The sequence below is a fragment of the Quercus lobata genome, chromosome 11 (assembly GCF_001633185.2).
Source record: "Quercus lobata isolate SW786 chromosome 11, ValleyOak3.0 Primary Assembly, whole genome shotgun sequence".
NCBI lineage: Eukaryota > Viridiplantae > Streptophyta > Magnoliopsida > Fagales > Fagaceae > Quercus > Quercus lobata.
In genome coordinates, this window is record NC_044914.1 from 41796736 (window position 1) to 41868824 (window position 72089).

The following is a 72089-nucleotide window of genomic DNA, read 5'->3' on the forward strand; positions in this document are numbered from 1 at the left end:
CATGATGTATGTATATATACCTGCTTGCCCTTTCCGGTGTGATTGTCACAGTCCATGTCACCTAAAGCAAAGAGATGCCCAATTTCCGCTGCGAAAGTAAGGTGACATGTCGCCGGATTTTCACCATGGAAATCTGGTACTTTGCCCGAATGCCTTAGGAAAGCATAGATTGGGACCACACCCATTCAAAAGCCAAAACCTCAAAACCCCCATGCAAGCAAAGCCCTGAAAGCCAATGCCAAAATTATGTTTTTTATTGTCAATCTCCGAAAATTAAGGTTTTATCAAAACAAAGGATTGTCCTTGGACAGACATTGTGGGGTGCCTAACACCTTCCCCACACGTAACCAAACTTCCAGATATTAACTAGATATCATACTTGGTGTTTCAACTGGTTGCAGATATTTGTTGATAACACAAGCTTCTTTGTTGTCTCCTGGAAATTTTGTTCTTATTTAATTTTTTACTTAAATTTTTTTTTTTCCTTTTCAATTCCTCATTTGAATTTTCAAATTAATCTTGCCCAAATTTGTTTTGTGTAATAGGCATCCCTAATTTTTAATTTGTTTTCATTGCTACAGTTCCATAAGATTATGGGCATTAAGTGGTGAGGTATTAATGGAGATGGTTGGTCATACTTCCATTGTCTATTCAGTTGATTCACATGTCTCTGGACTTATTGTCAGTGGTAGTGAAGATTGTTTTGCAAAGATATGGAAAGGTAGTTATTTCTGGTTTTCATCCTCTTTTCGGAGAAGTTATTTGTGCTTGGATGCTCACATTTGATTCTTGTTCAAGCTGAAATAGTAATTGATCTGTGTTGTTGCCTGGCTCAGATTTATTCTGTGCATTTATAGAGTATTGGGAGAACCTTTTCAGATTGGCTGTTTTGGCCCATACTATTTCTTACATTTCAAATTCACTCCCCCTTCATCACCCCACACCCCACCCACCCCCACCAAAAAAAAAAAAAAAATAATGTAAGAAAAGAAAAGAGGAAACTTCAGTAATTTTTGTTCATTTTCTTCACTTTCAATATTAAATGTCCATTTATACATTTTACGGATATGGAATTTCTTAACATTAAAAGACGTGGATGTCTACCAATAAAAAAAAAAAAAAGACGTGGATGTCATGTGATGACTTCTATTGTGGATTGTAAACATTCTTGTCTAAGGGACAAAGGATTAGCAAAAGCTTCAAATTTGGGTATGTTAAATTTTGGTTCTTGCCATGTAATATGTCCTATACAATGGACCTCTTCACTTCTTTTTCCCACTTGAAATCTCATTACATGATTATCTTAAATTTTGTTTGAATTCTGAAGTTCTCGACTTATTCCTAATTGTGAATATATTTCTGATTTCCAGAAATTCTTTGGATGGATTTTATGATTTATCACCTGTAATTTCCACTTGGATCAACATTACTTGTCAACTTTGACTTATTTTCATGTTGGGACTTGTTTGTGTTAGGAAGAGGGTTGGAGGATTAAAACTGGATGATTTACCAGGGCTGGAGGCTTTACAGGTTCCAGGTGTGATTCTAATTGTACATTTAGCTGCATGGTATCTTAGTTAAATTTACTAAATATCTTTCAGTTCAGTTTCTCAGTTATTTTCCATTTCAAGCTGTGGCTGACAAGTTTTCTTCTATTATAATTGTTGTATCAGAGATTTCTCCTTTTCAAATACGTTTTCAGTGTGAGTCATATTGTTTGATTCAAAGTCTGATTTTCTTCAGCCAAAAATAAAATGCTGTCAGTAAAGAATAGGAAACATTTATTACTTGTGCAGTTTGCTTGTGACTGGGCTTTGCCTTCGCCATTTTCTTTTCGGAGTTTCTGAAATATATATATTTAATGTACACAATAAGAAGAAATGAGCTTCCATGAATATTGCCATGTTGACTCCTTTTTCCCCATATGTATTAAAAAAATCAGTGTTCGGATGTTCATACAGGATTGATATGTTGCACCTGATTGCTGTTGTATGCTGCTTAACATGAATTGTATTTTCTTTTCTTCCATATCAGGGATGAGTGATGGGCAGACAAAAGTCATCAGAGAGGGGGACAATGGTGTGGCATATGCTTGGAACTTGGGGGAATAGAAGTGGGATAAGGTAATTTACAATTCCATTCTAACAACTATATCAACAGTTAGATTTATGGTTTTATGTGCAATGCAACATTAAGTGGTTGCCTCTCTGGCGCTTGATATACTCCTTTCCTTTTCTTCCTTTCTTTTTTGTGGTGTTTCTTAGAATCCTATGCTCTGCAAGTTTGTTCATTTTTTAAAAAAATTTTAATCTCTTGTATAGCAGATGATGTGACAGGAAATTTTTTGTTTTTTCCCCCTCAATTGTGAATAAAAATTAGGAAGTGGATAGAAAGGTAACAGGTCCAGTTTGCTGTGTGATATTTACAGCCACAGCCTATGTCCGTCTTCACCAAAATTTCCACCCTATCTCTGACTTTTTTTATGGTGTTTGTATTTTCATCACCCATTTACTTAATTTTATGGATGAAAGTTCAAAAACGTGTATAAAAACACCTTTGAACGTTTAGACCCCCAAATTACAACTTAATCAATTCAAGCAATATGTCAAACAACTAGTGTGCGGAAACTTAACATATGCTATTATACGAAATTGATTAAATACTATCTAAGCCATAACATATTAATATCCACAGCAGATAAATAAAAGGGCAAAGATAGAGAGGAAGGAAGATGCAAACACAAAGACAACACGCGATGTGTTATCGAAGAGGAAACCGAAGCCCTCGGCGAAAAACCTCTCCGCCGCCCTCCAAGCTGTAATCAATCCACTAGAAAATATAGTTGGGATACAAGGACAGCAATAGACCCTCCAAGCCTAATCTACCCAGTGCACCTAAGCCCTCCAAGCTTCTTGCTCCAACGAGGTTGCGCCGAACCTTTTTCTTTTCTAGCTTCCCGGATTCCGCTACTAGACCATAGCATCCGCCATCCTTGGCATCCTCCAATGCTTCCCAAAACTCCAAAAACACTCAACACTCTAAATGGGTGTGGGTAGTGTTTGGATAGAAATCTCCTCTCAATAGGTATGACAATGAGAGAGGGAATGAGAAGAGGCTACAAGCTCTCTCTAATTGGGTGGGTGTTTTGAAGAAACCTCTCTTAGGGTTTTTCTTTCTGAATAGCCACACATATCTTGTGGGAATGAGGGGTATTTATACTGGTGTGAGAATGGAATACGAAGAGTCAGTTTTTCCAAAAACAGGGCTGGCTGGCGACTTGACCTCGCGACTTGACTGAGTCTCGAGTTCAAGTCGCGAGCTAACTTAATGGCCAGTCTGGATTTTTGTCGTGTAGTGCTCCAGGTGGCGTGACTGATCAGCTCCCTTGCATGCTCTGCATGTGAGCAACTTTTGGCGACTTGCAAGCCGCGAGCCACCCGCGAGTCCTAGCCGCGAGCCTCTGCTTCACTGCACTGTCTTGAGCATTTCTTCACACTCTCTCACACACTACCCTTACATGATTCCCATCTAAATACAAGGTTTCTAAGTGCTATATTACAAGCAAATTTGTCATGGAATAAAGCCAACACATGGTTGATTAAATTCAACCTTACAATCTCCCCCTTTGGCTATTCCATGACAAAACACCCTAAAACAGACTCTAGACTTAAACGTGAGTTTGGGAACAATGGCAAAACTCACTCACACCTAAATCTAGAAGCTGTGCAGCTCTTGAATCATATGAACATGAATCTCCTGAAACACAACAATACACCATGATCATTGTAAGCAGAAAATCATAAAATGCATATGAAACAGGCAATATGTGATCAAGCAAAGATGATGTTAAGAAACAAACCATGACTTGATCAACCAAGTGAACACCACAAGGTAGTGATCACAGTGCTCATTCACACTTGGAATGAACACAAGGACATATAAGTTAACAAGCACAAGGCAAGACACTTGTATGCTCAACACTCAACCAATGCATAACACACAAGGTATATGCATCTAGGAACAATCCTACAAGGGCACAAGAGTGACAGTATATAAACCAAAATGCAGGACATTTAGAATAAAATACTGATTTCAACATAGCATAAAGGCTGCAATAAGTAAGGTACAAACCATAAAGCCTACAAACTATGCATAAAACATTAACCCTTAAAGCTTACAAAAGCACATGGGTACAAACACATTATATTGAATAAAAACTTAAACAATATAAACTAAAAGTGCTTAAAGTTTCTTCCCTTCAAAATGATGAGAAGTTGTGATGCACTTAGAACATATATACTTGCAACCTGAAACACTTGCACAAAACACATTAGACCCTCAAGGTAAAGCAAGTAATAAAAGGACAAGTATAATGTAACAAGCAAAGCACAAACATGATGCAATGAGAACAACAAAGCATGATTCAAAGCCCCATAAAGCCAACAAGAAAACAAACATAACAAAGTTTTCTAGTTAACACAATGTCTTCTCCCCCTTGGTATATGCATCTCCACTATGGAAAATCTCTCCCCCTACAAATGTGCACGAGAAATAGAATTTCTCCCCCTAAGGATGTACACAAGAGTCATATAGAAATGACAAAACACTCCGGAATACTCTCTAGAGTATACTCTCCCCCTTTTTGTCAGGAATAGACAAAGGGTCAATGAGAAAAGAGGGCAAGAGAAGAAGGTATGAACAATGCTAATGATGCATGAGGGGTGCAAGATGAATGAGAAAATGAAGCTCAAACCCATGACAAAGTAAAATGCTACAAAGCATAAGACAGACATGACATGTTAGGATGAAGAAGCAAGGTATAAACCAATGCATGACAAGGGTAGCAAAGGTGTGTGCGAGAGGTGGCTAAGTGCAATGCATGACCAATGCATGAAAAATGCACATGTGGGGCAAGGTGTGTTAAATACACAACCAATGAACCAAACATGTTCCTAATGAGGAAACATGAGAAACCCCAAAGTTTGGTACTCATCGGAGTCCAAACAAGCGAGAAAATGTCTAAGAGGCATTTTATCAAACACCTAGCATGCACACTATGAACAAAAATGTGAAACAATGCATGAACATCATGAAATCCACCCTTAATACATGTTCTTTCTGCCACAAGGGGCCAACATCCAATGCATATCAACAAAAGAAACCAATCCCATGAAGAAAATTGACAAAAAATAAGTTTTCCCAACCCCTATGATGAAAATTCCAACCAAGAGCACAAAACTCTCCAAAACATAATCTAAGGATCAAAATCAATGAAAAGAGTTTATAATTACCTTAGAGATGTTAATGGATTGAAAAACCATTCAAATTGGTTGGGTTTTGATGTAAAAATATTGAAAGAGGGGTTTTAGAGAGGATGGGAGAGGTTTAAAACAAGTTTCCCACGAAAAAGCTCTTTAAAAAGCTGATTCTGGGCGACTCGCGACTGGCGAGTCGCGAGCCAAGTCGCGAGTGAGCCGCGAAACCTCTCTGTATGAAACTCGCGGCTTAGACTCGCGGCTTGCAAGCCGCCAAACCGAGTAGCCAAAACTGGCAGCTTGCTGGCAGCTCACGCAAGTAGCCAAAATGAGTGGCCAAAAAATCTGACACTTGTTTTTCAAACCAGAACATGTTTAAACATTGAAAAACACAGTAAGCACTAAACATAAACACAAAAAGTGATAAAAATCACTTCCAAAAATATATAAAATGATCAAAAATATTTTTGGATTAATCCATATAAGATTGAGCACACACACATCACATTTAGACAAGTACAATCTAACAAATGAATAAGACATTCATTGAACATTAGGCATGTGTGTTATGTGTGTGTATCAAATGTGAAATAGACTTTAGTCTAGAGTGAAATTTCAATGATCAATTCAATCAAGTCATACACAACTAGTGCTAAATCAAGTGGTCTATCTCAATTATAGAAATGAGCATATATGACCTCCCACAATAAAATGATTACATATGATGAAGCTTTTCATTTGGCTTCTTTACAATTCATAACATTTGATCATTTTGAATCAATACAACTCATTTTGAGCAATACATCTCATTTTTGAGATTGATGCCTGAAATTTTTGATATTTCAAATTGATGAACAAGCCTTTGGCTTTTTGGGCATCATACATTTTCATATAAGTCGCTTTCCCTTTTTCCTAGTCGAATACTAGTATGTGCGACGGCTTTTGCAGCTCATTATCTCTTTTCATTTTGAGATTTACATTTATTGAGCTCTTTAAACAATAAAAATAAAAGAGTGGGAAGAGATATAAGCACGAGTCTACGTATGTATCAAAACCAACATGACTATTGACAAATCATTCATGACAAGCTTGAAGATCGATTTACAACAATCACACAAAGATGTCAAGATTTTTCCCACAAAGATATAAGTGCAAAAATAACAAGCTAAGCTCGTAAATGCACAAAGCCATTTGTACAAAGGTACAAGGCCAAACTCACATGTGATATGTGCTCAAACATTTACGATCAAACTTTTTGAATTTTTCACTTTTTATGTGGTTTTGGATTTTTTTTACTCACACAAAATTGAAATATAAAAGTAAGATCAAAAACAAAACAATGCATATAAATAGATGCAAGATGCACAAAATGCATGAAGTTATGACAATTAATGCATGAAGGGTCCTACAAAGATCGAAAGAATTAGATCAAGGACCAAAAGAGCAAAGGCTCAACCATAGGAACTCTTCCTCATCCAAACAGAACGATTGTTTGGAATGAGTGTCTCAAGAGAAGCGAGACGAGGGTTGGAAGAATGAGAACCGGAGATGCACATAGTCAAGGAGTTAAGAGCATTAAACATTTTCTTTAACAACATGCTATTTTCACTCAAAACCGGTTTACTCTTTTTAGCACTTCCAAAAAGCTCAAGTTTCTCTTTTCTTTTGATTCTTTTAAAAGCATGAAACTTAGAGCATTGAGGTCTTAGATGACCAAAGGCACCACAATGGTGGCAAACAATGCGTTTAGGTCCACTAGGCTTTTTGGAAAGGGATCTAGTAACATGGTTTTGTTCCCTCTTCAACTTATGACATTGAGGTCTTATATGACCAATCACACCGCAATGGTGGCAAGTTGGAACAAACTTAGATCCATTCAAAACCTTAGGTTGAGACCTAAACGAAGGCTTTGACTTAACAGCCTTTCTCTCCACCTTTTGATTTCTTTTATGTGGAGGAATGTACACCGATTTGTCCTTTAAGGTAGAACACACACTAGGCACAAAATCGGGTACCACAACATGATTGCAACAAATATTTTCATCCTTTTTAACAATAGGTTCAGCAATCAAACACTTGGCATGCATCTTAAGAGATTCATTTTCACATTTAAGATCATCAACAAGTTTGTTAGACAAAACAAGTTTAGCATCCAAGTCCATATTCAAACATTCAAACTCTTTCAGCTTTTCAAGAGAAATTTCAGCAAGTTTTTTATATTTCTCAACCAATTTGTTGGATTCATTGAGCTTAGCAATCAAATCATCATTTTCACAAAATAACTTGCTCAAATTCTTTTGAAACTTCTTAGCATTTTTCTTCAAGAGTTTGTCAACAACACCCATAGATTCAAATAACATGTCATCACACTTATGAGGATTAACACTCATAGAGGCATTTTCACAAACATGTGGCATGTTACATTCATCACCAACCAAATCATGCAAAGAGTCATACAAAGCACAATCCATGGCAAATAAACACAAGGGGTCAAGGATCACACTTAGGTATTTAAACCACAACAAGTGTACCCGCTCTGATACCAATTGAAAGTTCAAATACGTGTATAAACACCCTTGAACGTTTAGACCCCCAAATTACAAATTAACCAATTCAAGCTTATGTCAAACAACTAGTGTGCGGAAAATGAACATAAGCTATAATACAGAATTGGATAAACTATCTAAGCCAAATTAAAAACTCATCCACAGCAGAAAATAAAAGGCAAAGATAAAAGGAAGAAAGATGCAAACACAAGACAACACACGATGTGTTATCGAAGAGGAAACCGAAGCCCTCGGCGTAAAACCTCTCCGCCGCCCTCCAAGCGGTCAATAATCCACTAGAAAATGTAGTTGGGATACATGAACAGCAATAGACCCTCCAAGCCTAATCTACCCGATGTACCTAAGCCCTCCAAGCTTCTTGCTCCAACGAAGGTTGCGTCGAACCTTTTTCTTTTCTAGCTTACCGGATTCCGCTACTTGACCATAGCATCCGCCATCCTTGGCATCTTCCAATGCTTCCCAAAACTCCAAAAACACTCAACACTCTAAATGGGTGTGGGTAGTGTTTGGATAGAAATCTCCTCTCAATAGGTATGACAATGAGAGAGGGAATGAGAAGAGACTACAAAGATTTCTCTCTAAGAATGAGTAGCTCTCTCTAATTGGGTGGGTGTTTTGAAGAAACCTCTCTTAGGGTTTTTCTTTCTGAATAGCCACACATATCTTGTGGGAATGAGGGGTATTTATACTGGTGTGAGAATGGAATACGAAGAGTCAGTTTTTCCAAAAACAGGGCTGGCTGGCGACTTGACCTCGCGACTTGACTGAGTCGCGAGTTCAAGTCGCGAGCTAACTTAATGGCCAGTCTGGATTTTTGTCGTGTAGTGCTCCAGGTGGCGTGACTGTTCAGCTCCCCTGCATGCTCTGCACGTGAGCAACTTTTGGCGGCTTGCAAGCCGCGAGCCACCCGCGAGTCCTAGCCGCGAGCCTCTGCTTCACTGCACTGTCTTGAGCATTTCTTCACACTCTCTCACACACTACCCTTACATGATTCCCATCTAAATACAAGGTTTCTAAGTGCTATATTACAAGCAAATTTGTCATGGAATAAAGCCAACACATGGTTGATTAAATTCAACCTTACAATGGATGGTAGTGAAGTTTATGGGGAGGCTTTTTAATGCAATCTCTGAGACTGCGGGATTCTAAAAATGTGCTCTATCTAGTAGTCTTGACTTATAATTGTTGAGTGAGGTGTCCTGCACTATTTAGTTAGTTGGACTGATTTTGGAACTCGAGTTTGCCAAACTCGACTTTGGGCTGGAAAGAAAACACTATAGTGGCGTTTTTTTAGTCATTCAAACAGTAAAGGAAGGTAGAAGTTAGGCATATATTTTTAAACTACCTTGTTAGTCAAGTTGCCTAACATTTAGTTCTCTGGTGAGCTTGACAGTTACGCTGTGCTTTTAATTGAAAAGAAGGATCAAGAAGGTCAATCTCAAGTTCTTTCAGCAGCTCTTGTGGTATGTCTTGATTACATTACCAGCCAAATGCTTAGCATTTTGTTTTAGATGGATTACATTGTTTCTTGATGTTCTCAAGAAATGTCAATCTTCATATTCATGCATCATAGTACTTTTTCTTTTAACAGATTGTGGAAGAGGAAAATCTAGAAGTTGATTCGAAATTCCGTGTTTTAGTTGCCATTGGATCGCTGGTTTCTTTTTATTTTGTTCTTGTTCACTCGTATCTGTTGGTTGATCTGTTTATGTTTATGCTGAATTGTACGTCAATTCACTGGAGATTTGGCCATATAATTTTTAGACTTTTAAAAGTATGCTTCCATTTTTGGAATACAGATATTTTTTATATATGAATTGATTGGTCCAGAGGGAAAATGATTTGATATTTCTCACTTGAAAATGGTCAAACTTGTAATTTTGAGTATGCTAGATAAAGCTTGAGCTGTACATTGAAACCAAAGTTTTGTGCTGGCATTTCATAGTTCTTTTTGTGAATGCTAAAACAATTGTGAAAAAATTAACAAAAATAGTCCATCGATGGTCACTCACTGCTTTATAAAAATCTTCCGTCCAAGCCTAACCATTATGTTAGATAAAATGTAATCACTGAAGGAGTAGGCCAAGATTTTATATTTATTTATTTTTCTCTTTTCTTCATCTCATAATTGCTGGTGAAATATTGGTGTCATGCTTGAAACAAGGATCTGGGAAATATAACTCCTTTTTTTGGAAACACAAAATCTCATTGCCCTGAGCAAAGTTTCGTATGCATGCAACAGGAAATGTAAAACAAAATATATTAGTGTATATGATGTCATGGGTTCTTTAAGCTGGATATGATGTTAAGCACAAACTGGGTAAGGGTTTGGAATTTAGTGAGAAAGACTCAACAAACTTAACTGAAGCATAGACTTACTGCACTGAAATAAATTTTTGGTATCAAATATGTATTTGTATAATATTTTACCTTTGAACTGGCCAATTGGATTAATTAGTAATTTAATTGCTGTGTTTCATAATACAGATGCTTGATGGTCTTGTGAGAAAAATTGCCTTGGACCTTGATGTTGAGCAAATTGCCAAAGCAGCAAAGGCCTCTAAAGACGCCAAAATTGCTGAAGTTGGGGCTGACATTGAACTGTTAACTAAACATAGTTGAATCTCTCAAGTCCGTGGTAACTAAACAATTTTCTCTGGATATTTTGTATCTTTGTTGCTTGTACAAGGTGTTCACCATCGTGAACACGATGTTCAGTTCTTTCAATAAAAGTCTTATTACCTATAATTTTTTTTAATTTATTTATTTTTAATCTTTGTTGACATGTTTATTTTATCTTTTATCTTTTTTTCTAATATAAATTTTTGCTAAGTGTCCTATAGGTGTAGTGTACTCCTAGTGTACTTGGGCCTTGCCCCATTTTCCTTTTATAAGTGAAAATTTTATTTTAGTGTTAAAAAAAAAAAAAAAAAAATTAAATGCATATCGCATGTAAGTAGACGGGGAGATGCATTAGTGTGCATGTGTGTGATATATGTGATATACAAGCACACAAAAAATGATGAACACACACAATTCCATTGGATAGTGTTATGATCCTAATGTCTCACATTGATTAAGTATAAGTTTAACCATGTGTAGCTCTTGGGTACCCTCCTCTTGCAAGCTGGTTTTCTTGCAAGCTAGTTTTCAAGGGTGAGTTATACCCATATGGGTATCAATTAGGTAGCTTCCACTATGTGGTTTCTTGTATTTCATCTTCTCTAATAGTGTGATTCTAGCAATTTTTAAAGTGCGATGTGAAAGCTCGAAATGTGTGAAAACACTAGAGCTCATTTAGACCCCCAATTCAAATTACTGCTTAGTTGTTTTTACACTAACTTAATACCAAGTGCAGAATAGTGTAAACGCAAGCAAACATGCAAGAGAGCTACTCTAATCCATATTTAAAGCAACACAACAGTAAAATGAAATGAACAAGAGTAGGGAAGAAAGATGCAAACACAGATAACACTGAGACGTGTTTTCGAAGAGGAAACCGAAGAACTCAGCAAAAAACCTCTCCGCCGCCCTCCAAGCGAAAATTGATCCACTAGACAATCAGTTGGGATACATGGGTAAGCAAGAGACCATTCAAGCCTAATCTACCCTCTGTACCTAAACCCTCCAAGCTCTTACTGCAACAAGGCTTCTCGGAACCGTGTTTTGTCTAGCTCTCCAGATCCCGCAACAAGCTCCATGTTGCATCTGCCATCCTTGGCTTCTTCCAATATTTTCCAGCAGCACCAAAACCTCACTGGACACTCTCAAAAGGTGTGGTAAGTGTTTGGGCTATTGACCTCTCAATGGTATGGAAATGGAGAGGTAGGAGATGAGGAAAATCCACAAACAAAGGTGTAGAGAATTGTTGGATTAACAATTTCTAACTCTCAAGTGTTTTAGCTAGGGTTTTCTCTCAGAAGCTCTCTATTACATTTATGGGTAATGTGAGTATAAATAGTGTAGGCACAAAAAGTGTGTATAAGACTGGACAGGTTGGCAGAACAGAATGTCTCGCGGGTGTCTCGCGGGAAGGCCTTACCCGCGAGATACACGCGAGACATAGCTGTCTCCATCTGGCCTGACTCTTCGCATTCCAACATGTGTAGGGCACAAAAGTTACTTCGCGGGATGCTAAGTCACGAGCTACCAGCAAAAACACTTCATTCTTCAGTAGCTTGAGTCTTCACACTCTCTCTCACTATCACACAACCCTTACAATAAATTCTCACAACAAATACAGGGTACAAAAGATTGAATAAAATTACAATCAAATTTGGCACGGAATAAAAGCCAACACAATACAAATTTGTAAATCACAACTTTACACGATGCTTAGCAATTTATGATGGTCTCTAGCTTTTTGTGATTTTGTCATACGCAGACTGTATTATCAATTGCATAAACTGATCTAAGTGTCAATTGAACATGATAAGATGCAATACACCCCCACCTTGTGTTGGCAAGCCATTCTGTAACTTAATGTACAATAATAGAATTGGGATGGAAGAAACTTAGAACCTTAAGTTGTTTAACTATTTCTGAGGGATTTTGTAGGAAGCTTCCTACAATAACACTACTGTCTAAATGTACGCACAGTCATACATGGTCTATGTGGCTATGATTGAATGAATAAGATGGTCGTATATAGATAAAAATGGTGGAGAGGAATGGCCAACCCAACTAATTTGGGATTTAACTTAAAAGCCTATTATGTTAAGTTTAGTATATGTTGATGATTCTTAATTTTCCTCTTTCCCCAAGTTTGAATAAATAATGACAGCTTGAAGTGAATCTAAAATAGAAGATGAACATTCTGGAAGGTTAATTGGACCTAAGTTCACAGAAATCACAGTGAAGAACCAGGCCTCTGTCTACTGGGTGCATACACAGAATATTAACATGCCAAAAAGGATCCTTTGGTCGATGAAGATGCAAGGATAATTTTTTCTTGGGTTGGTAAGGAAAAAAAAAACATGACTTGAAAGCTATGAAGCACGGGTGCGTTTCGAGACTCGGGTGCGGGTGCGAGTGCGGGTGCAGGACTCGGCAATTTTTGAAAAAGTAGGGTGCGGGTGCGGCGGGACTCGGCGATTAAAAAATTATTAAAAATATTTTTATTTATATTTTCTATATATTTTTACTATAAAAATATTCTTAAAAAACACATTAATATATTTGATTCATAAAACAAAGGAAGAAGGCAAAAAACACATCTGAGGTCAGAATTTCGGCAGCTCCGGCGAGTTTTAAGGCCAATTTCGGCCATTTCCGGCCTGTTTCGGCCGTATCGGCTGTATCGGTCGCCGGCCGATACGACCTGATATGGCCGATACGGCCCGATTCTGGCCGAATCAGCCCGATTCAGTGCCAATCGAAGCCGATTCAGCGTGAATCGAGCCGCGTCGACGCGAATCTAGCCGATTCGGCTCGAATCCGAGAAAAAAAAAAAAAACTCAGACGCGGCCAGACTCGCGGTCAACCACGTCGCGCCGCATCGGACTCGGGTGCGCCACCCTCCCAGCCGCGTCCGTGCTTTCTAGCTTGAAAGTCAAAATTTAGTTAACAATTTGTGTTGGCGCCAAGGAATTTCTTTATGGTACCAAATGGTGCAGCAATTGTTTTTTCTTGTGTTCCGGGGCCCCAGTTGTACCATATTTGTTGACCATAGATGGAACATTTTTCAAATAGATAGAGAATGTAGCTAAATTGCCATTAAAAAAAATGTAGCTAAATGGCCGGCATTTCTGGATATCTATGGCCTGTTCTTTATGTATGTGTGGTTGTGCTCTCTTTGTAGAAGTAATCATAGTGAAGATGTAATGGGTAGCAGGAAAGTTGATGTTTCCATTAGTAGGTTAAAATTTAAGCACGAAATGATTACCACCACCATAGAGTAACCTGTCATTCAACACAGTTAAATAAGCTTAAACATGTTTACTTACTATTTTGCTTGCTGCATTGAATTTGCTTCATTAAAAATAGATTAGCAGATTATTTTGCATAGTCTATGCAAGTTAGTTTAGTGAATGAAGTAGTATAAAATGTCCACACGGGCTTTATAGTTCGACTCTACCACCGACTTGCTCAGTACATTGGTAACTTTTTAAGAAAAAAGATATGTAGAAGATAGTGCACCCAGGTTATTGGGAGGGACAGAGCACTTGAGGCTCCGTTTTACGTTTTCTACTTGTTCACTGAATTTAATAGTACTGAAAGAGTCACAAATTGTTTTACAATATTTTTACAAACTATTGATGTGACAAATTTTTATTAATTATAATATGGATTTACTACTAATATCACATTTATGTTTAACAATAATTATTTGAAAATTACTAAAGTCACATCCGTAGTTTGTAAAAATATTGTAAAATAGTTTGTGTCTATAGCATTATTTGGAAATATCAAAGTTTGAACAATAACTTACTTTCCTAAAGGGTACGCTAATTGTCTAATTGATCAACTGTATAACATAAATTCTACAAAAAACTTTTCTTCTTTCTAATGTTTTAGAATACAACAGATAACAAACTAAATCTTTGTTAAAATGTGTGGTTTACATATTTACATGCAAAGCCTTTCTTGTTAATAAAACACACCATAAGTTTAGCAAACCCAAAAGAAGGGAATCATAAAGAACCATGCCAAAATTTCATTTCCACTTGGCATAAAATTTTTGGTCACTCCATAACAACATTCTATTCAATGGAATCTAAACATTCCTCTCCTTCAAATGCAAATGCCTTAGCACTACCCGCTTCTCCAAACTAAACCCAAAATACTGCAGAAACTTCTTCAATTCGTCCACGCTCCTTTCTATCTCACTACAAGAAACTTGACTATTTTCAATGGTTGAAACCATCGAAAAAAGTATTAAAAACCATCAAAAAAAATATTTTCTAATTTTTGATATTTATAAAGTAAGATAAATATCAATTGTAAGAAGGGGCCTATGAAAAAGTAAGATCCCATTTTAAAAAATGAGATGAGTACCAAAATTTAAAATAGAACTAATAAGTAAAAGCCACAGTCATATGCACTGTCTTGACATACTGCACATCAATCAAAACATCCACAATTTAAATACATTTATTTAATGAGCATGTTTTATTATAGTATCACATACCATAAAGCAAATTTGACAACTAATCACTAAATTGTGTTGATGGCAACATCACAAAAGACATAAATTGAATATCCCCTACAACATGGTAGAGAATTCCAAAAGCATAAAATTCTTCAACAATAGCTTGGGGCAGTTTACCATGCCATTGACAATTGACTCTATGTTTTTATTTGATAAGTATAGCATTGATTATATATTACTTGGAAATGTAACAACTGAAATTGCAAGTTGAGGAGTTAATGCCAATGGTAAACTTTCTAATCACGTTAAATTTAATAGTACATTTTTTCAGCCATATTCTATAAATTAAGCCATCCATGCTTTCTTTTTTCCTTTTTACAACATTAAAGTCATTCATCTTGTTCATTAGCTTCAATCCATCCATTATCATCTCCAGTTCTTTCAACCATTTTTATGATAGTTAAAAACCAAAGATGAAAATGAAAACAAAACTTTCAACCATTTAAAAATTCAAAGGAGATCTCATCAATGTTTTCATCTTCTATTTCGTTAGTGAAAAAAAATAACCAAAATTAGGTGAGCAGATTACTGCCCAAAACATGATAATGAAAAGGGGGAAAAATTGAATTTTGATATTCATTTAAAAAAAAAAAAGAAGGATAAGAAGAAACAGAATTTGAGTAATAAGGTGCTAAGTGGCAAACTGACAGAGAACTGTTAAGGCTTTTCTCCTTGTTCTTGTTTTCTTATCCAAATTCTTTGGTTTTGGTATTGGTAAGACCATTTATAGAACTACCTATGCTAGAGTTGTTGATTGTGTTTAAATATATTGACAGCTACAACGCAGATTCAAGAAATGAAAACTAAAACAAGCTAATACCCACTTAAATTCAATCATAACATCAAAACCCATTTCATGTGATGATGGCAAAGAGACATAACACAAATTAAAAGGCAAATGAACTTACCAAGCACTTGTAATTTGAACTCACAAACGTTCTAGCTTTCAATCCCACAAATAGTGAAAAAACTGCTGGAACAATTACATTAATAAATTCAATCTCACCTGCTAAAAAACAATCAAAGTAGCATCATTACGTCAATGATGCAAGTGAGTACCATATATTGCACTGAGTGATTCAGCCAACAAAAAACAGAGTATCTAATATAAAAAATGCAAGTCAGTTTCATTCTCAATTCTCAGTACCATATATTGCACTTATGCACATATTCAATCTCAAGAATTATTTCATAAAAATTAACAAAATTCATTATTAAAGCACATTTGATGGGAACAAAAACAAGCCATAAAGCACACCCCAATATCAACCAATCACTATAAATTAACAACAACAAAAAACTACTATGATCACTAATTTGGCAGAAAATAAGTGAACGCTATAGAATTCCAATTAATAAGAATGAAAATAATTGAAACTTAGTATTAGTTATGGTCCTTATGGAACAAAGAACAAAAATTAGAAGAAACTTACTTTATTAGCTTGACCATCCTTTGTAGTAGACTCTGAAACAAAACACAAAGCCATCTAAGAAAGATGCAAAAACCTATATATAGGCATAAACATAGGAAGAGGGAGAGAGAAAGAGAGGGAACCTTGGGGTTTTGGGGAGAGAGAGGAAGTGAGAGAGAATTTAAATATTCACCCTCAAATTTTCCCAGGAACCAAACATTACAATTTATAAACAAAACATGAAAACGCACCGAATTTTCGTCCATTGAAGAATTGAGACAAATCAGGCAAATTAAATGATCTTCGTGTCACAATGGCGATTGAGCTTGAAACCCTAGAAAATTGGGGGAGATTAAATGAGGTAGGCGAAGAGTAAAGGAGTTGACAGAAGACTTTGACTTCAATTTTGTGAGTGACGATGAGACAGAGCCACCGCATTGAGAGACCAATAGCTATACAATTGCCATGACCTAGAGCTTCGAAATTTCCATGATTGAGAGCTATGAATTGGCTTTGAAATTTCTAGGTTTTGTGTGAGAGAGATTTGAGCTACTAGTGAGAAAATGAGAAATTGTGAGAGCTAACTATAAAACTTTGATTTGTTCTGTAAATTTATATAAGTTCCATGTTTCTAATTTTCAACACTGACAACTGTACATAAAAGATGTAGTTTATCTTCAACATTCATCAAGCCTGTGGATAAAACTTTTACTTAATTTTTTTTTTTACACTCGTTTCAACAGTTTTGCCAATTGTGGAAATAAGTAGGCTAATTTCCTTATTTTGATCAACAGTTGAGTACAACTATAGAAATTTAGGGGTTTTATTAACATTTTTTGGTACCCATAGATAAAAAAATGTTGAAAAAAACTCAAGTTTGTTGTAGTGTCTTATCCACCAAATACTTAAACTTTGGCCACAAGTTATTATCAATTCTATAACCAAACATCGTAGGGAATCTAACACAAGCCCTTTCATTCTCCTCCTAAGCAAGGTTTTCAGACCCGGACCATTCATTGAACCGTAAAAGGGAGAGATTCAAGGGTTTTGAGGTCGAACGGAGGTCGAACCGGGGTCGAACCGTGATGACGTCATAATTAATTTAATAATTATTTTAAATATATATAAAAACATTAAATTAATAAATAAATAAATAAATTAACTAGAATAGTCTAATTCATTTAGAAAATGAAAATGTTCACATTCCCCTATATTTCAGTTGTATGCCCTGCAATTTTAACAACCAAGAAACCAACCCACAGCCCCGTTGCTTTGTTCAGCACTGATATCAAGATTGCATACAACGAATAGCATATTGCACTTCCTGTAATGATGAAGCCAAAGTGAAAGAAAGCCCATTTCTTCTTGTAGGCCATGAATGCAGGTGCAATATTATTGAAAACTTTCTTGTCCAGTAGGAGAATCAAACAAGCCAAGAAAGCAACGTTGAACACTACTGAAATCTGAGTTTACCTGAGCAGCCCCCACAGCTATTGTTACTTCCTCTATAACTTCAACAGTAGAAGAATTTTCTTCCCAAAAAAACTTGGCCATTAAGTTAGGTAAATTTTCATAACCAATCACCCAAAACAGCCCTCATGAACCCAGAATTTTCACAACCAATCACCCAAAACAGCCCCCTTGAACCCAGAAAAATTCACAACCAAAATCCCAGCAAAACCCACTGAATATATCACCCAAAACAGCCCCCATGAACCCAGAATTTTCACAACCAATCACCCAAAACAGCCCCCTTGAACCCAGAAAAATTCACAACCAAAATCCCAGCAAAACCCACTAAATATATCACCAAAAACAGCCCCCATGAACTCAGAATTTTCACAACCAATCACCCAAAACAGCCCCTATGAACCCAGAAAAATTCACAACCAAAATCCCAGCAAAACCCACTGAATATATCACCAAAAACAGCCCCTATGAACCTAGAATTTTCACAACCAATCACCCAAAATGAACCTAGAAAAATTCAATTAAAACCTCATTGCAAACATAACACAGGACACGAAATTCTTAGCCAAACACCATAGGAAATCAACCAAAAAAAATTCTCATAATACAACCACACATTGTGTACAACCTTGTTTCTCATAATAATGTTTTCCAAGTTATAGTACACAAACATAATACAAAATATAAAATATATAGAAATTATCTCTAAAATGTTACAGTACACAAACAGAATACATAGAAATGTTTTCCAACCTTCTTACAAAGAGACATAGAAATTATCTCTAAAATACAAAACATAACTTCAAAGTTCAAACATAATTATCATAAATCATAAATCATCAATGTCCAAATCATCATGCTCATCATCATTCCTTGGAAATCCAGGAGGAGGGCCAATAGGTTGTCCAAATGTTCCCAAATCAATTCCTTCAACCTCACTGCTATCATCTACAGATTCTATACACAAGGTTGAACAAAATAAAAAGAAAAATCATAATAATGTTTGCACAAACTTAAAAAAATAAAAGAAAAATCAATATAAGTTATTATATTTTTTTGCATATAAACTAACCTTCAATATTAGAAGAAGGCACTGCACTTGCTGGATATGCACCCTCTTCATAAATTGCATTCTACAACTCTTCATAATTAAGATATGGGTCCTCCTCTTCCACAAATACCCAAAAATCGGTTTTGTCGATACTTGCATAATCAATGGGGTCAAAATTAAACTTTTTGTTGTAAAGCCTGCATCATAAAATGTCATGCTCATTATTGGAATTTGAACATAATTAGTAACTAACAATTACATTATATAAATGACTTTTTAAAAATTAATATAATGACAAGATATAGCATTTAGTTACCTATGTTTCAATTGCAAGTTATGATGAACAAACACAAGATCATTGAGCCTTTGATGCTCCAATCTATTTCTCCTCTTAGAGTGTATTTGGTCAAATAAACTCCAACAATGCTCACATCCAGAAGAAGCAGAAGTTTGGCTAAGGATTCTAATTGCCAATTTTTGCAAGTTTGGAGCATTAGCACCCCACAACTTCCACCATTCATCTAATTTTCATAACACAACATAATCTAATATTAATTAACATAAACATATAGTCCAAGACTAGATTCTCAACATATAGTATTAAAGTAATTAGATTCCCAACTACATTACTTGAATGCAACACTAATTACTTGAATGCACACTATATCCTTTAATAAACATATGGTATTAAAGTAAACTGATTACTTCACCTGGATGAGTGGTTGTGCTTGTTGACAATGCAAGCTCTCTATCAAAGCTCCCAATACGGTCTCGAAAATATTGGGTTTCCTTAATAACCTTCTCTTTGTCACCATCATATTTTGTCCCAATATAGTCCAAAACAGCCATATGTACTGCTGGTTTCCGGCAAAAATTCTCCTCATCATACTGAAAAGCGGGATTTAACCAATATGCAGCAGCATGAAGATCTTTACGCAAATGTTTGTCCCAACGGATTTTTATAATTGAAGTGTATGGCTTGTACAAGTGCTTCTTCATTCGGAAGATCTTCTTGATTCCCAACCGTGCTCTATGCATGCCCTCATACACATATTCTATTGCAAGCCTTTGATCAGAATCGACAATCCGTAACAAACGAATGAGCGGCGATGAAATCTTAACAAGAACATTAATATCATCCCAAAAAGTATTATCTAAAATGATAGAAATTACTTCTTTTGCCTTTGACTCTCTTGCCAATCTATTGTCCACAAAAAACTTGCTAGTCACTAAGGCTTGCAAGTCATGCTTATGTACATGAAGACTTCCAAATGAAAGAAAAGTAGTAGCAAATCTTGTTGCTCCTACACGTACAATATCTGTCCAACTAGGTCTCTTCCTCAACCAAGCAATCAAAGCTACATGATTATAAATAAAAACTGTAACTTTGGATGCACATTTTTTAAGTCTCTCCACATGAGACATGTCTCCCATATCCAGCAACACAAGATTCAGGCAATGTGTTGCGCAAGGAGACCAACTAATGGTCTTATACTTTTCACACAACAATTTACCAGCAGATACATAATTGGAAGCATTGTCGGTAACCATGTGAACTATGTTTTTTGGACCAACCCATGTAACTACTTCATCAAACAATTTATATAAGTTTCTAGTACTCTTCACAATATCTGAGGCATCAACTGATTTTACAAATACCATTCCCCTAGGACAATAGACAAGGAAATTAATCAATGACCTATGTCTAGTATTCGTCCAACCATCAGCCATAAGTGTACATCCAACTTCTGCCCAATGCCTACGTTGTGACTCAACCAACAATTGCACCTCTTTCTTTTGATCCCTCAACAAAGGGACCCGTACAGCATGATAAGATGGAGCTTTGTAGCCAAGACCAGTAGCAGCTACAGCATCAATCATCTTTTGGTAGTACACTGAATTGACTACATTAAAAGGTAGGCAATTGTCATACAAGAACCTTGCAATAGCCATATCAGCTTGCCTCACCCTTTCTTTACTTTGGAACACATTTTTAAGACCAGGTTGAGCTCCTGGTGTAGTTCTTGGAGCAAAATAATTATCCACCGGATTTGTACCCTTTCTTTTACCTAAAACAAGTTTTTTAGGCAACCCACTACTATACACCTCTTGAACATCTTCATCTTCTTGTATATCACTATTTGTGGAAGGCACACTAAACATTTCTGTTTGACGTTGTTTTTTAGCTTTTTTCTTCAACTCAAACTCCTTCACATATTCCAACATTTGGTATCTCACATCATGAGAAACCTTTTTACATGATCCAATATCACCTTTTATCCCCGCAAGGTGTTTTTTCATCCTATTAATACCCCCACCTTTATATGTTTGCCTACAATACATACATGTGAAAGTATTTCGTCCCTTCTCATCCGCCCCAAGGCTAAAATGTTCCCAAGCCGGATCAACCTTTTCCCTTACTCTAGAGCTAGACTCCATTACATTGGAATCAGCTTCATGTGATGGAGTAGACCCGGTCTTAGTTTCCATTTTAATCTAAAAAACTAAACAACCAATCAAACACGCATAGACCCATCAATTTTTGAAATACAAATAGTCAAAGAATCACAACTTCATACACAAAGTCAAATTAACAAACTAACATACACCAAGTCATAGAGTCAAAGAATCACAAATTGATCTATAGGTGCTAATATAGAGAGAATCATAAACTAAGCCCAATTGTTGTACCAAGCACAAAATAAAATGAAATGAGAATCCAAACTTTAAGTCTCTCTCTAGCTCTCAAATTCCCCGATCAACCAAATGTGGGATATAAACCCATTAACTTAGTCCACATATAAGTACAGCCAGATAGAATTAAACTCAATCAGAAATTCCAATCCTGTCACATTCCAAACTCTTACTACTTCATCACAAAACTCATCAAAATATCGCAATTCAGGTCTAATGCAATAACCAAAGACAACCCACTAAAGGAGAGTTCAGTCCACAATTCAAATCAATCATACCCATATACACAATTCAGCATAGAAAGGAGAATTCAATCAGCTAAACTGAACAAAAAACATAAGTAATGCCAAGAACACAAAGTGCTTCTTTTCATAACCAAAGAAGTCCACAATCCAAGTCAAATAGTAATGCTAAGGACACAACATTTATAGCTTTATAGCAACATTTTACTACAACTCCTAACATGATCCATTGTGATTGGAACAATATAACTTCTACTAGGTTCACAATATGCCATGTCAGCCATTGTGAAAAATATTGTCCCTATGCCATTTTTGACTCCAATAACACCAATCATAACATGCCAATTCTTAGTTGCATCACAAAGACTTTATATTCTATTATTCAAAACAAACAGCCAATCAAATCCATACCCACATTCATCATAACAAGAAACAAAAACAACAACAAAATCGTGATGCTTTCAGTCCATTCATACACGATATGGTCAAGTTTGATGTTCAAAATAAACCATATCTTCCAAATCAAAAATGCTTTCAGCAAAAAAAAAAAAAAAATCAACAATCATCATCCACATTTTCAATTGACCCAAATCATCAACAATCAACTTGCAAAAATTAACAAAGAAAAAACAGATTAGGGGTAATAAAGTACCAAACGATGGCGACGGCGACGAGGCACAGAGTGAGCTGCGACGGCGACGAGGGAGAGAGGCAGAGATGAGCGTGAGTGAGTGAGCTGCGATTTGGGCTGACTGCGATTTGGGCTGAACTGCGACGGCGAGAGAGTGATCGAACAAAGGTGGAACGACGGCGATCTGGGCTGAGCAAGAACGACGGTGGAACAAGGGTGGAACGGCGGTACGATTTTAGATTTAGGATTTTAGATTTAGGGCGATCTGGGCTGAGCCAAAAGAAGGGTGGAACGGCGGTGGAACAAGGGAGGAACGGCAGCGACGAAGGATAGAGGCAGAGACAAGAGAGTGAATGAGAGAAGTGAGGTTTCGTGTGATTGAGAGAGTGAGGGTTTCAGAGTGTTCTGGAGAGAGGGTTAAAAAAAACAAAGGTTGAACGACGTCGTATAGGAAGGGGGAAAAAAAAAAAGGATGGAACGACGTCATTTTAAGGCAGAAGTAATGCAACCGTTCAAACCGTTTGAACCGCTCACGGTTCACAGAATCGGACGGTCGGACCGCGGGTCAGAGGGGTTCATGCTTTTTTCGCATAGAACGGTTCCTAACCTTAAACGGACTGTGAATTTGAACGGTTCTCGGGTTTTACGGTCGGACCGTACGATCCAGTCCGGGTTTAACAGCCTTGCTCCTAAGAAAAACCAATGCTCCTCAAGAAGCCAATCTTTTCTCTCAGCTTATTAGCTCGCGTGTTCAAAAGATGCGCGTTAAGACTACTAGGCGAGCTCAAATTCTCCATCCCCAGCTGCCTTAGATAATCCAGAGTGGGCTGGAGACAGAATCGACATCTAAAAAGGGAAGGCGAGGGCAGTGGAGGATTAAGCTACGTGATTCTTCGGTGGTGGCAAGTAACTTGGTGGCCAGGAAATCAAAAACTGGAGCGAAGTTAGTGGGGTCACAGTTTGTAGTGAAGAGTTATGGGCAAAGGTAAGCGAGTCTAGGGAAGTCAGGCTCTGTGAAGCCCTTGGATTTGAAGAACTCAACTGTGGCAAGGACATGGTCGATGGTGTTAGTGTCTATGTTGATTGAGGGGGGCTTCTTGTTGTGAATGATGCCAAGGGCTTTAAGGTAGCAGAGGTTATCACGGTGGGATGTATGAAACTTGATGTATAGAGGATATGAAGGGGTTTTGTTGGGTTTTGAGGTTTTGGTAGTAATGGAGGAGCAAGAAGGGGTTGGGAGTGAGAGAGAGTGAAGCATTGTGTTTTGTCATTTGTGTATGTATGTGTGTGTTTTGGGGTTTTAGAGGCAAATGTAATGAATGTATTATGGGGAAAGGAAAGGAACACCCTTGCTAAATAACAATAATATTTTAACAATTGTGTTAGTTGCCCTATTCCAAAACAATATATGAAAATAGCATCTCGAGTTTCTGAAACTCGAGATTCAATTGGAACTCGAGTTTTAGAAACTCGAGTTAAGTGTTTTATGCTAACCTTACCTGGACAAAATTGCCAGGTGGAGCCACGTCGATATCGAGTTTATAAGACTTGAGATATGCTGAAATATGGCAGATACACAGCTCTTTCAATGTCTCATTTCAAAATCTGAATGTTCAAACACGCACTCACTCACTCACACCCTTTCTCTCCGCCCTCTCAAACTCACTCACTCTCACTCACTCACTCACTCACTGATTCATTCATAAAGCAAATTCGTGGTCCTAATCTGAAGCAAATTTGTAGCCACTGTCACGAAGGTAGTCTCTCAAGCAATCGGAGCTCATTCTCAACGCCGTTCGTAGCCCACCATGCCGAAGGTACTCTCTCTTTCTTCTGAATGCTTTCTCGTTTTTGCTTCTTAGATTCCTCTATCTCTCTTTATCCAATTTTAGATTTTGGAATTTCATGATTTGACCTAGGGTTTTTTGGATCTTTCTGGGTTTTTTTTGTGTTTTTTTTTTTGTTGGTGTTCTGAGAATATGGTTATGTTTTGGCAGTGACATTAGTTTTTTGTGATTGTTAGAATTGAAAAAAAAAATAAAAATTAAATGTGGTATTTAAAGGAAACCGAAGTACCCTTTTTGGATTTGATTCAAAGATGGCATTTTGGAACTTTGATTCACTTTTGAGGCAAATGCTTTGCTGAAATATTGTTTAAAGGAAACCCAGTGCTTTATTTCCAGCAATGACCACTTGGGAACGAGCACCCATGTTCTAAAGTTTTAGGAATTATACAAACAGATGGTTATGGAAAAGCATGTTGAAAGAATGTAATTTCCAAAGAGCACACTGAACATGCAATTCTAGATATGAGAATGTAAGATAACTTTGATTTATCATCAATGCAAGGCTAAGATATTGAATTTCATTTCACATAGTACCCTTATATTAGAAAGAAATAAACCTGTTTTTTGTTACCTTATGTTGAAATTTTAGTTCAATGGTACTTGCAAAGACTTTCTCTGCTAATTTGTAGATTTTTTATGAAGAAGGGGATTTTGAGAGCAGGGTTATAAATCTTGGCATCTTGGAATGCTTAAAAATGAAATTTGGGGAATATAACGGTAAGAAAAAAATACGTAAGATTAGAAGTCTTAATTGTAGGACTCTAGAATTGTGCAAATTTAGTGGAACAAAATAAAATTCTTTAGTTGTAGGTCCGTGGAAGAATAAAATCTTGTAGTCGTAGAACTACAACTATTGAACACAACTACACTTCTTACAAGAAATATATCGAAGACTTGACTGCATCCAGCGCAGCCTTAGTTCTAGACTGTGTCTATGCTTTTCTCTCCTAACCAAAGATATTGCCTATCTATGCTGTCCTGTTTGGCATATCACAGTTTCTTTAACAAGCACCTTAATTGCAAAACACTAGAAATCTTGTACTTTGAATTTCTGTCATTGTGACAAGCACTTAAAATACGAAACAGTAGCTCACACCATGATCATGAGTGGTGGGTAAAAAAAAGTGCCAACACTTGACCCAAATGCCACAATCCCCAATCAGACATAAATTCATACCTCAAAGGCACTCATGACGCAAGTCATGAGTAGCAGACCTATAGAACTTTCAGACACTAAGGCCTAAAATATACATGAACTCATGCAAGAATCAACATATGACAGAAATATTTTTTTTTTAGCAACATGAATCTTTCCAAGAAAATAAAAAAGTAGATAATCATATTGGGTTCTTATTATTATTATTATTATTATTTTTTGGGGAGGGGAAAGGGGACAAAATGCACTTACAATGCACTTACAATCCACTTAGAACTTTGATGGTCTCATAGAATAACCATTGCAAAGTGATAGCAGGTCCAACCAGCATTATCCTGATAGGAAGACTTCTTGTAAACAAATTGACAAGGCCAATTTTCTTCAATACGTGCTCATGTGAAATTGCAAATTAAACATTGGCCCCACTAGAACCTTTAAATTATATCAGCACCAACTTAGAATAACTTCAGGATATAATGTTTCAAATCTGTATCAATTACTGCAGAACCAACTAGGAATTTGTTAGAGTAAATATTCATACATGCAGGCAGCAGTGTGTGCCTATGTATGTATATCCTTGGATCCCCAAGTGGACAGGTCAGATGAATATATAACCAACTATGCTCAAAATCCCCCATATCAATTGACCAGTTCAATGTGTTTATGTGGCGAAACCTCTTTAGCTATAGAAAATATTGTTAGCATGTTAGAACGGACAATTTGGAGGACATGGTAATGGTGAAATTTGGAAAGTAGTTCCCTTTTGTATCAAATGGTATATTTGGAGAGAGGAATGTGAAGAATTTTGAGGGACGTGGATTTCCCTTGATGCAGTTGAAATTTCTATTTTGTAGGTTCTCACTATAATTGAACATCATATGCAAATTACTTTTCCATCTCAAATTTGTGGGAGACGTTAGCTTTTGTTTTGGGGTGTTTCTCTAGTATACTTTCTGTGTACTAGGCTTGTGCCCTTAATTGCGCTTTCCTTTTCTGATAATTTCCCTCATTAACCAGCAGAATATGAGGTCCCACAAGCTGATGTCATGTTAAACCATTAAATAGAGAATGTAACTAAACCATAATGCTCTTGTTTATGTAACTGACATCTGTATATGTGTGTGGGAGGGAGAGGCCATTTGTGCTACAGAAAAAAAATAAGAAATGATTGGCTGGTTAAGTGAAGCACTTACAATTTGCTCAAATTCATCTGTCCGCTCAATGCGAATCTCCTTTTTAAAATCGACTAGAGCGGATGAACGAGGCTCCTTTGGTTCATCATCATCTACAATACCCACGAGTTTGCTCTTCTTCTTGTCCATGTTTCTACCACCCCACTCGATGCTTTCTTTAAGTGTTCCTCGATCTTTAAGCAGCTTCAGCGCACCTGATAACCATTTCCCAATTGCAACTTCATGGATAGCTTCATCTGGAACTATCTCCTCCATGTCCTCATCCGCAAGGTGCTCATCTTTACTGATATCTTTAACTTCAGTCCATCCACCAGCCTCATCTTTTACTTCTTCATCGGAAACTCTTGGCTCTTCATCTTCTTGCATAAAAACATCTTCATTTTCAGGCTTACGGGCTTCTGAAAGAGCACAAAAATACAAGTTATTTCTATTTTTATAAAACCATTGGAGGAATTGAAAACCTGTAGCAAATTAAGACATGAAATTGTATTTTAATGGGGTACAAATGAAAGCTCAAGGAAATCGATAGGCACAAGATCAGGAAAACTTCCAAAGAAAAATGGTCATTGTTAAACTTGAATTTGACCAGATAAAAAGATGGATATCAACTGACCACAAGATATTGAATGGCCAAAAATAGTAAAGCAGTCAAAAATATTAAATATGAACAAATCTCAATTCAAGCAGGGCACAGCCAGCTCAAATTTCAATTCTATGTAAACACATGAACAAACGTTAAAAGAAAAATACCTTCATCAAGCTGGAGACCCCAAACAAACTCCTCCATCTCTGTAAAGACAACCTTGTTTTCTTGCGACTTTCCAGTTGTGGGGTTTATATCTTCTGTAGTTTGACTGCTGGCAGTAGTGGCAAGACGTGCAATTGCTTGAGGACCAGATGCTGCCTCCTCCTCTTGCTTTTTAAGAGCCAATTTCCTTGCTCTTTCTAAAGATTTATAAAGATCATCATCTTCATCTGCAAAAACAGGATTCTCATCTTCCTCTAATTTAACAGGAAGAATTTGTTCCATCTGCAGTGATTTTGATGCCTCATCGGCTTTAGCATAAGCTGACTGGTATGCATTTTTTCTCAAGTCAGCCTCTACTCTTTCTTGCTCCTCTTTGATGGCTTGCCTCCTTGCATCATTCCAAGAGCCAAGATCCTCAACTCCCAAGCCTGAAGAGAGAGCTTCTGCTTCAAGCACATCCAAATCCAACTTCTCTTTCTTCCGCAAGGATTTCTTTTTCTTGGGCTTTTTAAAGTTAAGCATTTCTTCTTGAGTGTAGTAATCTGATGTGATCTTCCCAATTGCATTGAGATCTTCAAAGTGAATGTTATTGGAAGCACCCTCTAACCTTTTACGAAGCTGGCAATAAGGGGAAAAAATGTTCGTAAGCTAGGGGGAAAAAAACTAGTTAAGTGATTAAAATGCATTCAAACACCAACAAAAGCGAAAATTCATTTCAAAAGGGAAAATCCTAACCCTATAAATTCAGCACAATAAAATAAGAGCAGAAAGTAGAAAGAATGGGACTACAACTTGAATAAATAGGAAGTCACAACAAACAATAATTTGAAGAATGAAATGACTACGCACACAGTTCCTCATCCTCAAACACAACCATTCTTCTCCTATATTTTCCAGGTTTTATTTTTTATTTTTTTAATTTGGAGAAAGAATTACCTTTTGAAGTTTTTTCTCTGCTTCGCCAGAGAAACGTCCTCTTTCATCCAAAGCTAACCCCTGGAAAGAAAAATAAATTAAGTGAAAAATTTCATGACCAATCCCCATGCACAACATTTCTTGTTATAATTGAAAAAGGAAAAGCAATTTCTCAGACTAAAATTTTAAGAAAGAGTGATGGGAAAAACCATAAATCAAACCTCATCTGCAGTGGGGTCATCATACTGTGGCAACATTTTCTTCTCTGCACTGGGATCATCATTAAACCTAAAACATCAGAATGCAAAACATATGTCAATCATTTTTTTTTTTCATATAATTATGGGTATAATTAACAAATTATATAAGTTTCCATCTTACTTATCCTCATAGATCCCTGTTTTCTTCTTTGCAGCCTTGTAAGCCTCATCTCGCTGCTTTTGTTCTCCAAGTTCAACATTCTCAAGCATATCAATCTCTGTCACACCAAAACAAAAACCTCTATTATATAAATGTGTCAACTCATCTTAAAAGGCCTGGACAAACAAAAAGTATCACCAAAATAGTTTACCTTCATTGATGTCACCATCTGCAAGTATATTCTGATCTTTTAGTGTTAAAACAACTGCCCCACCTTCCACTACTTTGTCAATGCCATGAAGAGCTTTAACTCCTGCCAGATTATCTATAAAGTATTCAAAATAGAAACAATATCAGTATTGATCAGTGATGTAGGAACACATCAGACAAAACCACTTGCTTGCAGATTAGGTTCTAGAAGAACAAACTTGTGGGCCATAAATCATAAACTGGTGTAAACTCATCAGAATAATTAACTACAGTCACACACACAATTTTAGTTCTATTATGGAGCTTGGATGTCATTAGGAAATTTCATGACTACTCAATAGAACTTGATGAGTATGGTATTTGAATCAGTCCAATCTATGCACTCAAAATCTAATAAAATGCAGAATGGACTGATTCAAAATCATGTCACAACATCAATACGATTTTACAAGACAAATCATAAGGAGTAAGAACCCTTACGCGCAGTACCGTGGTTTTCTTCCTCATCTTCACTACCTTGACCAACATTGTCCTGAGAAAATTCACACTGTGATATTAATAAAAGATCCTGCCTGAAATCAATCATTTGAGAAAAATAATACAAAGAAACACAATTAAAACGCAACCTGTTCCAGAAAAATCTTTGAGAGCCGCAATGCTTTCTCCTTTTCAGCAATCCTTTTCTCCTCGAGCTTACGACTCCGACTGAGCCATGACAAAACTTCAGAAACACTTTCAGAATTTTTGTTCAATCTTTCTTCTCTTTTCCTGAACAAAAAGGTTAAAAAAAGGTGTAAAGAAACATATTCACATTATATCAAACATGTTTTGGAAAAATGACTTTTTAAAGTTCTGGAAGAATTGTCACACCGCCAACATAGAATGCAAAAAAAAAGTAGAAGAGATAAATACGATGTAAATCACTATACCAAATAATCACCATTCAGCTAAACTAATTTAGACACAAAAATCCAAGGGAATGCTGGAAAAACAAGTAACTTAAATAATAACTAATACAGTGCTAAGTACAAAGCAGCTACTGGCAAAACACAAGCACAACCAAGATAGCAGGAAAGTATGGTCAACATGTATTATGTAGGAAAGTATCATTTGTAACGCATGATTGTTTGGTGGCAACCAATGTAAAGACTGAAAGGAGTTAGGAGTTAGGAAATGCACAAAAGAAAGAATAATTTTAAAAAATATAATCTTATTTACTTACAAAAATAAGTTTAGAATAGGAATGTAGAAGGCCTACAAATTTTATGTTAAGGGCCATCCTCTTGCATGGTCAGTTGGTCACATTTTGCTGATGCTCTTGAAGCTTGAATGTTTCTGTAACTCTTTCTTTTTCACTTCAAATTTATGGTTCCAACAAGTGTAAACTTTTATTTACCTACATGTTCTTATCTAGTTTGTATGCACTTGTAATGGTTAACTGTCATTTGAATCTTCTATATATATATATATATATATATATATAATTTTGAAGGTGATGGAATGAAAATATATGAACTCTTATCAGACATTGGCACAGAGAAATTGGGGTTTTCATAACCTTTTTAATTGTCTATACTCTTTGCAGTATGGAACCTCGGATCGATGAGGAGCTAGAGATCTTGGACCTCGGTCTGCTTCAGAGGTCAGTGTTGACGCGACAACTATATCATCGATCAGAGGCCATTTGGAATGGCGGGGTGAAATTTCTAGTTCTAACAACTACTTTAATTTTTACGTTGGCTTTGACTTTTCGTTGGCAAGTTCTTTCAAAGTTGTATTTCTAGTTCTAACAACCGCTATAATTTTTATTGATTTTGTAGGACCTGAGCCCACTTTTGTGCCGTGGTCGCACTAAGGATATGGCAAATGTTCAAATGCAAGATAATCGGGTGATTGACATTATCAAATTGCTAAGGTTGGAAGGATTGTTTAGAGCCCCTTCCAGAGAGATAGATCATTGCCTAATATCGGCCCTAGTTGAGCGATGGCGGCCGGAGACTCATACGTTCCATCTTCCACATGGTGAGATGTCAATCACCCTACAAGATGTGGGGGTGATTTTCGAACTTCCTATAGACGGTGAGGTCTTGGTTGGGCCTACTGCTATAGAGGATGGGGATTGGAGTCAAGTGTGTGGGGAGTTGCTTGGTTTTACTCCGCCGAATGACAATAAAACTTTGGTGGGGCAAAGAATTCTCATCAGTTGACTTGTTGAGGCCATTGCAGCGCCACTGCCTCATGATGCAACGGAGATTCAGATACACCAGTAGGCTCGGTGCTATATGTTAGCGCTAATAAGGGATAAACTTTTCATGGACAAGTCAGGAGATATGGTGCATCTTATGTTCCTGAACTTCATGCGCAACCTTCGTGATCCGCGACAGTATAGTTGGGGTAGTGGTTGCTTGGCCTAGTTGTACAGGAAGTTGTGTCGGGCAAGCGAGAAAGGGGCATCGCAGATTGGTGGGGCGTGCACCTTGGTCCAGTATTGGGCATGGGCAAGGTTGCCATTCTTGTGCCCAAGGATAGAGCCCCCACTTGGATGTGATTATGGCCTATGGCCATATGCTCCACTTGCATTTAAGTAAGTCTTTTCCTAATATTTAGTGTGTTATGCAATGTACTCTTCTAAATAACTAAATTGTATTATCGTTCTTATGTTATTCGCTCGTAATTGTAGGTGGGTGCGGGTGCCAAGCTTGAAGAGTAGGCCATTCGGCACGGCCTTGGTCCACTATCGCAAGCAATTAGTGACAATGCAGCTAGACCAAGTAATAATATTCAAAAATTCGGTTTGGTTATAATAATTTTCCTTAAGAATATGATTGCTTCATCCTTTAACATATCTTTTGTTAAAATTTTTGTTTTTCCCTTTATCTATGTATTCTCCCTTGTTTCAAATTTTAAGATGTTATGATAATTGTTGTTTGTTTCTATTGTAGATTGTGTGGCAGCCATACAAGACAAACTTTGGCCATCTTCCTGAATTCTGCGTTGCAGGGAGGGATACATGGACAGCAAGGGTGCCGCTTAGGTGTTTTTGCATAGTAGAGAGACACCACCTGGACCGTATCCTTCGACAGTTTGGGTTGGCGCAGCAACGGCCTAACGATGTTGTCTATGATGATAGATTGCATAAACTAGACTTACGTGGGAAGGTGGAAAAGAATTGGAGGGAGGAGCATGGACTGTATATCATTTCATGGGAAATGAGATGACAACAAGTTTGTCATGCACCTCCTCAGATTGGTGAGATGCCTCGCGATCATGCTTATTACCTCTGGTACCGTCCGGTCACTCGAAAGTATGTCGACCGCAACAGCACTAAATTAGATATAATGGTAATGTGTTCTAATTAGATTTTATTACGTATTTCGTTTTACTTGAGTACATGTATGAATGTAGAATCAATTTCTATGAATTTTTCAGCAAATCTGGTTTGAGTTGACTGACATCCAATTAAAGAGTTTCTGTTACATATAGTATTCTAATAAAACTATTAGTTTTTAGTTGAGTATTTGAGTAGATTAATGAGTACTATATTATCCATTCATTAATTGATGCATAACTATCTCAAATATGATTGTACTGGTTCTTTCTCCGTTTCAGATTCAAAGCCATTTAGCGCTGTTGGAGATGCTTCCTGAAGGCAGCCAAGCTCACAACCATGTCCGGCGTGTCCTAAATAATGTGGCTGGCCTTGGTGATGGTCCTGTAGCAAATGGGTAGGCAAACAATGGGCATGAGATTGAACCAACAACTACTGCAACCCCAAGCACAAGCGCAGCACCCGTAAGTACACGGACCTGTGGTCAGCGTGCTATTCCAAGCCCAAGCACAAGCGCAACTAGGGGCCGTGGTTGGCCTGCTACAGCAAGCCCAAGCACAAGTGCAACCAGGGGCCGTGGTATGCCTACTACAGCAAGCCCAAGCACAAGTGCAACCAGGGGCCGTGGTCGGCGTGCAACAACCCCTCGGGTTGTAACTAGTCCTTAGATGCCTGCACTCATCTAGCACTTATCTCCTCAGCCTGAGGTCCCTCCACCCATCCCAGATGCATCTCATCAGCCCGAGGTCCCTTCACCCAGCCCACCTTCGCAACCCAATTTTGATCTTAGTATTGATCAAAATTTGAACCCTCCTATACTCCCCGAGACACCCTCTTACCCACCCACTAGCTCTACTGCACCCACTCCTGGCCTCTACATAGAGCATCATTACCCACCTACCGCATCCTCATCTGACCCTCTAGGACCTCCGGTTGGGATTGACACTCTACAGCCACATACTGATGTACCGGACGAGCATCCCCCTCATCAGCCCTCACCCCCACAAGGTAGACCGCAGCGTATTAGAAGAGCACCCACTTGTGGGACAGGTGGACATAAAATAGGACATTGAGGCAGCTCTATGGTATCATAACATTAATTAGAATGTAATGATATATTTTGTAGTTCACTTTATTCTTATCATTATACTGAATATTGATTGCATGCATCTAATGGAATTTGCAGCATGATGATGAGCCTAAGGATGATGCCCCGCAGCCTCCTCCCCTTCCCAAACATTACATGAGGGTTAAAAAACGCAAAATTGGTGAACCTTGAGTAAGTGCTAAAGTCATAGAATTGGACCATAATTGTATGATATCAATTTTCATCAATTGTATGACCAACAACTCATTTTATGGTTTAAAGTTAACTCAACTGCTTAAGTCTCTTGTCGTTGAATCCTAAGTCCCATGTTTTGAGACAATAGGTTCAAATCCTACTGCATTGATAATTTTTAATAACGAAAAGCAATTTGGAGAACTTATCAAATTTTTTTTTTTCCAATTATTGCGGCGTAGGAATTTAATGGATTGCTGATGTAACATGTTATAAGAAACGATTTTGGTTGATTGATTTGATGTCGGTAGTGATATGGTGGTTTTTGTTTTGAGATTTGCAGATATTGAAAATTATGAAGAATGGAAGTGTGAGAGGCCTTAGTGTTGTGGCCTTTGAGCTTGAAGTAGTCGGCTACACCATTGCACTGGCGTATTGTCTCCACCAAGGGCTTCCCTTTTCAGCTTTTGGGGAGTTGGCGTTTCTTTTGGTCCAAGGTATGTCGGCGATTCTATGTTTGCTTTCTATCTAAAGCATTGTAGTAATGCAGGTGTTGAAAACAAAGTACAAAGTCATACTTGTGAGTTGGGTGGGTGTAATGGGCTGTGCTTGCATCATGAGTGTGTGTAGAACTGTATGTGTTCTTGTCTAGCCCATAGACTTGATCCTGCAGAGCTAATGACTTTGGCGCAAATGACGCTTCTTCCTCCTGCAAGAATGGTTGGAGGGTGAGGGCTTGCGTTTAATACCCATTGTGAGTGTGTAACTTACCAATAAAAGGTTGAATTGACACCCTAGGAGTTATAACAAGTCACGTGTGATCAGTGGCTGCTGAATTTGGGTTTCTGTGGAGTCATGGTTACGGTGGGGGCCAACAACGGCTTACGTGTTTTGAACTGGGAACAATGTCACCCCGAGTCAGGTGACTCAATTTGTTGGTTGCCAGGGTTACGTAATGTTGGAATTGCATGTGATGGTGGTAAAATATGATTGCCAATGATTGGAGATGAGGCAGTTTAGGTGTGGTGGCAGACAGAATATTAGAGGGCTTGAATGCTTGATGCATGGTGGTTGAGGGTGGTCAATTATGATGGGCGGCAGTTTAAGGAATACGTTGGCTATGATACCATACTTGCTATTTCATCCTTTTAATGAAGTAGTCTCTTTCTTTCTCTTTCAATAAACTTCTCTTACCTATCATAAAAAAAAAATGTTAATTCTATTACATTATTAGTATTAATAGTTTGTCCCTAATATATTACTCATAAAATATATTTTACTTTTTTGTGTCTTTAGTATCTTGTAGTTACATACTATATCTTGCTGCCTTACGTTCTCTCCCAAAATTGTTTTATGCTAGTTCTATTATCTTGTGGTGTGGAGTGGATGCATTAGAAACTGACCTAAGTTGACATATTTAAGAAGTTATTTTGCTTGAATTCTACTCAGGCAAAAACCTGGCTTCTGGTTTGCTCTATTGGACCCCTTCAATGAGATTACTATCGCAATGAGAAAAGCTGATATCAATTTTTAAAGGATCTAACAGCTTCCTCTTCTGCTTGTCTGTTGCAGCTATAATTTTAGTTGCCATAATCTACTATTATTCTCAACCTTTGGGTGCCTCAACATGGATCAGGGCATTAATGTATCCTTCTTGCTTTCAGTATAGTATTTTGGATTTGTCTTGAATTTGCGTTCTGGAATACCAAAAATATGGTCAACCTCTTCCTTAATATGGTGGCTTTTCAGATATTGTGCTGTAGCACGTACCATCTTGGCTGGTCAAATTGATCCCATTCTCTTTGAAGCACTATATGTGAGTAGCATTCCCCCCACCCCTTCTACTCTGTACTTGAACATACAATGTCAGAGTTTCTTTCTGTTCTTTCTTTTCCCTTGCATTTTTCTCTCATTATCTTTATAGGGTTATTGAGTTACATTAAAAAATGCATTTCAATCTTCAGGCTTGTTTACACCTTTTCCTATCTATGAAGGAGAGGCAAGTTACTAATGCTTCTTTCATATTAGTCTGATGTGACCATAATCTCTGTGTTATTTTTATCTTTACTTCATAATTTCTTGATATGTTGCTGTTCTTGTCATAGGTTACTGAACTTTCCCCGGAAGAAGCTGAGAGTGTGACAGGTGGCTATGGTAAAAGTATTAGCCATGTGATCATTGGATTAAAAACTGTGAAAGGAACCAAGCAACTGAAGTTGGACCCAACCATTTATGATGCCTTGATCAAGGAGAAGGTAGGCTCCTTTTATTTATTTGCGGTTATTTTTACAATGATAGAAATATATTTGCTTTTTTGATATATTCATTTACTTTGTATAATCTATTTGTGAAGTATTTTAAATTTACTCATCCTTCTTATCCATGGAGTGTGTGTGAGGCTGTTATATGCAAAATTTTCAACGACTATGTTCATTTATTATTGTCACCTTGCAAAATGTTCTTCCATCAAAAGGAATACGATCCTTGTGGATTGGTGTTGTATTTAGCTAGTGGCAAATTAGTTGAATATCTAAGGCTTTATCGTTTTATTGCTAGAGATTTGTGGTCTTTTACCTTTTCTTTATTTTGAGTGGGTGATACCTTCAAAGGTTGCTGATTTGTTCCTTATGTTTGGAAGGCAAAGTAATGGATCAATATGGAATGCTACTCTACATATAACATGGGTGATTTGTAGAGAACAAAATGATAGCAGTATGAGTGAATGTTTGCTTGCTTGCTTTTGGCTGCATCCTCATTTTTTGGGTTTATAAATAGATTTTCTAGACAAGATGAATCTTAAATGTGGTCTTTGGGTGAACCTTTGTACACATCTTCTGTATACTTTACGTCCCTTTTTTTCCTAATAAAAAATTCAGTATTACTAGTGTTGCAACATGTGCTTGAGTATGCCAGGTCGTTTGTTTTTGGGGCTAATTTCTGTTTTATTTTTAATTTTAATTTTCTTTTAAACGTAGGACAGGCAACTCAATCTGATGTCATGTCACTTTGATTCCTGTTCTTCATTTTCCTGCTGTTTTTATTTATTTATTTTAAAACTTTTAACCTGGGGTTTGGTGTGCTCAAAAGGAGCATCTAATTAAAAAATTGATTATAGTTTGATCCTTTTTTGGTTTACCTGATACAATGTTGCAGGTGGCTGTTGGTGATGTTATATATATTGAAGCAAATAGTGGAGCAGTAAAGAGGGTGGGCAGAAGTGACGCTTTCGCTACAGAATTTGACCTTGAAGCAGATGAGTATGTTCCACTTCCTAAAGGAGAGGTTCACAAAAAGAAGGAGATAGTTCAGGTTTGTTTTCATTTAGCTACTAGTTTTTTGTGTATGTTGCATATTCTTAAATTCATAAGTGACATACTAATTTATAATAATAGTGTTGGACATTTCCTGACTATGTGTGTTCCATATGAGATCAGGATTCAAGATAGTTGCGCATTTCAATTTTTTGACTGTTAGTGTAGTTAGTAATTGCAGCATTTCTTTCATAAATGCCATATCGACATAGTGTGCCATCAAAATATAAAGAATTTAAGCTGCATATTTGTTTGACCTATGAGGGAAATGCATTACAGAAATTATCTGACAAGACGTAACTGACTCTTGAAGTTGCTTGAATTTCTCTTATGACTGCAGCCGACCCAAGGATGACATAGCTAGAATTTAATGCCTCTTAAGTTGGTTGAACTTATCAGCTTGTGACTCTTGCTGGCTTAGTAAGTTGTTGAGCTTCTTATAGGATTTGTAACCATTAGGCCTGTTCTAAGTGGTAAAGTGGGGGGTGGAGTTGGGTGGTTCATACAATCATATTTTGCTCAGCAAAAGAAAAAAAGGGAAAGAAAAGAGAACTAGCAGAGAGAGAAAGAGTGAGACTGAGCTTAATGTATATAAGCATTGCTTTTGGTTCATATATATATATTGTTGTGCTTCTGATAGAATTTTCTTTTTGTTTTCTTAGATTATGTTGATGTTGACTATTGGTACTGGAAGTTTATACTAATCAGAAGACTCATAAACTGATCTTTTTTGCGATGTAATGGGCTTCCTATTTTGATGTTCAGTTTTCTGTTTGCTTATCCAATCTCTAATAGGATGTGACACTACATGATCTGGATGCTGCAAATGCACGGCCTCAAGGTGGGCAAGATATTCTGTCACTAATGGGGCAGATGATGAAGCCTAGGAAAACAGAAATCACTGACAAGTTAAGACAAGAAATTAATAAGGTACTACATCATATATATATATATATATATTTGATAAGAATTAATAATAAAGTAAATAAATTAATCTACTTCATAAATTTATGTCAGATATTAATTTCAACGTATTATTTTTTTTTGATAGAAGCATAAGTCATGGTCAGCAAGTCATACGAAGTTTCTTAAAAATTTCTGCAATTATTTTGGGAAATCCTTTTCTTAAGTTGTTATTATTTTTCTTAACAGTTCTCTGATTAAGTTGAAAATTCCAAGACATTAACACAGTCCATTCTTCTTTTCACCAATAATACATAAAAAAAAAAATCATTCTATACTTTGTCTTTATCCCACTATGATGCATTAAAGATGAGATGGTGTATATTTGTTCCCAAATTTATGTTTTTGTCTAGCTTTGGAGGTAACTTTTTTTTAAAATTTTTTCATGACAGGTTGTTAACCGGTACATTGATGAAGGTGTAGCAGAACTTGTCCCTGGAGTTCTATTCATTGATGAGGTTCTTTTCTCTATTATGTCTGTCCATGTTTTAAATGTTTCATGGTTGCTTTTTATTATTTATTTATTTGTGTATCTATCATTATTTGCAGGTACATATGCTGGATATGGAATGCTTTTCATACTTGAATCGTGCTTTAGAGAGCTCACTGTCTTCAATAGTAATCTTTGCCACAAACAGAGGGTTTTGCAATGTGAGGTATGAAATTCTTGTGCACCTTAATAAATTTTGGAGTGCTTCTTCCTTGACCATCTTTTTAACCTTGATAAGCAATTTGTTGCATATGAAAGTCACTGTTGCCAGTTGACAAGTCATAAATCTTAAAGTAGAAATTGAATGCTTTTGTAATTGATTAATAGATATGCATGATATACTTCTCTTAATGAGTTATTATTATGGTCGGTGTTATCATCATTCAGGCCTTAACCAATAAATTTGCCATCTGTATTGCATTGTTAAAGCATCAGCCTTGATACTTAAGCCATACAAATGAGTGCATCACAAACTTCTTTTGAGCACTATTTTTCCTTGAGTATTTGGGAATTTCAAGGACACATTTGATAGAATTGTTTTTATTTTATTTTATTTTATTTTATTGGTTTGATTGGTATTGGGCAGGGGGTTTTACTAATTGTAACTCCATTCTTAAGTTTTTAGAATCATTATACTTCTGTACATAACATCTTGTAATTCTTTAGACTCCTTTGTGTACTTTTCCATGTGCATGAAGTAGTCTCATTCAATAGAATTCTAATTTACTTATCAAAAATATTATTGGGTTTTTTTAGCAATCTTATTGAGCAATTGTGTGTTGGGCTAAGTGGACAAGGTCTGTTGTAGATGGGCTCAGTGGTGGGGGTTTAGCTACTTCGATGAAAATGGTGGTTAAATTGATTTTGTGCAAGTGGTGGAGGTTGGTGGCATGTGTGACAGCGGTTGCTTATATATATATATATATATATATATATATATATATTAATTCTTGTATGTGATGCTTTAATTACTTTGATCTTTTGTGTTTTTAGTGGTCTACAAACAATAATGCTTTTGTCATCTGGGCCTTACCTCATAGTTGTCTAGGAACCCTGACTTAAGTTACTTTGATGTTTTAAATTCTGAAAATGAATCTTATAAAAATTTCTGAATATGAATCTGTTTTCATGCAGAGGGACTGATATGAACCGTCCTCATGGCATACCTGTCGACTTGTTGGACCGGTTGGTTATTATCCGAACACAAACTTATGATGTTGCTGACATGATAAAGGTTCAACCCAAATTTTGTGTTCTCTCACTGCCTACAATTTCTCTTCAAATCCTAACCATATTATCATTGTCCACATACTGATATTTGTGGTCTTTGTTACTGTCAGATTTTGGCTCTCCGTGCAAATGTGGAGGACCTAGTAATAGATGACGAAAGTTTGGCTTACCTGGGTGACATTGGTCTACAAGCATCCTTAAGGTTTGGCTTAATCTTTAGATTTGGTGTTTCTGAGTCCCATCCCTCAAAAGATATTTAGTGACGCTTCTGTCATCTCTTCAGGCATGCAGTTCAGCTGTTATCGCCCTCCAGTATTATGGCAAAAATGAATGGCCGTGACAATATCTACAAGGTAATAATATGACTTGGATTAAACTGTAATCAATGTGATTGAAGATGATTTAAAATATTGCAGAATTCTTCTTCCATCAACTACATTAGTAATTTTGTTTCAATTTATATGATTTATAGGCGGATATTGAGGAAGTGAAAGCTCTCTATATGGATGCAAAGTCTTCAGCAAGACTTCTTCAAGCGCAGCAGGAAAAATACATTTCATGAAAATTCTAAACAATTTTCCCTGAATGTCAAAGATAGTCTGAATTTGGAAGTAGCATTATTTAGGTTCGGTTAGCTTCTCTGTCGTGAGTTTTGAAAGAGCAGGAGGTTTTGGTCAAAGACTTTGGCTTCGTTGATAATTAATGTGTGTAAAGGCGAAATGTTTCCAGTGTTCCAAGCTACGGGAAATTTGTATTTGTCACATGAGTAGTGTCATGGTTATGCTGTCAGCAGCGATGCAAGTGGTGAAACTCTAGTTGTTGCACCATTCTGTTAATGAATGCATTGGTGTATGGAACTAAGCTTTCAAATACACTTCATATTTACCCTGGAAAATTACTAACCCAGTTATGTGATGATCACTAATTCTTTACTTTATTTAACAATTTTTATGCGAATTTGTGTGAGCTTTATTTACAGCAAGGAAGTAGCCATTACTTTATATTTTCTTCCTGACTCCTGTGCTTCTGGCCATTATATTTCGTCTCTATCATAGATCTGAGATGCTTAACTGGGGTAGTGTGATCCTCACATAATTTCTGATGGATGTCTAATGCAATAAAATTACAACTCATCATTCTATCATCATTTCGCACCCCAGTCGGTATACACGTGTGAGGACCCACATACACGGTGACCATCCATAGTTGGTGGAGATCGGGTTTCATAACTGCGCAGACATACCACTTGCATGACTCATGCATGCATTTCGCACAAAGTTTTTTCGTCGTCGACCTAATGATGGTAAAATGTTTGTTTTCTTTGAGGGCACAAATTGTTAATACGCGCTTCACCTCCTCTTTATTGGCAAAAGTCAACCCTTTGTACAAATTCATCCCCTTTTTCCAAGGAGACACAAATGGCATATCAATATGTGAAGGATCAACCATATTTTTCCAAGTATTTGCAAAGAATGACAATGCAAGAGGTGCGTAGGCAGGGATTGTATTCGTAATATTTTGGACACTAATAACATTGTCTGCATAAGATTCACTACCATCCAATGTCTCATCGTCATCAATGTCCCTTTCAAAGTTCCCAAGGTCTCTGCCAATCATGTCTTCATACTCATCTCTATCCACAAAATCTTCACTATTAATGGCAATATTCTCATCAACATAGTCGTCATCATTATCGTCATCATCATTGTTAATGGCAGTAGTCTCATCAACATAGTCGTTGTCATCATCATCATCATCATCATCACCACCATCAGCATGAACATCACCATCGGCATGAACATCATCATCCTCTACATGTGTAGAATACTCATATTGAGCATCCGGAACTGTAACCTGTAAGCTTGTGGTTGTTTGTTGGATATCCTCTTCCCAAACTGCACGTGGCTCCAACTATATGTACAACTCAATATTAGTTACTTCAGTTATTCTCTCCAACTTGTCAAACATGATCTTTACATGTTTGTTTGTTTTTATCACCATATACTTGTAATTAATTCGGTGCTTCAAGATTTCGTTTGGTATACGATAAGTAATTTGTATGTTGTGTATAGCAGGATTCTCACACAACTCTTCCATGACAATCTTCTTCAATTCGTCAAGGGTCTTCAACCTACGATCAATTTGGGTATAATAGGTCTTTATACCCTGCCCTTCAAATGGCAATCCCTTGGTCGCATTGACATTTTTAAGCAGACCACCGTGGTATAAAATTATATCAATTTCAGGCATTGTGAACCTGTTCAAGTCAAGTTACTATGTTAGTTAGTTAAATCACGTAGTCATAAAGTGGGGGAAAAAAAGTAATGCGATCTTAAGGCTGAACATGTTCAAGTCAGAATTTTCATAGGTAATTACTAGTTTTATAGCCATTATGTAACTTGTGGTACCCATGGTCCTAAGTTTGGCTTCAGAAGCAAATTTGAAACATATCCAGTGGAGCAACCCCGAAAAATAAAAGGTAAGGAAAATATATATATTTAAAGAATAGATAGAACGAGAGGAGACTTTACAAAGATGATGTAGCATTAACAAAACATATAAATTAACAAGACCAAAGTATTCTATATCCTTAAGGCTTGAATGTCATTACCAAATTCCAAATTGTTTCCAAAATGACCAATTCTTATACTTTTTATTTTTATTTTTTAATAATGATCAATTCCTTATACAGTCATGTATTGTAGGTCACTACATTTTAAGAATTACTTTTAGGAGTATGATTATGATATCCATTCATTCCATTCAATCACTAACCATTTCATACCCAAAATAATGATGAATAAAGTCAAAAAAACTTGTAAGATCATGATAAAAATAAAAGCCTAGAAATGATGAATAAAATTTTCATAACAAAATGGGCAAATAAATACTCAAAAAATTAACACTAACAAAACAAACTTCTATAACTCACATAAATTAACTAAGTTATGTCAACTATGTACAAAATAATTAGTCAAACTCTTTAACCCACACCCATAGACAACTAATACCCAACTACAATGACAATCAAATTATGCAAACCCTTACTGAGATATCAATTTGTTGAGAGGGAAGAGCAGTGAGAGAGGCAGTGTGATGAGTGAGAGTGAGAGGCAATGTGGTGTAGGAGTTATGGGTGAGTGAGAGTTAGTGAGGGTAAGAATTAGTGAGGCTGAGAGACTTAGCGAGGATGCTCTGTTTTTGGGTGAGAAGTCTATGTAGAGCGTTAGCACTTGTGTTATACGAGCTGAGTGCTAAGAGTGTTACGTTTTTATAATTTTCCCCAGTGGAACTCGAGTCTATAAGACTCGAGTTACTTGTATTTTTAACCAAATTTATTTTGTGCACGTGAAGTCCTGTATCTTTATTTTGTTGATCTTATTTTGAGGATCTCAAGTCTTTAAGACTCGAGATCCTTGTATTTTTAATCAAATTTATTTTGTGCACGTGAAGTTGTCTATTTTTATTTTGTGGATCTCGAGACTTTAAGACTTGAGATCCATAAAATAAATATAACTGACTTCACGTGCACAAAATAAATTTGGTTAAAAATACAAGGATCTCGAGTCTTAAAGACTCGAGATCCAGGTGGCAATTTTGTCCACCTCACCCAATAGAAAATAATGGAAAGCAAGTGTTTTATGGTCGAGTTTTAAAGTGGATCTCGATTTTCTAAAACTTGAGATGCTATTTTCCTTTATTCTTTCAAACGTTGCCTAACTTACTACATAGAAAAGCTAAACAATGTTAGTCTGCCCATTCCCTCAAAAGGAAAGGACTTTGTGTTTTGTGGTTGTCCTTCTGTTTTGAGGAGGATAAGGAAGATGATTGGTGGGGCCATACTCGAAACAATGGTCAGTGCAAATTTGAATACGTTATTTATTTATTTATTTTATTTATTATTATTTTATTTTTAATTTTTTAATGGAGATAAGAGTTATCATATTCTCATACAACAGAAAATTTTTTTAAGTCAAATTTTCATGTTCTAAAAGAATGTAAAAAGTTGTAGATACAACTCAGTAAAAAAAAAAAATTGTAGATACAAATACAATTCTTAGAAGTTATATGTTGTAACTTAACTTAACTGGTTAAGCATGGTAGTTAAAATACGCTACAATATTGATTTGGGGGTCAGAATCAGCAATTTACTAGAATACTAATTTGAATAAAATAGAATACTGATTTGGATAAAATAGAATACTGCTTTGGAGTGAAAGTGAACAATGCACAAAAATACTAATTTGATTAACATAAGATACTGATTTGGATAAAATAGTATACTAATTTGGAGTGGGAGTCAACACACTACTACAATACAAATTTGATTAAAATACTTGGCTGCTATAAATTATGGAATTCCTTGACCAATTTCAACCGGAGACAGCATTTTTATAAAGAGAGCAAAAGAAGTCTCGCACGTTCAACCCCACCAAGTGATTGATCAAAAGGTTTGTCAACTCTCTCCTCTCTGTGTTTTTGTAATCAACTAGCTGATATTCCGTGCACATTATCAACTAGCTGATATTCCGTGCACATTATCAACTAGCCGATATTTCGCGCAATGTGCAGTGCATTTTGATAAATTTGTAAGAAATTATTTATGATCCATTGATTTCATGAATGCTATTATTGTTAGTCACACTTAATTTATGAGGTTTTCTACTAAAACTAAATTCAAACTAAATACATTACGAGGAAAATTCTTCTAATTTATGCAACCAAGAAATGTTACCAAATCATAGTTCATATTGTCACCTATAAACATGTTGGTTCCTAGGTGTCTTTCTTGTATTATTTATATTTTATATATCAATTAGTTATTAAAACTTCTAGAATTTCATGATACAACAACAGAAAAAATAATATCATAGTGATGCAATAATATCACAATTTAACCTCCAAATTTTAATTGAACTAAAAGTAGCCAAAAATAGATCCTTATCAAGTATACGCATCATACAGAAAACCAAAAAAATAAATTGGCACATAATATGAAAAAACAAGACTAAATAAATTAGAATGCTACATAAATAAAAACGTATACATAAAATCTAAACAAAATATTTAAGACGAATGTAATATTTTGAAAATTAACATACCTCTCAGAAGGAAAAAGAAAGATATTGTGAGAATATTATGGAAGTTTAATTTTTAAGTCCAATGGAAATGAGGATTTATATTGGACAAATGTGTAGACAAATAGTATTTATCCAATTCAATGAATCCGACTCTTGCAATTCTATATTGAAGTTAGTCTTATATAGAAAATTGAAAAGTTTTTTTTTTTTTTTTTTACTTTTCTCATGACTTTTTAGATTTATCCTATCAATTCAAAGCATGTAAAGTTATAAATGTATACTAATTCTTTGAATTTTATTAATACATTGAAATAAATGCATTTGCCATTATTTAATAGTTTGACATAAATGCTAAATTTAGATAAAATGGAAACCTAAATGAAAAAAATGTCATACAATATGCCACTTGACAAAACTTCATACTTTTCCACATGAGGTCTCTTCTTTTATATAGATATGGATTGATTGATTGATTGATTGATTTCAAAAGCCAAGTCTATCAGATTATGTTCTTAGACGCCCTTAGATCCCCCCCCCCCCTTTTTTGGCTAAGTCTTAGACCCTATCTAACTCGCTGTGTGGACTTACAAGCGGGGGTACTGGTTCTAGCCCCACAAATATATTATACATACATAAATATAATTTGTATGCACAATCGTGAATTTTTTTTATAATTTTTAATTTTTAATTTCGTGTTTTTTTATTTTTAGAATTTTTTCTTGACTTTTCCGTTCAATGTATAGAATAATAATAATATAGGGTCTTGGGTACCCTTAAGGCAATTATTAAAATAAATTTTTAAAAAATTTGATATCACTTTTATGTGAAAAATGAAAAACTGTCAAAACAATTAATTGCTTTTTTCTTTTTTCATAAAAAACTTCTAAGTCCTAAATTTATAAACAACTATAAAGAATCTTAATTGTGATGAATAGATTAGTGGCAATAGTGCAAACATGATTAACACTTCTCCTTAAGGCAATTATTAAAATAAATTTTTTAAAAATTTGATATCACTTTTATGTGAAAAATGAAAAACTGTCAAAACAATTAATTGCTTTTTTCTTTTTTCATAAAAAACTTCTAAGTCCTAAATTTATAAACAACTATAAAGAATCTTAATTGTAATGAATAGATTAGTGGCAATAGTGCAAACATGATTAACACTTCTCCTTAGACCATCACAAATGGTCATCCAAGCTTCAATTTTTTCCTAAAGATGAGTTATTGCTCTCTCTCTCTCTCTCTCTCTCTCTCTCTCTCTCTCTCTAATTTTTTTTTTTTCGTATTCTTCAATTCAATTAAATTCAACAGTGTTTCTTTTTGGCTGAACAGACCCTAGTGTTTCATTTGAAAATGCACTTAATTATATATATATATATATATAGTACACTATAGTACTGTATGTACGTTCGTGAATCGTATTTCTGGCTTGATTTTGAGTTTTTTTCTTCAATATATTCATATATCCTGCCTTTCATATATTCCTGATCTTTATGTTTACATTGTGGAGCCTATAGCTCGGTTATATAATTTTGCATTAGCCAAATTGGATCGATATTGTTATGTTTGATAATTGGTAATTTGATATTAACATGATATGCAGGAAATTGGTGGTATTCCTAATTGGATATGGATATTGAGAGTGAGTCCAGCTCTTGTTCAAAAAATAGCACTGAAAGAGAAAGAGCTAGCAATTTGTTTAATTGCAACATTTGCTGGCAATTAGCTAAAGACCCCATTGTCACACAGTGTGGCCTTCTATATTGCTGGCCTTGTCTATACAGATGGCTACATTTTCACACGAAATTCCAGGGATGCCCAATTTGTGAGGCTATCATTGAGGAATACAAGTTAGTTCCTCTATATGGAATTGGATCAGAGGGAAAAGAAGCAAAAGATTTGGACCCAAATTCTCAAAAGTCCATTCCCAAACGCCCAGCTGGCCCAAGACCCGAGACTGCCACGTCTCCTCCTGCACCCAGGCGAAGGCCCAGGCCCATGCTCAGAGCAGCTTTTGCAGTTATTGCGCAATTAGTTCTTATATTGTGTTTTCTCATTTTCGTGTGGACTATGGATAACAACTGTGCATGGGTTTTTCCTATTATGCAAAGGTGATGAGGTAGAGATGTAGTGAAATTTTAAACTCGCACCATAGGACAGGGTTGGGATAAGTTTATACTTTTTAGACCCACTCACCCCACATTGATAGGGTTATAATTGTAATTTTTTCATAACCTAAATTCTATTATTTAAACAAATATATCAATTTTAACTTACTTTATCTGTGGAAATTATTTTTGAAGAACTAGATAATTTTTATTTTGTTATGTATTAGGAGTTTGAATTATTTTCTTATGTGTTATACTATGAGATTTTTGTTTTTATTGTGATATTGTTTTGTTAAATGCTCAGATAATATTATTTAGTTTTTGGTGAAATTAGTTTGATTTGATAAAATAAATTTAATTGTGATTTCAAATAAATTTTTATAATGAAAAACAGATTTTTATTAAAAAAATTTGTAATAATTGTGGGGTAAATTAATAAGAAATAGAGTTTTAAGGGGTCGGGTGGGGCTTTGCAGGGCCTTAAAGGGCAAAGATGGGGCAAGAAAAAACCATGCGGGACAGATGTGAAGACCCCATCCTTTAATCCCGCCTTGCCCCATTGTCGTCTTTAATTTGGATTGCTTTGAATGTAGACACTAGTATCTTTAAATTGTTGGCTAGTTCCATGACAAATTTCTATGTAATTTTTAATCAATTGATTTGTATTTTAATTCTTGAATGAGTTGTATTTTTGTATTGGGTTCAAGTTGTAGTTAAAAAGAGAATGCTTTTCAACTTTGTCAAGTGAAAGTGTTAGAACCTATGGGAAATTTGTTACCTGCTATGCCAGCCTTTTACCCATCTATTCAAGCTTCATTTTATTCAAAATTTGACTCCCAAAAATTCTGAATTGAAGTGTTAAATAGTCAAGAAAAACCCTAGCGTATATACCCATTTTTTCTCTGCTTGCTCCCTCTTTTTAAGCCTTACACTTTGAGCGGAGATTGGATCCTTCGCACACAAAACATACTTCAAAGATTTTGTGTTGTTTAAGACAAGGGAACCATTGGAGCCACAACAATTCAGCCAAGGAGACTTGGAAATTGTAATTGGATAATTGGAGCTCAATTGTAGATTTGACAACTAGATTGAAGAAAGGACTCGGTGAAATTGGTTGATAGCGATAGCTTGGAGGGCTTGAGTATATAGATAGCACTAGACTTGGATGGTTTGCTGTAAAGAGATCCGTTTTTCAACTCGTTCTTGGATTTTCTCTTTGATAACACATCCGATATTATCCTCATTATTGTGTTTTTAATTTCTTGGAGTAGTCCTTCAACTTACTAATAACTTATACTTTGGTGCAAATTGTTAGATAAGTCTAAAATTGAATAAGTTGTAACTTACAATTTGGGGTGTAAATCAATATCTAGGCTGGATTAGGTTTATCTCACAATTTGAATTAAAGCATGATGGACTTAGTTTTGTAGATTAAATTCCTTCGTGTGATCCTTAACCTCTTATTTGTCATGGATAAAGTTTTATGTGCTTTTTTGCATATTGTGATTCTATTGACTCTATTTATGATTATTCTCATGCTTGTGATGATGTTTTACATGATTTTATGGGTGATTTTAAAATTTTTGATAACAAGCTCCTTAAGTGTATGTTTGGATGAAGAATTAATTAAATACTAAGAAGTTTAAAATGATGGGATTTACATCCCCATCATTTTTAAAATTCTTTGTTTGGCTATAGAGGAATTCCCCAAAAATCTATCCCAAAACTTAGCCCCAAAAAAAAAAAAAAAAAAAAAAAATCTGGCCATAGTGAATAAAGACCGTCGCAAACCTCTTCTATTTGATCCACCAAAAACTTCAGTATTGGTTTGGATTCCTTTTAGCATTATTATTAAGAAATAAACTAGAACTCTTTAGTCTCTCATCATACTCTTTAAGCCAAAAGAGCACGTTTGCTTTGTTGGTATCAAATAAAGGGAGTAATTATTTGGTACCCTAGAAGTATAGTGATGTGATGCTCATTCTTTTTATATTTATTGTAGATTCCACTATAAATTTATTCAAAAAACTCTACTATAAATATGAGAAGAAAAAGCATAATGTCACTATATTTTAAGAGTACCTAATAATTTTTTCAATAAAAGTGAAAAACCAGTTGTTTTGTCTTTTAGGCAAAATGTACAAAAGAAACTTTGCCCACCTTAAATCTACTCTCTCTGAAAAATTCTTTCAATTAGATTGGTGTAGCTCCAAAAAAAATCTCCATTTTTATGAAGATCTTTGCATTAGCACCAGAACTCCTTCTATTGGAGATTTGAGAAATGCAAAGGATATAGTTTTTGTCATTATCATTTTTTCTATAATCTATGACAAGTGACAACATAGAAGAAGTGTTGAGAAGGAACCAATGACCACATCATGAGTCCATTTGGATATCGTTTATTTTGCTGAAAACTAAAAGCTGAAAATATTGTAGCAAAATAATTTTTAAATGTGTAAATAGTACCATGAGACGTCTTTTTTTTTTTTTTTTTGAATAAAGTACTTGTGGGTCCTATGACCAATGCACGGGACCCACTAAACAGTGCATATTGTCTCCTAAAAGGCTGAAATGCATTCATCCAATAACAAAGAAAAGAAAACGAAAACAAAAATGCAAACGCAACAAACGAAACGCAATCCAAATGCACAATATCTTTGTCATTGTGATCTCAATGTCTTCTTGCTAATGTGGATAATGTCACTAGGGTTTGCCTGGCTACTGTCCGAGATCTAACATATTTGATGGTGTTATATGTGGTGTGGTTGGAATTGGGATCCTCTCAATGTTGAGTGTTGAATAAAGGCTTAGGGTTTTAAAATTAAGCAAAAATATATACCCTAATATTAGTAAAATGATCAAAATACTTCAAAAATCTTTAAAAAGACTAAAATATGTCTACGACACCAAAAAAAATGACCAAAAATGAAAATTTAGGCATTTGAACATTCCTCTCCTTCAAATGCGAGTGTAATAAAATGAAAATTTTGGTCGCTTCACAACATCATTCTATTCAATGGAATTAATCTGAACATTCATTTCCTTCAAATGCAAATGCCTAGGCACTATTCGCTTCTCCAAACTAAACCCAAAATACAGCGGAAAATTCAATTCTTCCACACTCCTATCTTCCTCTTATCCATCAAGTACTTAATCTTTGACCACATGTTATTATCAATGCTAGAACCAAACATTGCAGGCAATCTAAAAAATGACCTTGCAGCCTCCTCATGAGAAAAACCAATACTCTTCAAGAACCCAATCTTCCCCCTCAGCCTCCCAGCTCGCGTGTTCAAAATTTACGCATTAAGATTACTCGGCGAGCTCAAATTCTCCCTCCCCAGCTGCCTTAGATAATCCAGAGTTGGCTGGAGACAGAACTCGAGTGATTCTTCAGTGGCCAAGAAAACAAAAACTGGGGTGAAGTCAGTTGGGTTAAAATTCGTAGAGAAGAGTTGTGGGCAAAGGTAAGCAAGTCTTGGGAAGTCAGGCTCTGTAAAGCCCATGGATTAATTTGAAGAAATCAACCATGGGAAGGACGTTGTCAATGGACAATGGTGTTAGAGTCAGTGTTGATGGATGGAAGCTTGTTGTTGGGGTTGTGAATGATTCTAAGGGTTTTGAGGTTGCGAAGGTTGTCATGGTGGGATGTATGGAGCTTGAGGTATAGAGGAGAGGAAGGGGATTTTATTAGGGTTTGTGAAGCATTGTGTTTTGGCTTTGGGGTTTTAGAGGCAAATAATGTAACGAAAGTATTATTGGGGGGGGGGTTTTGGTTCTTTTGTTTTGAGGAGGATAAGGAAGATATATGATTGGTGGGGAATATATATATACATGTATGAATCAGTGCAAATTTGAACTAAAAAAAAAATTATTATTATGGAGAAAATAACAGGTCTTATATCATGTAATAATTAGGATTATTACATCATGCAACATTGTAAAATTTAAAAATTCACTTTTTAAACTTTCAATTCTTTACTTATTTTATTTTATTTTTTATTTTTTTATACCTTTTTAAATTTTATATCTCACAATTTGATCTAAATTCGAAAATAGTAATCGTACTCTCGCAAAGGTGGTGAAAGAACATTATTTACCGATTTTTAGATGCAAGCACGTAATAATTGCATTAACTTCAGGTAGAATTCCTAGATATTCTTAGAAGTCCTGGACATGTTGTAACTTAACTAGTTAAGTAGGCTAGTTAAAATCTACTACAACACCTATTTGGATAAAATAGGTGATTTGGAGTGAGAGTAAACAATGTACTAGAATACTAATTTCATCAAAATACGTACAGATTAATTTAGGGTGGAATTGCCGATATATATAATCCTCCAAAGGCCAATTTTTTTTTTTTTACATTGTAATTAAAGAAAGCAAAAGATCTAGTTTCGTACGTGCATCCAACTCACCAAGTGATTATCAAGGTTTTTCAAATCTCAAGCAATTATCAAGGTTTGTCAATATTCTCTCTATTATGTACTTAATTAATAGCCCAAAACTCTGAGATTATGTCTTATGTCCTTAGTTGCTCCTAGTATTTTTTTTATTTATTTTTTTTACTTAACAAGACCCTAGTCCTTACCATTTAATTTCTAGTAAAACACACAAATAGTATATTTTTTTGATGATAAAAAAAGGTAGAAGGGGGTGACTATATTAGCTTTCCAGCATTACCATAGTAGTACCATATCCATTAATTAGGTCACTCAACCCCATGAACATCTTATACACACATAAATATATGTTTGTATGCCGATTCATGAATTGAATTTCTTTTAGTTTTTTGTTTGTTTGTTAAATATATACTTTTTTAAATTCATAATTATTTTCCTACTTTTTGAGATAGTTGAGGAACATAAATAACATTTAAATACAAAATCTTTACTTTTTATGATTTGTTTTTTGGGTTCAATGTTTTGAATAATAGTAATAATAATAATGATGATGATGTTATTTATTGTGCTTTGTTACAAACTATAGAATTTGAACAGAATATTGCATCCACCCATGCTATGATTTCCGTTGGCAATATTAACTAAAAAAGAAAAAGAAAGGACTTCTTTTTGGCAAATTGGTTCTCCTATTCATCTAGGAGTATATTTATTTTGTTATGTTTAAAGTATTAACTGTTTAGGGTGTAGCTAGCCCTTATATGTATAATTTTTCACAAGCCAGAATTGATATATATATATATATATATATATGAGATGAGTTCAAGTTACACTTGGTGTAACTTCATAAGAGTTACACCTTTTATGGACCATTGATTACTATTAGATCTAAAGGTTAAAAAACACTCATAGTAATGTCATTATTACTTCCTAGAAACTAGTGATTTTTTTTTCTCTCTCTCCTTCCATCACTCACATAATAAATAAATAACCCAAATGAAAGAAAATTTTAAATAAAGAGACTTAACAAAGTACCTTTCTCCTTCACGTTTCAAGAAGTTTTTCAGTTTTTCTGCACTCTTGACTTAGCAATGTGAGTAAACCTTCGAAGTGAAAAGTTGGAAGCGTCTAGGTTTTTTCTGATTTTTTTTTTTTTTTTTTTGGTGGGGGTGGGGGAGATCAATAAAGCTACGAAGAAAAATAAAGAAAGCGAACTGAGGAAATGACAACTCGCGAAGGAAGTAAGATGAAACCCCTTTGTTTTTTTTTTTTTTTTTTTTTTTTTTTTTTTTTTTTTTTTTTTTTTTTTTTTTTTTTTTTTTTTTAAGATATAAGAAGCAACGTGGGAACTAGAAAAAATAAAATGAGAGGATGACAACACAGAAACTAACTACAGCGAAATTTTGATTCAATGATATTGAATATCTTTTTCTGATCCCTTAAACTGCAAAAACAATGATTTACTCACAGAGGTCAAAGTAATGCAATACTTATGGCCACATGCAAATGAAAATGGACAGTCACAAGTGCAAAAAGACGGTGAAAATGACGAACACAATATGAGCAGATATATGATGTGAACTCAAGCATAGGATGTTATAGAGAAAGGGTAACAATATTTATACCAACAAGACGATGATATGGAAGAAAAAATAGAGTTAATGCTGTGGGGTTTTTTTTTTTTTTTTTTTTTTTTTAATAATAAGAGTTATTGCCTAAATCACTAATTTCTAGGGAGTAATAATGACAGTGTTTTTTGACTCTTAGATCTAATAGTAATCAATGGTCCATAAAAGGTGTAACTCTTGTGAAGTTATACCAGGTGTAACTTGAACCCATCTATATATATATATATATATATTTTGTTATGGTTGATAATTGACGATATTTGCACTTAATTACATGATAATGATATGCAGGAACTTGGTATTCCTAATTAAAAATGGATACTGAGGCCACTGAATCCAGCTCTTGTTCAAAAAATTGCACTGAAGATGCTAGCAGTTTGTTTAATTGCAAAATTTGTTGGCAATTAGCTGAAGACCCTGTTGTCACTCAGTGTGGACACCTTTTTTGCTGGTTTTGTCTATGCAGTTGGCTAAAATCTTTCAGTAAATGCAAGGAATGCCCAGTTTGTCGAGCAATCATTGAGGAAAACAAATTGGTTCCTCTATATGGAACTGAATCAGAGAGAAAAGAAGCCAAAGATTTGGACCCAAATTCTGAAAAGTCCATTCCCAATCGCCCAATTGCCCCAAGACCCCAAACTGCCACACTTCCTAATAATGAAGACTATTTTCCTGAGGATGAGGATGATTTTTCTGTGGATGATGAGGACCTTAACAGTACGAGTTTTATGTCAGAACTTCTTAATAGTCTAGGCTATATAATATATTTTTTTATAGAACTGCTACGCTATATAATATTGGCTACTCTAATTGTTTTTTTCATAATTAGCTTTGTGGAGAACAAGTCTTATGCTAATACAGAAGTGTACCCCGCCATAAGTACTTCTTGAAATCCTCCTCTTTATTACCAAATTCGACCTCCAAGATGGATAGAAACACCTTTCCTCCCACTTGGTGCTATGGTGGTACAAGGTTTAAGGAAAAAAAAAAAGGTTTTTGGGATCCTGCTATGTGCCAGAAGTAAGGATTTTGGGGCAACGTTTTTGTGAAGATAGGCAACGTATAAAGGAAAGGTACTTCAATATCCTGGGGATCAGTAATGGTACAACGGGGTTGGTATCATTAAATGGAAGTCTGCTTACTCAGGTGATGGAGGCATTAATAGATGAGTCTTTAATATTTTTTTGATTTTATTTTTTCATGATATAAGGAGTGGGAAATTGTTTTTTTTTTTTTTTTTTGGGAGCATTAATTCTCTTTGTTGTTGTCGTTGTCGTTGTCGTCGATGTTTGATATTTGAAAGTTCAAAAACGTGTATAAAAACACCTTTGAACGTTTAGACCCCCAAATTACAACTTAATCAATTCAAGCAATATGTCAAACAACTAGTGTGCGGAAACTTAACATATGCTATTATACGAAATTGATTAAATACTATCTAAGCCATAACATATTAATATCCACAGCAGATAAATAAAAGGGCAAAGATAGAGAGGAAGGAAGATGCAAACACAAAGACAACACGCGATGTGTTATCGAAGAGGAAACCGAAGCCCTCGGCGAAAAACCTCTCCGCCGCCCTCCAAGCGGTAATCAATCCACTAGAAAATATAGTTGGGATACAAGGACAGCAATAGACCCTCCAAGCCTAATCTACCCAGTGCACCTAAGCCCTCCAAGCTTCTTGCTCCAACGAGGTTGCGCCGAACCTTTTTCTTTTCTAGCTTCCCGGATTCCGCTACTAGACCGTAGCATCAACCAATGAAGATTGGTTCCTTCCTAACTGCTTCCCAGAAATCCAAACAACAGACTCACAATGATGATGATGGTGAGAACCTGGTTTGGTATGATGCCTCTCAAGGATTTGACAATGGAGAGGAAGAGAGTTGAGGAATTTGAAGAGATTCTAAGGTAGAGATTGTGGGTGAAACAATCTAGTTTTTCTTTAGGGTTTCTCTCTCAAAATTCTCTCAGGAAGCTCTCTTTCAATCGTGGGTAATAGGGGTATTTATACTGGAGTGGAGAGGAATGTGAAACGTCAGGTTTTTACAAAAACAGGGGTGGCTCGCGGCTTGACCTCGCGGCTTGACTAAGTCGCGAGATCCAGTCGCGAGATAACCGTATGGCCAGTTGTCCTGTTTTGTCCTGTAGTGCTCCAGCTAGCATAACTGTTCATCTTCCAGCATGCTTGGCACGTGTGCAGCTTCTGGCGGCTTGCAGCCGCGAGTCACCCGCGAGTCCCAGCCGCGACACTCTGTTTTCTTGCACACTATTGAGCAAACTTCACTCTATCTCACTCACTACCCTTACATCAAACCCACCTAAATACAGGGTTACTAAATGCTGAATTACAAGCAAATTTGGCACGGAATAAAGCCAATTAGATGGTTGAATAAATTCAACCTTACAATCTCCCCCTTTGGCTATTCCGTGACAAAACCCTAAAACAGACTCTAGACTTAACATGTGAGTTGGGAACAGTTGAACAAAACTCACTCACACCTAACTCTAGAAGCTGTGAAGCACTTGAATCATATGAACATAATACTCCTGAAACACAACAATACACCATAATCATTGTAGGCAGAAAATTATAAAATGCATATGAAACAGGCAATATGTGATCAAGCAAAGATGGAGTTATGAAACAAACCATGGCTTGATCAACCAAGTGAACATCACAAGATAGTGATCACAGTGTTCATTCACACTTGGAATGAACACAAGGACATACAAGTTAACAAGCACAAGGCAAGACACTTGTATGCTCAACACTCAACCAATGCATATCACACAAGGCATATGCATCTAGGAACAATCCTACAAGGGCACAAGAGTGACAGTACATAAACCAAAATGCATACCATTTAGAGTAAAGTACTGATTTCAACATAGCATAAAGGCTGCACTAGGCAAGGTACATACCATAAAGCCTACAAACTATGCATAAACCAAAAACCCTAAAAGCTTACACAAGCACAAGGGTACAAAACACAAAAACATCCTGAATAACAGTTTACAAAACACAATATATCAACTTAAAGAGAAGAAGAATGTAAAGACACTCCCCCTTTGATCATGCTTATCTCTCCTCCTTTTTGTCATGGAATAGGCTAGTCATCCTCTTCCAGCTTTCTCTGAATTTGATCCAGTTGAGTTTGAAGAGAAGTAAACTTCATATCCCGGGTGACCCGGGTTCATGTCCCGGCAACGGAACCAAACAACAATGCCATACAAGATAAATGTCAACAAGATTCAGTGTAAACAAAATCTCAATATTTAAACACAAATTGGAGATATTGCAGTCCCAACCAAACTACCAGCAGCACACAGGAGCACACAATGATGGGTGCAGCAAAATGGTGATGGTACACAAAGACATAGCTGGACAAAACAACTAACAACTGTCATGGAGACAGGTTATCAAGACCATGATATGCAAACAGATATAGCATCCGAACATTTGGAGCACATAACAACAAATACTCCACCAGAGATATGAGTAAGAAAAAAATATTTTAACATGAAGAACCCAATAAACCAAACTAGAGAACAAGGTTGAGATACAAACACCCAAAAAAAATTCAGTAACCGATATCATTATCAGAAACAATGCTTAAGCAAGTGAAATGAGTAAGTCAAATAGACACCAAACCCATTTAACAAAAGATGTTCAGACTCAAAAAAAAAGAAGCAAATAACAGAACAATGAAAATCACATTTTGACCGTTCAACATGAAAACATATGAGAGCAATATCAAACAAGACCCGCCATACCCATTTCATAAGAGAGAAGTATTTCGTACACAATACCAAACCAAACAGCAGCAAGTATAACTAGGAAAAGAGAAAATGAGATTGAGAAAGCAAAAACCCTTACCTTTTCCTGAAGAGTTGGATAAGAAATGAAGCACCAAAGAGGTTTGAGAATGGATTCAACGAGTGTTTGGAAAGGAGGAAGTTTTAAAGAGAAGATGAACAGTTACAAATGTTCGAGGGAAAACTGAAACAAGTTTTAAAACTGCTCCTGTTTCTGTAAAACACGCGTTTTTCGCGACTTGATTAAGTCGCCACACAGTCGCCAGTTCAAGCCGCCAAAGCACACAAGAACAGAATTTTGAAAATTTGTCTAAGTGTTTTTCGCGACTGGAAGGTCTACCCGCGAGTAAGTCGCGAGCTGAGCCGCGAAATCTCTGAGTGAACCTCGCGACTGGACCTTCCACTCGCGAACAAGTCGCCAAAAATGACCAGCGAAGATGCGACTGAGGCTCGCGACTTGACATACCCGCGACTGAGCCGCCAAAACAGGGCAAAACTGGATTCTTGAAATTTTCAGATTTTTAAATCAAAATACTTTCCAAAATCACCTAAAACACTCAAAAATATTTTTGTGCTTGAATTAACAAAGATTGAGCATGTGAAAACACATTTTATCAAGTACAATCACACAAATGAATATGGCATTTATTGAACATAAACTTGTGTGTTATGTGTGGATATCAACAATGAGATAGTCCTTCGTCTAATGTGAAGCTTCAATGATCAATTCAACCAAGGCATACACAATTAGCACTAGATCATGTGACCCATCTCAATTATAGAAGTATGTATATATGACCTCCCACAAAACTTGATAACATGATTTGGAGCTTTACATTTGACTCCACGTTCAAACATAATTGATCTTTTTGATCTTTTGAGTCAATCACCTCTCATTGTGAGAGTGATATATGATATTTCACTTTAATGAATAAGCCTTTGGCCTTTTTGAATGAACATTTATTTCAATATAAGGTCGCTTACCCTTTTTCCTAGTCAAATACTAGAATGTGCGACAGGCTTTTGCAGCTCAATATCTCTTTTCATTTGGAGATTTACATTTGGTGAGCTCTTTTTAGCAAAAAAAATAAAGAGTGGGAAGATATATAGACACAAGTCTATGCAAGTCTCAAGATCAACAAAACCATTCACTAATCATTCATGACAAGTTTGAAGATCTATTTACAACAATCACAAAGATTTCAAGATTTTTCCCACAGTGATATAGGTGCATGAAAACAAGCAATGCTCGAAAATGCACAAAGCCATTAGCACAAAGGTACAAGGCAAAACAAGTTTTGAGACAAAAGCTCAACAAAGTCAATCAAGCTTTTTGATTTTCTATTTTTATGTGCTTTTTGGATTTTTGACACAAGTAATAAAAAGATTGATACGACAAAATTAAAGATATTCACAAGTAGACAAACAAACATCCAACAGCAAAAATAACAAGCAAAATAAACAAAAAAACAAACAAAGTCACAAAACATAGGAAGTATTAATGCATGGACATGTTGTAATGCTTATGCATGAGTACCCTTATTTACCCTCACGTCACTTGCGTTTGGGGTGATTTCCTTATAGGATTGGGTACGGGAGTTAGGGCTTTCAAACCTTCGTGAGAAGCTTTCCAGGCAGTTGGTGAATGCACCAATCATCTTCATCACATTCATCATTCCGGGATCACCATTCTGATCTCTAGATTGATCTCCAGCCCAAATTCTTCTCTCATTTCTAGGTCCTCCTGACCTTTGAGGGGTTGCACTATTCTTTGCTCTCAGCTTTTGGCAATTTGGTCGAGTATGCCCTTGAAGTCCGCAGTAGTGGCACACATAAGTTCCTCTAGGACCTCTTTGTGGTCGAGGACGTGACTTGGCACGAGATTCAGACCTGCCTGCAAACTGATTGTGAGGATTTAACATCCGTTGGTTCACCAAATTCTTCTTCTCCTTCACCTCGAGCTTTTCACCAGTAGAGTCAGCTACAACTGGATCTTTGGCCTTTACAAACTTTACTTCTTTTGCGATATTTCCAGACGAACTACCTCCTCCGGTATATCCCAATCCGGATTTGTCTGAAAAGCTCTTTTGAGATGAGATAACATCATCTAATTTCTTGGTGGTAACCCTCTCTACTTTAGCATTAGCTTGCACAACCTCACTCTCAAGAAACCTTACTTTTGTGTAAGCTTCGGACAACTCTCCATTCAGAGTTTCTATCTCACATTTGGCCTCCCTATATCGGATTAGGAGACTTTTGTAGTCCTCCTCAGCCTTCTTCATTTTTTTCACAGCAGCCTTGGCCACCCTTGTGTATTCCCCGGACTTCTCCAAGAGTGAGTTATAATTCTCCTGAAGATTCGCTGTGCTACCATCTTCTTCAGCATCCGATTCTTCAACAATTCCTAGTGATTCATCATCACTATGTTCTCCAAGGTCTTGCACAAGCAGATTCAGTTCATCTGACGACCCAACATGAGCAATAGTCATAAAAGCCGAATAGTTCCCCTCTCCATCACAGCTCTCTTCAGACTCCGAGTCACTCAAGGTCGTGGTATACACTTTACCTTTCGATTTCAAATAATTCGGACATTCCTTCTTGAAGTGTCCATGCCCGTTACATTCGAAACAAGTGACACCTTGTGTAGGTTGGGATTCTTTTCCATCTTTCCTTTTGAATTCCCTTTTCTCCCTTCCAGAACTTTGGAATTTTCTTTTATAATCAAATTTGCCATTATTTTTGAATTTCAAAAACTTTTTGAAATTTTTGACAAGGTATGCAACATCTTTGTCAACCACATCTTCTCCCGATGAGTCTTGATCTTCCACCTTCTCATTAATGGTCTTTAGAGCAAGAGATTTACTCTTCCGTTGATTGGGCAGTGACATTTCATAAGTCTGCAGAGAACCAACCAGCTCTTGCACTTTGATGTCATCGAGGTCCTTGCTCTCTTCAATTGCTGTCACTTTAGCTCGAAAACTTTCTGGCAATGATCGAAGGATCTTCCTCACAATCTTCGAGTCCTCCGTTTTCTCCCCCAAGTTGAACTTGCTGACAACCACTTCATTTAACTTCCCATAGAAAGAGTCAAAAGACTCATCCTCACTCATTTTGAGCTCCTCAAACCGAGTGGTCAGCATTTATAACTTGGTGTCTTTCACTTTCTTCGTGCCTTCATAGGTAGTTTCCAAAATCTCCCATGCTTCTTTGGCCACGGTAATATGAGAAATCCTGTGAAATTCATCTGGAGACACACCACAGAAAATAGCATTGAGTGCTTTACTGTTAGCATTAGATGCAGCAAGTGCTGCCTTATCCCATGTGGATTTGGCTGCCTCTGGTTTGGTCCAACCAATCTCAATAGCATCCCAAACGGATTCATCAATAGAACACAGAAAAGCTCTCATTCGAATCTTCCAAAAAGCATAATTACTACCATCAAAATATGGAGGTGCATTTAGGGATTGAGACCTATCCATCTCAAAAGGGAGTCAAGGATCACACAATGGTAATGAAACCAATATCAGTGTACCCGCTCTGATACCAATTGAAAGTTCAAAAACGTGTATAAAAACACCTTTGAACGTTTAGACCCCCAAATTACAACTTAATCAATTCAAGCAATATGCCAAACAACTAGTGTGCGGAAACTTAACATATGCTATTATACGAAATTGATTAAATACTATCTAAGCCATAACATATTAATATCCACAGCAGATAAATAAAAGGGCAAAGATAGAGAGGAAGGAAGATGCAAACACAAAGACAACACGCGATGTGTTATCGAAGAGGAAACCGAAGCCCTCGGCGAAAAACCTCTCCGCCGCCCTCCAAGCGGTAATCAATCCACTAGAAAATATAGTTGGGATACAAGGACAGCAATAGACCCTCCAAGCCTAATCTACCCAGTGCACCTAAGCCCTCCAAGCTTCTTGCTCCAACGAGGTTGCGCCGAACCTTTTTCTTTCTAGCTTCCCGGATTCCGCTACTAGACCGTAGCATCAACCAATGAAGATTGGTTCCTTCCTAACTGCTTCCCAGAAATCCAAACAACAGACTCACAATGATGATGATGGTGAGAACCTGGTTTGGTATAATGCCTCTCAAGGATTTGACAATGGAGTGGAAGAGAGTTGAGGAATTTGAAGAGATTCTAAGGTAGAGATTGTGGGTGAAACAATCTGGTTTTTCTTTAGGGTTTCTCTCTCAAAATTCTCTCAGGAAGCTCTCTTTCAATCGTGGGTAATAGGGGTATTTATACTGGAGTGGAGAGGAATGTGAAACGTCAGGTTTTTACAAAAACAGGGGTGGCTCGCGGCTTGACCTCGCGGCTTGATTAAGTCACGAGATCCAGTCGCGAGATAACCGTATGGCCAGTTGTCCTGTTTTGTCCTGTAGTGCTCCAGCTAGCATGACTGTTCATCTTCCAGCATGCTTGGCACGTGTGCAGCTTCTGGCGGCTTGCAGCCGTGAGTCACCCGCGAGTCCCAGCCGCGACACTCTGTTTTCTTGCACACTCTTGAGCAAACTTCACTCTATCTCACTCACTACCCTTACATCAAACCCACCTAAATACAGGGTTACTAAATGCTGAATTACAAGCAAATTTGGCATGGAATAAAGCCAATTAGATGGTTGAATAAATTCAACCTTACAATATTAAATAGAATTATAGCTGAATAAAGTTTATTCAGGCTCACTTTTTACTTCTCAGGTTATGTGTCGCAGTTTTATTGATTGACCTGCCAAAAAAAAAAAATCATTTGTCTATACTAATTCTCAATTTCATATTTCTATTTGATCAATCAATTTTTCTAATTTTCATTTGTCTGGACTTATTCTCAATCTCATTCATTTCAGTCAATTTTTCTAATTTACCGAATTGTGTGTGAGTTTGCTAGTAGTGCTTAGTTGGAATTGTGGCTGACTATTCTCTTAGAATTAGACCTAGCAAAATTGGACTCAAACTTGTTAACCTGTATTCGATTCATAGGAAAAACAATCAATCCATACACGGCCCATTTTTTAAAAAAAGGATTTTATAAAACCATGCTTATATATATTTTTATTTGAAAGTAATATGTAAAATTGGGTGGGTTCCAGTTAACTTAACCAGTAAAATCTTTGATGGTTATATAGGAGATTTGAGATTCAATCTCCGTTTACACCAAAACTAATTGGTGTCTTGGTCTGATAATAAAGAGTTATTATCAGGAACGGATCCCATAGATTAAAACTTTCTCTAAAAAAAAATGTAAAATTGGATGTTCTCTTGGTACAAAGAGAATTACAACTGGCCTTTTGAACTCTCTTTAATAGCATGATATCTATTAAGTATTCCTATAGTCGTAGTTATTTATGAATTAGCTTTTAGTATTGGTCTCCTTCTCCAAAAAAAAAGAAAAAAAAAGAAGAAGAAGCTTTTAGTATTGGTCCATGACATTTACTATTTATGGTGATGATATCTATTTATGGTCCACGACATTTAGTATTTTTTTTTAATTCTTTTGTTTATAATGATAAATTGATATTATCATTAGTGAATTATAGGGTACATAAACTTAAGAATTTATATATAATCTAAATTTCATGTTTGAATATTTGTTGTTCGTTCTTCCATTGGTATTAAAATGAAGACAACGATAATATGGTCATATTATTATTATTATTTTTTCCGTGCATGTGATAAAATACGGGTCAACATATACCTTAATTTATTCTCAAAAAACATATAACTTAATTGACTTGACCTACCTGCAACCCATTTAAAATTACCTTCTTTTTTTTTTTTACCTAAACCCAATCTGTCCCATAACCCAACCCAATCGGTTTTCCAAGTCAAACTACTAGAATAAAAAATGTATTCTTTTGTTGGGGTAGTCCATTTTATTTGCTTTAATTTGGCTATGCATTCTTATGTTGTCAGCCACGCTTAATCACTTATAATTTATGCTAATTATTAGATTAATCTAAAATTGTATAAGTCGTAATTTAAAACTTGGGGTCTAAATCAATACCTAGATTGGCTTAAGCTTATCTCACAATTATAGTATGGTGCACTATTTTTGTGTATTATATTCTTTAGTGTGATCCTTGACCTCTTATTTGCCATCTTTGTATGCTTCTTTTTAAACTTTATATCTCACAAACACAAGGTATAATTTCACCGTATAATAATTGCTTGAAATCTAAATCCGAAAATAATAATCATACTCTCACACAATTTATAAACTTTTTACATCAATTGTTCTTTTTTAAAAATGCGTACATAATTAAGGGCATCCGTTGTAAATATTGGGTAAAAAAGGGTGTGTGAAAGAACATTTGCCAATTTTCAAATGCAATCACGTAACTGTATTAATGTCATGTAGAAGTCTCGGACATGTTATAACTTAATTAACTGGTTATGTAGGCTTGTTAAAATCTTCTAGAGCACCCATTTGGATAAAAGATTGATTTGGAGTGGGAGTCATCAACATTAATTTACTAGAATACTAATTTCATTATAATACTGATTTAGTCAATTACAATGAAATTCCCAATTTTCTTTATTCATTCGTAAAAAGAGCAAAAGAGACTCATACATCCAACTCACCAAGCGATTATCAAGGTTTGTCAATTCTTTCTCTCTATTATGTGTTTTGTAATCGATTTCAAAAGCCCTAGTCTTATGAGATTATGGCCTTAGTTGCTCCCTAGTGTGTTTCTTTTTTCCTAGTCGGTCTCTACAGTTTAATTTATTTCTTTTTTTGGACAAGACCCTAATGTTTAATTTCTAGTAAAACACACTCATGATGTAATTCTTCGATAATAAAATAGGGTAAAAGGGGGGGGTGAGCATAGTAACTTTCTGGCATTATTATGGTATTATCATACTCGTTGGGTCTCTCAACCTTACGAATTTACTATGCACACATGAATATATGTTTGTATGTCTTTTTATGAATCAAATTTCTTTCTTCATTTTGAGTTCTTTTTGTTAAATATGTATATTTTTTAAATTCATAAAATTTTTCATTCTTTTAGAGATAGTTGAGGAACATAAATAACATTTCTTTAATGTTTAATATTTGTTTTTCCGGTTCCATGTTTTGAATAATAATAAGAAGAAGAAGAAGAAGGAGGAGGAGGAGGATTACTATTAATAATAATGATGATGATGATGATGATGATGATCAGTGGCAGTGCCACATTCAGGACAGGGTGTTCCCAGGAACACCTTGAACTGAAAAAAAAAAAAAAATTATATACAATAATCAAAAAATATATATTTGTTTACCCTTAAAAAAAAATTAGGAACACTCTCAACCAAAATTAGGAACACCCTCAACCAAAAAGGGATTCCGGGCCGAAACAAAAACTCTTGATTTCCCATACAAAATAATGAAAATATAAAACTATAATCCAAACAAAGCAGATATAGATCAGTAATGGAGGTTGAGGAGACGTTGTGCTGGGTAGAGGTAGCTTGAGAGGGGAGCATGGAGGTGCTATTAGGGATGAACGATGCTTGTTGAAAGAAGCAAGGTGGCGGCAAAAAACAATGCTTGAAGAGAACATTGAGAGAGAAGAAAAGCTGTGACTAAGAAATAAGGACAAAGAAAGAAAAGAAGAAAGAAAAGAGGAAAGTAGATCTGAAGAAAAATCTAGAAGAGACGGGATATGTAAAGCACGTGTGAAGGAGGGTTAAAGCAAAAATGACACATAAGTTAAAAATAAAAATTAAAAAATTAAAAAAAAAAAAAAAAAGCCTTGGAGGTTTCTGGATCTATAGGTCCATTGCTTTCTCTGGGCCATTCTGTGCTTGTAAAGCTCCTAGGCTGGGTTTTTTTTTTTTTTTTTTTTTTCTTTTTTTTTTTTATGTTATGTTTTGTTTTCTTTTGTTTTTGTTTTTGGTTTTTTTTGTTTTTTTGTTTTAATATACTTCTACTATTTCAGTCAAAAAAATAAAGACATGATGGAGAAAACAAAGGAAAAGGGAAAAAAAATTATTAAAAATTAAATTAAATTAAAGGGTGGGCCTTGGTTTATGGTTTGGGTTTTGACATGGGTATAATTTAAGGCTTGGGTTTATCACTTGATTGGCTCACTCGACCCTTAATTACATTATACATATTAATTATACACATAACAAATTATAGAAGACAATTAATAAACAAATTAAACAACTAAATTATGTTAGGCTAAACAATAATAAAACATTACATTATAAAAGACAAACAAATTAAATTATGTTAAGCTAAATAATAATTAATAATTTTATAATTAATGAAACAACAATATAACAAATTATAGTTTATAAAAGATAAACAAATTAATGAAAGAATTAAATAACAATAATTAATAATTTTATTAATATTTTAAATGAACTTATAGTTTATTGTTTATTCTTTTGCTAGAATTATGGACAAATATTTGATAAGAAAACCACGTAGAAAGCAGTTATAAACTTTATATATTTGCGTGTTTTTGTTATTGTTATTGTTGTCAATATACAAAATTTTCTTTTTATTAGATTATGTAATTTATGCTTATTGAGGAACACCCTGAAAAAAATTCTTGGAGCCGCCACTGATGATGATGATATTTATTGTGTTTTGTTGTAAACTATAGAATTTGAATAGATTATTGAATCCATCCATGCTAAGATTTCTGGTGCCAATATTCATTAAAAAAAGAAAAAGAAAGGATTTCTTTTGGAAAATTGGTCTCCTATTTATCAAGTAGTATATTTATTTTGTTTTGTTTGAACTTTAAAGTGTTGACTATTAAGGGTGTAACTAGCCTTGATATATATAATCGGGGCAGGCTTCCCTCCCGTTATAAGGGGGATCTAGCCTTTTTCCCTTTTTAGGAAAAATATTTGGCATTATGCCCCTGTTTGGAAACCATATAGGGGCATACCCCTGTTTCAATACTCGATTATAGGATAATCGAGTTACTTAAATAACTCGATTATTAAGAAACTGAGTTCTGGGCAGGTGTTTGCCACGCTGGTGTTCCAGCTTGGCTTTTGGGCAATAAAATATTTCCACGTTACTATTTGTAACTCATCAATTTGGAAACCGAGTTATATGCAGAATAAGAACCAGTTTTTGAATGTAACGTCTCTAAAACTATTTGTCTTCCTTCCTCAACAGTTTCTCTCCCTTCCTCAGTCCAATCAATAGCCACCGTCAGTCTGTTCAGTAGACCATTCCCAAGTTTAACGTATCTTCAATTTCTCCTATTTCTACCTGCACCCAAACCAAACCGTTCAGTAAACCCTTTCCAAAGCTGAATCCAAACCCATACCCATACCCACACTTTTTCAATCTCACTATAGCCGAAGCTCAACCCAATCTGTCTTCGGAGTTAAAGGATTAGAAACGAATTAAGGTAATTTGTAAATGCTAAGTTCAAATTTTAATTTTTTCCCTTTGCATGTAATTTGATTTGAGTGTGGCTTCTTGAGTTTTTTGCTGTTAGATTTTTGTCTATCTCTATTCATAATTATTGTTGTTGTTTTAGCTTTGTTGGATTTGGTTTTGAAGTGGGTCTGGTTTTGAAGTGGCTTTTGATGCACATCTAGGGTAGAAATTCATGTAAAATACAGTTAGCATGACAACGGTGTTCATTGTTAGGGGAAATTGCTTTCTAATTCATATAGTTTGAAAGTGTATCAAATCAATCACTATTTTTTCTAGAAATTATATCACAAGTTATGTCATGATTTTGAATAAGGGAAAATTTCTTTTTAATTCAATGCTAAATGATCTTGAATTGAGAAGCTATTGGTTTTACAAGCTTCAAAGTTACTGGCTTTTACAAGCTTCCACTCCGTTTAGTTATTATTATAATAGATATAATGTGTGTATAATGGATATGCATGCATATATCTACACACAGACCATGGACATCCTAAAACCTTTCCTGCCATTTACTCTGCTTAGGGCTCTAACTGTGCCATATTGTTTTTATTCAACATCTAAATTTCGTTTTTGTATTTTTTTTAATGTTGGTTTCATGTCATTATCCTTGTAATATCATATGGGAACATATAAACTTACTTGCCGCATTAGTTGAAAGTCACTTACATTTTGTGTACAGATGCATAATTGATTGTCTTAAGAGACTAGAATTGTCTTAGAAGTTCTTAAAATGCTTTTTTTTTTTTTGTTATTAGTATTCCTAGTCTTTATAAGAAAGGATTTAGAAGTAGCCTATATAATGAACATTCCAACTTTTTCAATCGCAATTGCTATCTAGTACCTAAATGTGAGTGCTTAGGAAAGCCTAGCTGTGATTTCCCAGTGTTTTATCTTTCTTTATTTGATGTTCTTTTTATTGTTTAAATACCAAATAGCCATCAACAGAATCAATATGTTATCAAGAATCTAGTTTAGTGTTGAAATTCCTAAAAAGCCTACATCAAATTTGGTATTAAAGCCCGTTTAAGCTCCTGTCTTGTGTCAGATTAGCAGCCTTTTGTGGGTTATGTTTGTTGACTAAGTACATCGAATTATTATTATTATCATCTATTACATTTGGGGTTGAAAAGGGAACTTGGTGGCCTTAGTGGCCTTTTTAGGGTCACCCAATCCTTTCATAATAGGTTGGGTTAGGTTAGGGAGCATTGAGATTTGTGGTGGCTTTTGCGAATGGAAACAGTACATCCTTTGAAAAGCCAACTGTTTTCAAGTTGTGGTGCTTCTAGGGTGCTTCTGACGGACCTAGGGCTTTGTTTATTTATTTATTTTTTCGGTGGTTTGGCCTACTATACTTATTTCCCAGGGGTATTGGTGGAGATATTGATTTCTATGTATCGGAATTAATTTTTGACTCTATAAAGTGTAGGCTTTTGAATGGGGATTGATATGTAATTTAATTAATGAAAAAGAATGGAATATGAATTGCCACTAGGCTTTTGATGTAGATGGAAAATTGCAATAAAGAAACAAAGATGAAAAATGATAAAAAATTAAAAACCTACGAGTCAGTGATGGGAATGTAACTGGCTTAGTCTATTAGGATGTTTCAGATGATGAAGAGTTCTATTGGGACCTTCCTTAGTCTAAACTTGAATTTACTGTTATTTGATTGCAGTTTTCGTTAAAGACCTTTTAATTTGGGAATTTCAGATGATGAAGAGTTATCTTGGGACCTTCGTTGGTCGATCTAAAGTTGAATTGACTTGACACTTATTTGATTGTTTGTTTTCGTTTTCCCCTGTTGGATTGCTTTTACTTAAGTTCTCCCAGAATAAAGACAATTTGGTAAATTCTAGGTCTTCTGGAATGGGCTGGCCTTGGCTGCACCAAAGGCCTTGTCGCCTCACACCTTAGGGCGTCAGGCCATATAAGGCCTTGGCACCTTAAGGTTGCCTTTCACCTTTAACTACCTTGACCCTATTTCTAGTTGACTTAGGAAAGCCAACTATTGATTTAGAAAAATCTGCTTGATTCAAAGAAAAGAAATGAATTACTAATAACCTAATTTACAACCAAGACTTGACCAATAAAAATATAATTGTCTTTTAAGAAAAAAAATAATTGACTTCATAAAAACAAATGAAGAAAAAAAAACCCAAAAGAGAAGAAAGCAAAGGTCTTGGACTGTTATGGTCACCAAGTCAGCATTCATTTGACACATAGCTATGCACACACCATCATTTGATGGTATAGGTCTCACAGTTGTTTAATCCATTTAATAAAACTCAATATTAGTTTGACTATTATTAGTTGCCTCCAAAGCTGTGCTTGTGAGTGAGATGTCCATTGCACTAGAGTCTCTAATGGAACCTTTACCTACTTCCATGTTTGTCTCCCCCTTTTTTTGTTGAAAACACACCTCAGTAGCCACTAAGTTACAATAAACCCTTTTCAGTTCTTGCTTTATTAAATAAAATTTCTTTTAGAGTGTGATGTCAAGTACGGGAACAAGCAAAAGCAAAAGGGAAGAACTTTACACTTTGATTAAAGAAGGGAAATTCTAGTACTGATGGGTGGCAGGGCTTGTTTAGGGGTAATTGGTAATTGGGTACCTTTTAATTTTAGAGCTATGTTTTAGTGTTTTAGAATGGTGTTTTTTGCGGTGCTTAATTGATTGTTTGGTTTGCATTATGCTGTGTTCATTTGTTGGTTTACTTTGTTTGATTTAGACATTGAATCTCACCTTGGTTGGTTGGTTAGGTTGCTTATACAATTTGCAACTATGTGTCTTTTATGTTTATGCCTTGCAGCCATGAACGTTAGGTTGTTTATATTTTAGTGTTTTACTTTAACTCTTCCTTGATATGATTAAATGGATTGAAAATCAGTGTATATAGATGCATGATGTATAATTCAGTTGAGCAATTATATGTTTTCAATTTTCTGTCAAATCTCTCTTTCACTCTGTCTCTCTGTATTTGTTTCTGTGAGTTTGTTGCAGAACATTCAATTACTTGCCTGTGTTTACTTGCAAAAGCCAAGCTTTTCTTCACTATTAAACATAGAGCTATGTGTCTAACATGATTGCATGCATGTCAGATATGCAGCAAGTGGGAAATGTGGATCCTAGACCAACGGTTGGTACACAGTTGATGTGGCAGTCGGATCATCGATCCACGCTGCTTTGGGAGACACCAGCCAGTCAGGTGTGTAGTTGTACTGAACTTTGGACATGTCAAAATCATTTAATTTTATTTTTGTGGGGTTCTTTAATTATTTGCAAATAGACGTTGGACATGGTAGAATCTTTTGGTTTAGGCAGAATTGTATTTAATCGAAAGAGAAAATGGTATGAAGCATAAATAATCAAGAAAATTGTATGGAGCAGAAATGTTCAAAGTCAGTAGATCTCATTTAGAAGCTATAGTAATCAATTAAAAAATGAATCCGTTGCTATTCTTTTTTCCAAACATGCGCACACAATTATGCATGGCTACACATAAGACAACTAACGACTTGGATTCCTAATTCCCTACTCCAGTTGACATAGTGAGGCACTTTGTTCATTCATTTCAAAACATGATGCCCATCACCTTAGTGCTAATTTTAAACAATGTCATTGATCTTGAATTGATCCTATCTACTATTGAGGTAGAGCGAATAAGCAGTTAACATTGTAACTAACGTATTGTAAAATGTTCGGAACTAAATAGTTAGCCTACTGTTTCTTGCATATTATTATTATGTAGCATTCTTATAGATATTTTGTGTGCACTATCCTAAGACAATGCTCTTTCGTGTGCAGGTAGTGCCAGGCGTGCTAAAGTGCAGACGCCGAAGTTGCAAGTTACCCCAGCATGGGCTTGACCCACGGATTGCTCGGTACATAACTGAGGCAAGTTTTGAAGGGTTATTCAAGGTTCCAAACTTGGAAGTGGATCATGCATTGATCACAGCACTAGTTGAGCGTTGGCATCCAGAGACGCACACATTCCACCTGCCGCATGGAGAGATGGGCATCACCTTACAAGATATTGAGGTGATGCTAGGGGTTTGTGTTGATGGGTTGCCAATTACTGGGGCTGTGGAGATGGATTGGCCTACATTGTGTCTTCAGTTATTGGGACCCGATACCACATCCCCATAAGAACACCTCTATCCTTGCTAGGGCGAGGCTCAGATTCACCTGGCTGGATGGACAATTTACTGGTCCCCTAGCTGTGGATGCTACTGATGAGGTAGTGAAGCAACATGCGGGCTATCACATACTCGATCGGTTGGGGACGATTTTGTTTATGGATAAGTCGGCAAACCGAGTGTCGGCGATGCCTCTACAGTTCCTAAACCCAATCAGCAACGTGAAGAGGTATAGTTAGGGTAGTAGGGCATTAGCCTGGCTGTACAGGCACTTATGCAAGGCATCGGAGTCGAAGGCAATGCAGATTAGAGGAGCAGTGATGTTGGTGTACCTGTGGGCGTATTCGAGGTTCCCACTGATATGCCCTGTTATAAGGTCGCCACTACCGCCAGTGAAGGCAGGTCCCCTTGCCAGTCGGTATGTTATTTGATTAGTTTGATGCAATTGTCATGCCATTTGTCATTCACCGTGCATGTTTCTATAGTTTATGCCACTTGTAATACATTCACTAAGGACACTGCTGTCGAGAAGTAAACCCTGTTTCAAACCAAAAGTCCAATTAACATTAATTTAATGGATTACTTAACGAGATATAGCATGGCAATACACACTGTTTTGAGTGCAGAAGAAAATTACAAATACAATATGCTTTTTTTTAATAGATAATGCTAATACATAACACTTAGTTGCATCTATTAGTGCAATGGGAATCATAGTTAATATGTACTCGGCGACAATTTCTAAAAATAGGTTGTACAAAATATTGGTAAATAGTATATAATTTGATCGTATGTAAGTATAATATTGATATTGAAGATGTTTGTTTTTGAATTTTGGCTAAGTCATGAAAAAGTCTCTGTAATCATTTCATTTGGTAGTGTATGTAAACTGGTAATTATTTTCAACAAGGAAAAAAATACGATCTCAATGTTTTATTTTCCACACTCTCCGGGAAAACATAGACTATGATCGGTCTCTCTGCTATTTAGAAAGGTAAAAAAAAACTCTCTATTTCGTCTGATTTTTATTATCAGAACTTTCATCTTTCTCTCCCTGAATGATTTTTTGATTTGATGCAAAATCCATACAGGTAGTAAAGGTAGCTTCTTTTGTATGTTTGAATTTTTTTGATTAATCTTCATGCTCTGTTTGGTTGCTGAGACACAGAAATTTGGAATTTTATTGAAAGAAATCAATTTTACTGTCACAAGAGGAGGACTATGTTATGATTGTCACTATTTTTTGGAATCCCTTTTCATCCTATTTGTTTTTCAAAAATTTTGAGACGTTTAGGCCTCTAAATTTCAAGCTTTGTGTTTTCTAAGACAACTTTATTTTGGAGAATTTAATGCTGTGGCTATGCAAAGGTCTAGGTAACTGAGTTTAGAAAGGAATTTGAGGGACTAAAAAGGGTAGAAATTGAGAGCATTAGGGTGGGAAGATCAGTTGTCTATGTATGCGATGTAAGTGTAGAATTTGAGATAGGGGATGGGGTTGTAGTTATGAGAGAGGACTAAAAATAAAATAAAAACTGGATAAGATTATGCAGATGCTTGTATAGTTGTATGTCATTTTATCTCAACAAGTAATCAAATATGAAGCATAAATAACAATATGTGCCCTTACGAAATAGAATACTAATTAGCCAAATCACATCATTGGAGTTTATTGCAACAGAAGTGGGAATAGGTTTCCTACAAATATATAACATGGTCACATATTGCTGATGAGACTAGGAGAGAAAATTCATTATAAACTTGAATGTGTTTTTTTTTTTTTTTTTTTTTTGGATTAAACATTTCAAACTTGGAGAACTTCAGCAATCAATTTCTCCATATTTTTGTATGAAGAACCGCCAGGTTTTGTAGCCTCCTCAGCCTTGGTCTTCAACTCTATTACATTCTTTTCATTTCTTTACCCCTTTCACCATCCATTAACTCTTTCACAAGGTTTTCTACTACATCTCTTTGAACATTATTATCAATCTCCATTCCAAT

The 72089-nt window shown here is 35.8% G+C and overlaps 2 protein-coding genes, 1 long non-coding RNA gene and 3 pseudogenes across 3 annotated transcripts; 1 reads left to right on the forward strand and 5 right to left on the reverse strand.

The window, feature by feature from the left end:
* Positions 1-15609: 15609 nt before the first annotated feature.
* On the reverse strand, positions 15610-17133 carry LOC115969347. The gene is made up of 3 exons (XR_004086931.1): positions 16636-17133; positions 16406-16437; positions 15610-15981 (listed from the first exon to the last, which is right to left on the reverse strand). It is a non-coding gene; the product is annotated as an uncharacterized LOC115969347 (long non-coding RNA).
* Positions 17134-17255: 122 nt separating this feature from the next.
* LOC115966894 lies at positions 17256-23801 on the reverse strand (annotated as a pseudogene).
* A 2768-nt stretch (positions 23802-26569) lies between these two features.
* On the reverse strand, positions 26570-31412 carry LOC115966895 (SART-1 family protein DOT2-like). The gene is made up of 9 exons (XM_031086033.1): positions 31378-31412; positions 29528-29606; positions 29382-29433; positions 28903-29016; positions 28713-28809; positions 28553-28619; positions 28353-28412; positions 27419-28034; positions 26570-27066 (listed from the first exon to the last, which is right to left on the reverse strand). The coding sequence occupies exons 1-9, from the start codon at positions 31410-31412 to the stop codon at positions 26570-26572; spliced, it is 1617 nt and encodes a 538-aa protein (XP_030941893.1).
* Positions 31413-33848: 2436 nt separating this feature from the next.
* LOC115969346 (ruvB-like protein 1) lies at positions 33849-40222 on the forward strand. The gene is made up of 12 exons (XM_031088968.1): positions 33849-34005; positions 35081-35153; positions 35258-35324; positions 35614-35763; positions 36662-36817; positions 37615-37749; positions 38175-38240; positions 38332-38438; positions 39407-39506; positions 39613-39704; positions 39786-39855; positions 39975-40222. The coding sequence occupies exons 1-12, from the start codon at positions 33864-33866 to the stop codon at positions 40062-40064; spliced, it is 1248 nt and encodes a 415-aa protein (XP_030944828.1). The 5' UTR covers positions 33849-33863; the 3' UTR covers positions 40065-40222.
* A 9405-nt stretch (positions 40223-49627) lies between these two features.
* LOC115966896 lies at positions 49628-51419 on the reverse strand (annotated as a pseudogene).
* A 20473-nt stretch (positions 51420-71892) lies between these two features.
* The window catches only part of LOC115966897, a 1400-nt pseudogene continuing 1203 nt past the window's right edge, over positions 71893-72089 (reverse strand).

What these genes read in the sequence shown, in the direction of transcription:
- LOC115966895 (XM_031086033.1), bottom strand. Translation starts at nt 31,412, where the DNA reads ATGGCAACCTTGCCCATGCCCAATACTGGACCAAG. An exon ending in ATGCCCAATACTGGACCAAG is followed by an intron (nt 29,607 to 31,377) that starts GTGCACGCCCCA and finishes GTCATGGCTCAG; the next exon opens with TCGGAGTCGTAAGCTCGAGG. An exon ending in CAGAGAAAAAACTTCAAAAG is followed by an intron (nt 28,035 to 28,352) that starts GTAATTCTTTCT and finishes CCTTATTGCCAG; the next exon opens with CTTCGTAAAAGGTTAGAGGG.
- LOC115969346 (XM_031088968.1), top strand. Translation starts at nt 33,864, where the DNA reads ATGAAGAATGGAAGTGTGAGAGGCCTTAGTGTTGTGGCCTTTGAGCTT. An exon ending in ATGTTGCTGACATGATAAAG is followed by an intron (nt 39,507 to 39,612) that starts GTTCAACCCAAA and finishes TGTTACTGTCAG; the next exon opens with ATTTTGGCTCTCCGTGCAAA. An exon ending in GCCGTGACAATATCTACAAG is followed by an intron (nt 39,856 to 39,974) that starts GTAATAATATGA and finishes TATGATTTATAG; the next exon opens with GCGGATATTGAGGAAGTGAA.